This window comes from Apodemus sylvaticus, chromosome 7 (genome assembly GCF_947179515.1).
Source record: "Apodemus sylvaticus chromosome 7, mApoSyl1.1, whole genome shotgun sequence".
Taxonomy (NCBI): domain Eukaryota; kingdom Metazoa; phylum Chordata; class Mammalia; order Rodentia; family Muridae; genus Apodemus; species Apodemus sylvaticus.
This window is the reverse complement of record NC_067478.1, coordinates 41,161,836-41,233,924: the sequence shown is the minus strand read 5'-3', so window position 1 is coordinate 41,233,924 and position 72,089 is coordinate 41,161,836.

Here is a 72,089-nt window from a genome sequence, read left to right as displayed (position 1 = left end):
TATAGCAGAGGTTCAGGGATATGACAAAGTAAGGATATTGAATCAAGAAGCTGGGAGGGTCAATATGCTAGACTGGCTTCCTATCGGATTCCAATGGGATAGCTGCTATAGTTCCCCCGCTGCCCCTGTTTTATCAATTTTGCCATTGCTTGAGGTTCATTTGTCATTCTTGGTTTATTCAGTCTCTAGTACCTGAGAACCTGAGAGTAAACTAGTTTCAAGCAGGCCTCTCTCCTCACTTATTTGGGCATCGTGTCCTAAATTTAAGGTTCTCAGCAGGCCTTTCTCCTCACTTTTGGATGGGGACATCCACTTACCTTGGAGCGAGTGTACTTTGTCCAAACTGAGCTTACCGCTTCCCATATGAAAGTGTGATAGAAACCCACTAAACAGTGCACTTCCTGCATTCATGCCTCATTGCCCACAAGGGAGTCACACAGAGGCTGGTCCAGGGGCTTACCAGTGCTAACGGGTAGATGAATTACCAGTCCTCAGTCTGCACAGCCTTATTGTGTTTTATTAGAAGAAATAATTATATAGAGGATCTGGGAGGGGTCTCCCTACTTCCACTCCTGTACGTTTTTAAGTTCCTTCTTCGCTTCTCTTGCTCTTATCCCTGTTCCCTGTAGTCTGCCCCTTATTTTCAGAATGTGGCGTAATGCCTGGCATAGGCAGATTTTCAACCAATGTTTAAATGACCACTTAATGATTATATGCAAATGACCTCAGCAGGAGACATACCCTTGGTTGCTCCTCAGAGCAGCACTGAGGGCTGAGCTACTGACTGGAGTCTAGGACACTCCATTGGCATGGGGGAAAAGCCACTGGACTAGCTTTGCTTGTTTGTGTCCCCAAAGCTACTCTTGCACCCAAGCTGAAGCTTGGGGACAGCAACATCCAGTGCAGCCCTGCCTGGGAGAAACTTCCCAGAAGTGTGTGGGCAGCCAGATCTGATGGCCTAGTCACTTCCCGTAGGAGATGAGGTCCCAGAAACCCTCCTTTCCTATGACTTTAGAGGTTCCACAGACACCACACTGCTTCCTAAGGGAATCACTTACCCAGAGGTAGAATCACCAAAGAAACTAGCATGCTGGCCTTTGTTTGAAATGACTTCTTCCTACGGCTCTCGGGGAATCTCATGGTAGATTGTTTCTCAGTCCCAGCCTTGATATTTGAAAGGTTTCTGCCTAGGAATGAGCATCTAAAGAATGTAAAATGTAAATGTAAATATGTGGTGTCAATGTAGCTCTGGGGTTCACCCAAAATGCCCACTAAGAAACAAAGCCAGGTCTGCACAGCAGAGATTCTAGATCCAGGAAAGACAGAGTGGTGGTCAGTGCTGCTGAAGACTGTGCTGTAGGCTCTGCAGGTGATCAGAAGTCAGCCAGGGAGGAGAATCTGAAGGGAAAATTGAGGTCAGCAGCAGCACAGGGAAGGTAAAGATAAGTTGGTTTTCAAAATTAAGGCTGTTCTGTAAGTCTGATGCAGGGTGAAATGTATAAAATCACAAGAGTGGTAGAAAATGCAGGTTACATGACAAGGACTCCCATGGCCTATCTTGTAACATGGTACTGAGTAGGAAGTAGAAGATGCTATGTGTTAGGGTTGGGGATGCGGTTGGCATGTCATCAGTAGGGTGACCGTAGTACAGCAATCGGCAGAGGTAGCAAGCCCTTAAGTTGGGTTTGACAATAAATAGGCAGTCCACTTCCTCACTGGCTTCACCAGTCCTCATGTCTCCACCTCCAGCGAGCTCCTGAAACAGCCTGTCAGCCTGGCATCTTCCTGAATGAGCTGAGAAGGGAATGCAGGGAGCCTGTTCTGTGATCTGTCAGCCCAGCCGCCTTAACAAGCACATCTTCCTTAGCAAAATAGGTGTGAAATCTTCCATTTGGACGCCATCAGTGACAAAACAGAGTGGATGTAGTACAATCCTCAAACAAGAGGTCAGAGTTTAAGTGAAATATTACCAATGATTTTATATGCATTTAAATCTGTTTTAGAGGTAAGTAGTCCACACACACTATGGACCTGGAAGGCTTGATATAATACTTGGCTAGAAAGCAGTGACTATGTGGGATGACCTTGCCCCCATGTATACATATAGATCCTTCCTCCTTATGTAATGTTTAAGGGCTGAAGAACCTCTGTGTCTAGGTCTTCTCCTCCCCTTTGCACAATTGTGATTCCTTAAAAATCAGATATGGCAAAGATATGGCTCAGTCAGTAAAGTGCTTTCAATAGGAGTATGCGAAATTATATTCAAGTCCCAAGACCCATGGGGAAATTAGGGCACAGCAGAGCAGGCCCATAACCTGGTGCTGGTGGAAGGGAAGCAGAGCCAAGGGGACCCTCAAAGCTCCTTGGCTGGATCAGTTCAGTGCCAGTTCCTGTCTCTAAATGGATGGAGTGTGATCAAGAAAAACCACCTGATCTTGTACATTCGCACACCAAGAAGTATCCGTAGCAGCCCTCCCCCCACATACCTGCACCCACACATACCTCTCCAAGGAGAAAAAGAGTTAATCTGAGTCTTTTTGGCTATATAAACGAGGCACTCAATTTGTTTTCAAGTATGCTGCTTACACTACTTCAGTCTGTTTGAGGGGAGATAAAATGGGGACTGGTAGAGACCACTTAAGACTCTCTGGCATAGGGTGATAGTGAAGACATCTTGTCTTGAGTCTATCTTCCTCTCAAGAAGAACCAACAACCCTCATTTCCCCCAGCATACCCCCATACCCCTCAGCATACCCCTATATCCCCAACACATTCCCATATTACCTAGCATACCCATATAGCCACCCAGCATACCTTCATTTCCCCTCAGCACACAACCATATCTCCCAACATACCCTGTATCCTTCAGCATCCCCTATTTCTTCTAGCATATTCTCATTTCCCCCAGCACAAACTCTATCCTCCAGTACATCCCCATATCCCCAATACACCTTCATTTCCCTTAGCACCCACCCATATTTCCCAACACACCTCCATATCCCTCAATATACCCCCATTTCCCTCAGCACAACCGCTTTCCCCCAGAACAGCCCCCATATCCTAAAACATATCCAATATCCACAACATACCCCCATTTTCTCCAGCACACAATCATATCCCCAGCATACCCCCATATTACCTAGCATACTCCCATATCCCCCAGCATACCCCCATTTCCCCAAGCACACTCCTGTTTTTCCCCATCATACCCCCACTTCCACTTCCCCCAGCACATCCCCATATCCCCCAACATGCCTGAAGAAACCACTAGTAAGCAATGGTTTCTGGATTCTTGAACAAACATGTAGTTGAGAGCCTCTGAAGTGTTAAGTGTCCAGATTGGAGTATGTCAGCTGGGACGCCAAGACCCCTATGTCTTAGTAGCACAACTCTTTGCAAATAAACAAAGCTTTGGGTTCATGGGGGAAATGCAGCTTATGCAGCTCTTAGGGCTGCTCAAAGGGCCTCTGTTCCCTCTCAAAACTAATGTGTTTCATGAGAAGACCAAGGTTATTTTACTGCCCCAGGGTGCCTGGACACTTTCCTTTGGTCCCCTCAGATCTGTGGGATGAAAGTGGGATGGAGAGGAGAAGAATTCCCTTTGCTGTCTTAGGTTTCTGTTCTCTAGGAAAACATGTTACGTTTCCTAAGATCAGATACTCAACCGTTTATTTTTAGCTTTGGTGGCTGTATTATTTTTTCATCCCCCAGTACTTCTTTTTTTTATTTCCAGAGGAATCTTTTACCTCTGCTGCTTCCTGCTTTAGATCTTTACATGAGATCAACACTAGTCTAAAATTCAGGTAGTGTCTCAGGCTGATGGCACATTCCTCCTGTGTGAAGAAATAATGGGCCCAAGTATTCCCTACTTAGAAACTGTAATCACAGCCAAAAGGCAAAGAAGCGGGTACTTCTAGAATAGACCTTGCTTGGGTGTGGTCTGGAGGGACAAGTCCCACCTCACTCATCTCAAGTATACAGACCAGGAATGGAGCATCACTAACCCCTCTAGTCATTGTTCACTGCCCCTTCGTTGCCTGGGTCACCTTTGTTTGGTTTAATTATTCTTCACAATGCTCCTAGCATAGCCCTTACCTCTCTTTTGTAATTGCCCACAGTTACATCGGATGGGTCACCTGGAAGGGAAGCTGGGGATGAATGGGAAGTCAGCAAAAAGAGATGGAGACCAAGATAACACCTGCTATTTAAGGTCTCAAAGTTTAATGAAGAACTCCAAATATATAGGCAAACCTGGGAAAAACCCTTTCCCCAAAGGCTGGAAGCTTCTCAGCAGAACTGGTTCAGTTCCTCAGCAGGTGGTGTTTCTCAGGAAACTGCAGGTCCTTGAAGAACAATGGGCTTCACCTTGGTCTGAGCACTCTACCCTAGGTGGAGAGGGTTTTGACTAACACAGGAGTTCCCACTCAAAGGCTGGGAGAGGAAATTCACTTTGGTCAATGTCAAGTTCCTGCCAGGTGGCATGGCACCTCAATAAGGCTCTCTACGTGCTTTCTGACTTACCCACTTCAGAACTGTCTTAAAATCACCTGTTAGATTTTAACCTGGGGTGCAGGGTGAGGATGGATAGTTTGTATTTGTGGAATGATGATTTTAAACCTTAAATGAGCTCTAAAAACTATTATGCCATTTTGGAAGCTCTCATTTTCTATTAATGTGGTTCACGGTTCTATGAAATGTTTTGACGCTTCTGTAAGCAAAGAGAAGGAAGAAGGAAACTGGCTCACTTAATTTCCTAATGAAATGGAGACAAAGAAGTCTTTCCCCTTCCTCCTTATCTTCTTCCCATTCTTCTCTTCTTCCTTCCACGGGGAATTCTAACATTGGATCAGCGCAGGGACTTCCTTCTCGGCACTTTTAATATCACTTTCCGTTTTCTCTTGTAATTCTGCAAGAGCATCCAGTTGAGTTTGGGAACAGGGTTTCCTAAGTTTATCAGCATCACAGTGCAAAATTCAAAATACTGCAAAATTTCCAAAATAGAAGAGAAAATCTCAATAATGGCATGGCTTTGAATCTGTTTGGAAAGAAGATAAAGGCACAAGTGAGAAATCAAAATGAAGCAACGAATGATGTGGCGGCGCCTGTTTGTTCGCATTCTGTGTGTGCTCTGTGAACTCACTTGTCCACTGACACACTCAGGAATCTTCCTCCCGTGCTTATCATGCTGCTCCCTCACTATTCTGTGAACACTCAATGAAAACCTTTCAGGCAGAATGAGTGTGCACCACATATAGGTGTGTTCACGAATCTTATTAGATCTCCTTCCAATGACACTCAAAGCTTTTGCTCATGTGCTTTCAACTCTTAAGTTTGACCCCGTTGCTTTCTTAAATTTGGAAATTTGCTCTCTGAAAATGGATTATATTGATATGTATTTGAAACCTATTGGTTCTCTATGGTTCATTAAGCAACCCCATGTGTTATCTGTTTAAATGTTCTTTCCTGGTTACCGTAACTACAGATACAGTCAAACAAAAGACTCCGAGATTCAGAGAGCTTAAAAATTATATACTTGAGGTCATCCAGAAAGCCAGACACAGACCTCAGATTCACAAGCAGACCATGACTTAAAGTTCTGCGTATCTGACTTCTTGGTAAAATTACTATGTGACTTCCAAACAAACAAACAAACAAACAAACCTATATAACTGTTTCTTAGCCACTAAGGGTATAGGAATCCTCAGTTTATTTCAAATTGCACACAGCTAGAGAAGGGAGAATTGTCTGGAGGACTTTATTTTCTAATGTGGAGAGTAGCCAAAGTAGCATAGCTTTAAGGTCTGTCTCAGCACCGCTCTTCTACAATAAAAGGCCTTTGTTATAATCAGTAAAAATATAATTTAGAAGCATAACTGGTCCAATACTAATTGCTATCTGTAATCCAAACATTTATCTGACTGAAAAATAATATGCAAAAGTAATGTGTTTCAAACATATTCATATTAATTCTGTGCCAAGTTTAAATTTTTTCAATGAATAAAGTCAGGACAATTACAACTGTGAATTCCATTTAAAAAATGCAGGCTGGGGAAATGACTCAACAGCTAAAGATCTTGTCATGAAAGTATAAAGACCCGAGTTCGAGTCCCTAGAACCCATGTAAAGCTGGGTGCACATCTGTGATCTCAGAATACCCACAGGGAGGCGAAAGGTGGAGGCAGGAGAGTCTGCGAACACTCAGGCTAACCTGGTACATGGAAGAGCCAATAAGAGACCTGTCTCAGATATGTGGAAGGCAAAGGCACCCGGAGTTTGTTTTCTGACCTTCACATGTGCACCATGACATGTACACAACATGGAACGTGTGTGCCTGAACTCACAAAACATGCCTATGTGTACATATGCACAAAGCATAGCTATACAAACAAGATAAAAAGAAATAACACATGTAGGTGGATGTTTGTTGCCAGCCTGGGCTGTCTGCTGACTTTTGGAAGACACAATCAGGAGGCCTGGCTGTAGAGACGGCTCTAGGCCTGGGAGTGTCTATGGAGAAGTGACAGGCTGGAGAAGTAGCCATGAGTAGCTGCAGGTGACAGGAGCTATCTGAGGCAGAGTATCGGGTGCCACCTCCCAGTATGTATTTTGTTTGACAGAAGGGGACATTTACAGCATTCTTTACTCATCAGGGAAATGAAATTCAAAACTACATCAGTATTCTACTTACCTCAGTCAGCATGCTGTCTTCATATAAATAAAGAGGCTGGAGAGATGATGGCTTAGCAGTTAAGAGTCCTGGCTTCTCGACCAGATTCCATCCCCAGACCCACATGGAAGCTCACAACTGCCTAACTCCAGCTCCGGGTAATGGTAATCTGACATCCTCACATAGACATGCGTGCAGGCAAAATATCAGAACACATGAAATAATAATTAATTCAATAAAAAAAGAATGTCAGTTTTGAAAAAAATAAAAAAGGAAACAAATTCTGTTAAGGATGTGAAGCAGAAAAAACTGCTTGTCATTGTTGCTGGCAGTATGAGGTAGTTCAGCCTCTGTGGAAATTAGTGTAGAAATCCCTCAAAATCTGAAAACAGGTCCACTATATGTTGCAGCTAACTGCCCTTGGTAATGCCAAAGCGATCTAAGCACAGCACAGAGGGAGACACGTGTGCACTGTAACTGCTCCAGCACGTTCATCAGCCAAGCTGACACATAGACACTGGCAGCGCAGCATATGTAAACAGTGGCGTGGTACTCACTCACAGAAAATAAAGTCATGCCGTTTATGTGGGGGGGGATGGGGGGTGGGAGGAATGGGACCAAAGATCACCACATCTTCTGAAAAACAATTTTTTTTCTCTCACATGCACATTTTCTCTCACATGCAAAGCCTAAATCCAGAGCTAAAAGGTAGACATGGAGGGAGGACTTTTTGAGAGGTGGGGAACCAAGGGGCATGCTGAAGGGGCAGTAGTCGGGGAGAGGGCTGTGTGTGCATGTGTGTGTGTGTGTGTGTGTGTGTCTGTGTTGTGTGCATGCGCATGCACGTGTGTGCACATGTGTGTGTATGTGTGCATGCATGTGTATGTATGCATACATGTGTGTGTATGTACGTGCACGCATATGTGTGTGTGTGCATAAATATTTCTGTGGAATGCTATTTATTTTTACAAAGCATATATCTTATAGAAAAAGTTCCCAAACCTTCCTGACACTCGGGTAAAATATAAACTTGCTAACATAACAGTCTCATTTTCCTAGGGAAGCTAATGTTCCCTGACCCAAGGTCCCCTTCACCCTTTGAATGCCCTTACTGAAGTCTGATGCCCGACGCATGCTCGATTTCAGCCATGTTCCACACTGTACTCTCTTCTCAGGAAGTGTGGAATATTCCTGAGTCTGTACTACAGCAAAGTCTTTATGATGGCTTACAGAGCTAGAAAGTCATTACAACCATTTGTTTTTTTAAAAAAGGGGGAAACAAAGTGTGTAGGTACGTGTGTGTGTTTGTGTGCGTGTGGGGGGTTGTTACTATTCTTTTCTAGTGGAAGTTTCATTTCTGAAGTTTATGGTTAAAAACAATACAAAATGACGACGACGATGACGACGACAACGACAACGATGATGACTGACAACACTAAAAAATACCTTTTAGCAGGTGCTCTACCTTAAACAGCGCCTTCAGGAGTCTAAGCAGTACAAAGAAAGAGAGGGAGGCCTGCTTTATTGGCAAGAATCATGAATGAGTTTCTGGATCTGCCGAGGTAGCACGGACATCATGAAAACCCACATTAGGAACTGAGAAGGGTTCGAACACTGCTTCACTACTGTTTAAAAACTATACCCTCTTTCAAAAAGCATCTACCCAAATATTACTTTTCCTTCAGAAATTCTGTTAAGTAAACTTTCTAGAGACTTTGAAATGAAAATTGCTTCCATAAACCATCTCTCTCTGTGTCTCTGTCTTCTGTTTCTGTCTCTTTGTGTGTGTGTGTGTGTGTGTGTGTGTGTGTGAGGTGGGTGGCTGTGAGGGGAAATCTCAGGGAGAAAAGTTCCTTAAAATCTCTCCAAAAGAGAGCAAGTCTTCGTGTTGAAGACCCCGAGGCATCGGTGTTAAGTCTCTTCTCATATCTTGTGTGAAGAATTGGCTCTAGAAAAAATATGAGAACTGACTACTCAGCAGTCTGCAGTCTGTATGCCTGAGAAGGTAACAAACAGTCTACTATCTGGACTTTCTAATAGAGTTACTAACTTAGATTCATCACAGTGGGCAAATCAAATATTTCAGTAGCAACTTCATTATTTAATTGGAATAAATGGAGTGCACTTATCCAAAGGTCCCATGTGTTCATACACATGCATACCATACCACACACATATACACACACAGATGTGCATATCCCCTCTCCCCCACCCTTGTCAGATTCACCTATGGTCTGGGAGGATAACCTTTTCATCAAGTTATGGAATGATGCTTAACATTAGCTTCTCATGTTAGGCATGTTCTTTGACATATGTTTCCCCCTGCCAACTTTCTTAGATTTTTTTTTAATTCTGTTTTTTACAGGACAGCTTTGACTCTGCACTAAACCATGCCACTAACACGTTACTTAATCTAACCGGCACATTGTAAAATTTTACACATGCGCTCATCCAGATAATTACACAATTAATTTTCACTTAGCTCAGCTGAAACGGGGATAATGAAATTTCCACTGGTGTACTGTTACGTCCAGGGGCCAAGGGTCAGTTTCCTGTTTGGATAAGGGTGAGTTTAAAGAGGGTTTCTGACGGTCTCCTGACTTCAACTGGTTCTCAAAACATCGCAATGGAATTTCAATTTACAGCTCAGTCCAATGAAAGGAACAGATGTCGGGAGTGTGCCACCAGCGTGCAGGGCTGCCTTCCATACAGGTGTGCAAAGAAAGCCATCAACTCTCACTTCAAATCTTACTTTTCTACCTTCCATCCAACAGTACAAACAAAACAAAATAAAACCAACCAAACAACCAAACAACCAAACAAAAGAACTGGCTGGCAGATGCTGTAATTCATCCCTGCCCCCAAGATTTAGACATCTGCTCACTCATGATATCAACCAAAAGTCAAAGGTCCCACAGCCTTTAATTCAGGAAGAAAAAAGTAGACTTCTCTTGTTGTCCTTGAATCTTGCAATTACTTCAACTTGTGGAGTTTCAGTTTCTTCATTCCAACATCTAGGTTTTCTGGATGTTAAAAGCAGAGATATTTTCTTTGAAATTAACCAGCTCTTAATATTTTATACTCTTAAGGATTAAATGTGCTTTGGGGATAGGTTGGGGACTCACTTTCAGCCAAGATGGGTGACTGGAGTTTGATCCTTGGGACTTACATGCTGGCAGAACAGACTGCTGAAGGTCATGTCCTGCTGTACGTGCATACACAAAATCTCCCCAAAACTACATAAGACGCTTGAAAATGTTTTAGCATACACACTGAACATTTATAATCTTGAGTCATTCTTTTTTGTTTTGTTTTTTTTTAATCCACCAGAGAATCCCACTCAAACTGTGTGGATCTGAGAGTGGAACTGTGTTCTAACTTGTGTTAAGGCACTGTGCATATCAAAGACTTAATATCTGGTAGGCCACAAAATGCCTGCCTAGATTCACTTGTGTTAATTTAACAAACTGGGGTTTTCTCTGTTTGGATATCAATTCCTGCCTAGGTTAACACAAGGGTTGAGAGTTGCTTTGAAAGCAAAATCCAATAGCCTTGAATGTGGGATATGAAGGAAGAACCCTGCTATTTATCCAGATGGCCAGTAAGTTACTGAAGGGAACCTCAGAATGTGTAGTGTTCCCCATTTCTAGTTATACTGGTTTTGTCTTCTATAAAATTTTAAACCCATGTACAAAAAGAGTCTAGGAAAAGGGTGGTAGATTTTAGTAGCATGGATTCAATAAGTTTCGTTGAAAATAAATGAATTCCAGGCAGATCTGAAATAATTGAAAAGAAGAATGTTCAATCCACAAGTGTCCTGTGATGGCTATTCTTGGTTGGCAACTTGACTCCATGTAGAATTAGCTGAAACCCAGGAGGCTGGATATACTTATGAGGAAGGTTTTGTTCTTTTTCTTATTCATTTGAAGTAGGAAGACCCACTTTAGTCTGGATCTTTTGGAGTGGGCAGATCCTCATTAAATGTGGGTCATGCCTTCTGCAGGCAGCAGATATAAAGGACATGGAAGAAGGAAGCTTGTTGTCTGCGTGCTCTTGTTTCACAGTCGATTCCTTTACCAGCATTAGAGCTGACTTCTTGGGAGTTCTGGCATATGATGAAGATCAGCTGAGATATCCAGCCTCATGGACTGAACAACTACTGGATTTTTGGATCTTCCATTGTTAGATAGCTATTGTTGGACTAGCTGGACCACAGCTTGTAAGCGATTCTAATATATCTCCCTTCTCTATAGATCTAGATTAATTCTGCCAGTTCAGTTCCTCTAGAGAACCCTGACGAATACATCTTTCTTTTTAAGGTGGGAATCTAGAGTCCACTTTTCCAGTGATACAACAGGCATGTTCTTCCTTCATGTCTTCTGTCTCAGTCATCTCTCTGCCTGGAATGGTCATTCTTCAGAAAGCTCCACCATAAACACCCTGCTTTTCCAAGTGTCTGCCTGAATCCTCCCTTTGCAGTGAAGTCTTCCTGAGTATCCTGCACTTAAATCACAAATCACAAATTCCAACGCCCTTACCTTGTCCTAACTCTTCCCTGTTCAATGTTTTCTTATTCTTAGCACCTCTTATATTCAGGCAGACTGTTCGATGTACATGTTGATTATATAGCCATCGTTTCCTTCAAACGGAAGTGGCTCTAGAATGGCAGAGATCTTTGCTTTGCTTGTTGTCTGACCTCAGCTATGGTGTTGTCTAGGAGAATTCATGCTCAAAGATTGGATGAATGAAGAGTCTAAGACTATGTGCCAGGCTTCAGTTTTTGCTTGCTGTACATGCATATATATATACATACATGCATACACACACACATACATACATACACATACATACACACACATGCATACATACATACACACATACATACATACACACACATACATACACACACATACATACACACATACATACATACACAAACACACATACATACATACATACATGCATGCATACATGCACACACACATACATACACAAACACACATACATACATACCTATACACACACACACACATACACATGTCTCAAAGGGTGAGAGAGGCTGTTTATAATGGAGTGATGAGTGAAAGAGTGAACACAAGTTTTTTACATGCTAAAGATGCAGAGCATTCTGGGAAGACAAGTTACTATTACTGTAACTGAGTAACAACATTAAGCAACACATTATAATAGGAAAATAGAAATAGAATAGAATTCTATTAGGAGGTAAATTAAGAAATAAATAGAAATAGACAACTGACATAAATCTATGTGGTTGATCTGTTCATTATATTTTGAAGCATCCACTAACTTTATTTGTAGTTCACAGATTTCTTTCTCTCTTAGTTTTGCAAACATTCAGGGAAATTAAATACATGTTCAACATGTGTCTCTGCTGTGACAAAGACCATGCATGCTGAGGCTGTTTATCTTGTGTCTGAGCCATACTTGAAAGGGGCACTTTAACATGGATTATTAAGCAGATACAACATATTTCCATATATTTACAAGAAGTATATTATATATCTTCATTGAGTTTAGTGTGCACAAAAAAAGAGAGAACACATTTCTGGAAAAGAGTCAGGTTTTGTGACTGTTTTCCTTTTGAGAGAAAAAGCTTTTTCCTTGACAGATCTTGAAGCATCCTTTGGATTTGAGTGATACTTTTGGGCTCTTGATAAACAAATTACAGGCAGGTTATGAGATCTGGTTGTCTGTAATTTGAAGATAAGGAGGATTTTTATACTTTCTTTTTGTATATGTAGAAGATACACATGTGCCATGGGTAGGGCACGTTTTAAAACGAAACAAACAATATGTTGTTGCTTGTGAGTCCTTGCCAATTTATAACATTGTTGTTTTTCTTCCCAGAAATTCAATTACGTAACAGCAACTTGAAATAAAATAAAATTCAAAAGGAAATAAATGATCACTTTGATGTCTGGGCCACATCCCACCACGACTCCATGCTTGACTGCTTAGCATTTTATTGCAATGCCACCTTTCCAGGGAAGTTCAGGTCAAGCTTGAGTTTAGCCAGCTCAGTAGTGAGGAAGTACAGAGACCAATAAAAGTCATCTCCCCCATTAGACCATGACTTCTTGCACTTCTGTATACCTGCTAGCTTTTTCTCCCTCCAACACCTACATCCTATGAGATATACACATCTGCTGAGTTCATTCCTCTTTTCATTGACAAGGTAAGCCCAGCCAGACTCAACCTTCTTGTGTTGCCTAGTCTCTCTCCCATAGCTCCTTACTTTATAGTCAGCCCCTGACAAGATCTGTTCAGAAACTTTTCAACTCTTCAGCAACCTTACTTTTCTCAATTAGAGTCCAGAGTGCCAATAACCTCCTTTCTCTAAGCTCATTGAATTTTCTGGGATCACACATTCTGTTTCCATTGATAACGTACAATTGACTCTTCAGGGGATTTAGACAAGGTTTGAAATATCACTAACAAACATGAGAGCAGAATTTGAGGATCTCTGCTCTTTATATGCCACTGAAAACTTGGTGATGGGTTTGCTATGCCCCTGGCCTTTATCTGTCACTTCTTAATGGAATCACTACATTACTTCCATATGCTTGTTTTATTACACTTCCCCCACTTCATTTAGATTCTTTTCCATGCACTGTGACTGAGTATACAATGGCTTTATGTTGAAATCAAGTTGGGCCCTGACCTAAATTACCCCACATCATTTAAAATGGTCACCCCCACCTCCACCCCAGAATACACTTTGCCTTGAAAGACTCCATTTTATTAGCAGCTTTGGGCTCCATTTTTAGTTTGGGGGATGGCTCCATACACTATTAGGCATATAAATGCCATCTACTTAACACTGCTGATGTGACATGGACTGATAAGTGACTTCCTCCTGGGAGTAGAAAGTGAGCCAGCCACCTTATAGATTAATCTCAATGAACTGGGACTCGAGAGGCACTTGGAAATAATAAAGTCATGTAAAATAAACCAAGCCCCAAAATCTTATCAGACATGATAGACCAAGGCAAGTGTGTAAATCCTTCCCTCACCTTCAGTGCTCAGTGTGTGTGTATGTGTAAAGGGACAGACAGACAGAAACCTCCCACTGATCTTGGGTATTCAGCACGGCTTGATCTCCATTGTTGGCATGACTTCCTTGACTGCTGTCTACTGATCTCTTTTATTTTCTCATCTTTACCCTCTATTCCTCCTTCTGCTTGCTTGTTCAAATAGGCCTTGGCTACCTCTTTACCTCTGCAGCTGGACTACATTGTGCAGTGCCAGTTCAGTTCGTGATGCAGCAACAGCAGCAGCAGCAGCAATGGCAGCTCCCCAGAGGCCTCCAGCCGGTCAGGTGGTTCTCCCCCCACCCCAGAGCCCATTTCATTTCTCTCAGTTTCCTAGGTCCCTTTGATACTCATCTTCTCCTTAAGCTTTTCAGTCATTCTGTGTGAGATAGGTGGACAGATGATAGTTGGTTATAGAGATAATAGATAGATATGTAATATAGATGATAGATAGGTAGATAGGTAGGTAGATAGATTTACTGTATGATGTGGACTGTTATGTGAGAATTAATAACAATGATTAAGATGACAATAAAAGGACCATCCTTTGCCTTGGCCAGAGTTATGAAAGATAAAGTGGTATCTAGAAAATTCCTCTCACTGAAGCCTTGTGAATTTACTGTTACTCAATACATTCCAAAACTGTGAAAAGACACAAATACGTTCACCTGTTTCTGACATAATGTGCTCGTAATACTTTATTTTTTTTTAGAAATCCGCCTGCCTCTGCCTCCCAAGTGCTGGGATTAAAGGGGTACACCACCACTGCAGGGGGTTCTCAACCTTCTTTTATTTTATTCGATATATTCTTTATTTACATTTCAAATGATTTCCCCTTTCCTGGCCCTTCACTCCCCGAAAGTCCCATAAGCCCCTGTAATACTTTAAATGGAATCCTGGGACCTCACGGGAAGCTTCCAGACTAGTTACCCAGCCCCTCTGTGTTTAATATTGAACCATTGCTACTCATAAAAAGAAATTTATTGAATCCTGTCGTGGTATCTCTGGCTTTTCAACTTTTAATTTTTTTCTCTTTAGGATAAGAAAAAAATTAAATTCACTTTTCTCATTTAATCAAAGATGATAATAAATTACAAAAAAATACCTGAAAAATCTCCATATGTATTAAAACATTAATAGTGGACTCAAAAATGTATGTGTAATTAGAACATCCTCTATTTCTTTAGTGGTTTTACATACATATTTTCTTAAATATATTAATAGAACCCTAGTCCATAGAATGTTATTTACATTCTATGTAATGTATGATTTCAGGAGTGATCATTTGGTATTGGATGACAACTTGAGACTTCCTCCCTGGAGAAGACTATTTCTGTTTTCAACACTACTTAGTTATCTGTGGTGCTTTGTCGAGGACTGGGTTCCTATGAAATGGTTCCCTCCCATGTTATCATGTCTATTAGTGCTATCTTTGTTTCTGTCGCATTTGATTGATGTGTTGATGAGACTTCATGGGTTAAGTTTCTCTAACATTTCTGAGAGCGTCAATCTCATAGAAAACGTGTTCCTCTGGCTTTTATACTCTTCCACCTGATCATCTTCCTCTATGATCTATGAGCTTTTGGTAAAAGAATTTTGTTGTGAATTTATTAGCCTAGGGTTGGGTCATGGTCACTTGTTCTCTAACATTTGTTTTCCTGTAATGTCCCCATCTGTTCCAAGGGGATGCTTCCTTGATGAGGAACAAGACCTACACTCATCTGAGGGCCTAAGGATAAATATTTAGAATGTGATTCAAGATGATCTTAAATCATGACTTCACTAGCCATGGGTAGCTGGCTAGCTTTCCAGTAACAAGAATATGTATACAGAGACTTATATGTATTATTTTAAACATTAGACCATATGAAGGTTTTATGATTTTTTTCAAACATCTTTGGCATTATTTTGCCATCCTTCCTACTTCTTCTGTGTTCATATTTCCTTGTCTATCCCAAGTTAAAGCCTTTGCCACATTTCCCACCCCCCAGATCACATGCACTCTTCTTTCTCTGTCTGTATCTGTCTCTCTGTCTATGTCTCTGTCTTTCTCTGTCTCTGCCTGTCTGTTTCTGTCTGTCTGTCTGTCTGTTTGTCTCTCTAGCTGAACAGTGTCTGATTTGTATTAGTCGTACATCCTCATTATGTACATGTGTTTGTGGAAGGTCATTTAGATCACTCTCAGTTCCTTGCTGTTGTGAATAGAGCAGCAATGCATATGGTTGGAGTTGAAATTCAAGTCCTTTTGGATATTACAAGGAGTGGTAGAGCTAAGTTGCATGGTAGATTTATTTTCAGGTTTTTGAGACTTCTTTGCACTAATTTCCAAAATGGCTGTTCCACTTTGCAATTCCACCAACAATAGAAGAGGGCTCCCTTTTCTCCACATCCTCTGTAGGATGTTGTCTGTTGTTTTACTGATCTTTGTCATTCTGACAGGTATAAGATTAAATCTCAACGTTGTTCAGATTTAGAGTCCCTAATTGCTAGGGAATACTGATCATTTCTTGATATAATTCTTACCCGATCCCATCTCCATTTTTAATGGGTTGTTTGTTTTTATGACTGGTTTGAATTTTTTCATATTCTGGATATTAATTCTTTGACAGACATGTAGATGGAAAAGATTCTCTCCCATTTTGTGGCCTTTCTCCTCACTCGGCTGGTTGTTTCATTAGCTGTACAGAAGCTTTTGAGTTTTATGAGGCTTGTATGTTTTTGCAAAAGTGTTGTGGTTTAAAAGTAGAAATCACAGCCATATATTATAATTTGGCTAGTATGTGCTGAAATAATTTTTAAACAGTGAAGTAATGCAGATGTATTGATCCTGGATACTGTATTAGGACCTACATAGTTAGGCCTTTCTGGTGAGAGAATGCAGGACATTCCAAGAGCCATTGAAGGATCAGTGTACTAATTGTTCTCATTGTATCAATGATTAATGACTTAGTGGCGTGGTATCTGCCCAGAGCCACTTCTTTTAATGGTCCCTCATTTGACTTTTCTGCACACTTGATCCTGTGCCCAGCACTACCTTTCTCACTAGGTGAAGATAGGTAAACTAGAACTATTTTTTGTTCTTTTATGGATTTTGGCTAATTCAACATTATTTATTTCTCTCATACTTGCTTTATGCTGCTCAATATGTTGTATGGGTTTGAAAAGTTATTAGTTTAGATATTCAGGTGTAATGTCTTTGTGTCTTTATGTTTACAGATAGTCTTTGTTCTGGCTTTTAATAAATGAACACTTGAAATGTAAGATATTCTATGCTTTGTTCCACAACAAATTAGTGAATTTATCAGGATTTATGACTGATACTGAAACAAAAATCACTATAATTCTATACAAATTCATTCTTTATAATAAGTTATAAAATTAAAGGAAAGAAATCAGTTTTACATTTCTGTTTACATCTATTCCTTTTCAAACTTGGGGCTGTCTAAATGCTCAAAATTCTTTTTATTCTTGATACTCAAATAAGTCTATCAATTAAACTTTTTGAATAGAAATTCCCAACAAGAGACTCCATAAGACATAGTAATAATTAACCTCACAGGGACCAGTACTCTTGATTTTTTAGAAATAAAACCTTCACAAACCCTTTCCTACCTCTCTTCTACAAAAAGGAGGTCTTTCACATTTCAAATATTGTTTTTGTGCTGCTTCTACACATGGCAAATTAATTTGGCTTTTATAATGAGGTGGAATGTTTCAAACCTAAATTAACACCTTTGGCTTTACTCTGTGAGAAGACCTCCTCATTACTCTCTGCTAAGTTAATGGCCCTGCTATTCTATGAACCAAAATAGTTAATGTAATCTGACATTTATGACTTCCACATAATATCAACTGCTAAAGTTTGAAAAAAGGTTTCTGTTCAGGAAAAAAAAAAACTCCAACTAATAAGCATGCACTCAATATTAAAATCGGGTCAGAGATCCTTTCCACTTTCATTATATATAATTTATGTCACTTGAATGTAGTTTAATAAGGCCATAAAAATGCCAGTTGTGGTATCTCATAATACTTTTTATAAACTGGTTTTACAGTCTACCCTTTGTTCCAAAGTTCAAAGTGACAATTGAAAGGCACAGGTTGCTTTGGGGTTCTTGAAGTTTCTCCTCCAAAAGGAGTGGATACTCAATCTATAAATTATGTGCATATATATAAAATATAGCTTCTTAAAAATTATGTAATATCTGCTTAGAGATAGGAAGAAAATTATGCTCTTTACTTAAGATATATTTTTCAATGTAATACCACTTCCCCAAATACCTGAAAGACATTTCTTTCTTTCAAGTATACTTACATTTATGTTGATGTTTTTCAATTAAGAGGGAAAAAACAACATTCAAGAGAAGCGAGTTTTATATTATTCTTCTGGCCCTATATGTTTGTTCAGATGAAATGAAAGGTTCCCAACACTTCCTCCCCAGTTGGTCACCTTAAGACAATACTCCAAGTTATTCTCACAATGATGGCATTGTCAAGTCTCCGTGACTTCATTCACTAGCTGACCACTGCTTGACTTCCTGACTGAGGTAAATAGGGCTTTGCAAGCACTTCCCTGAAATCATTTCAGAGGAGATAAATTAAATAATGATTGCAATGTAATATTGTGATCGTGCTAAAATATTTCCTTCAGGTCTCAACTTTGAGCACAAGTTTCCAATAATATATAATTTTTCATTTGCTAGCTCAAACTTTTGGTTTTATTAAATTCTACAGCTGTGCTCAGTATTTATGTATTTGGTGACCAACCTTGATATATTATAATAATACAGAGCCAAGGCATTTATATAAGAGTTCAGAAAGTTTTAAAAATCATGGATAGTTGACAGGATTTGCTTAAAACACCAACTAAACCATAGCATGAGTGAGTGTCTCAGTTTATGAGCCAATATGGAAATTGGTATCTATGCTGCTTATTCACAGATTTATTTCTATTGTCAGTTAAAATAATTAGGAAGACCATTACAGGAAATTCCTAGTCAGTGCTGAACCACTGCACACAGATGTTAGTGAATTGGTCCTTGTCGAGAATTTCGTAATTGTTATCTCATTCTACTCATAATAACAGCAACAGTGAAAGAACCCAGTATTGTATTGCTTTTGTCTGGGTGCTGGGGGGAAGCATGAGTTACTGTCAAATACCTGGGTTCTGACACTTAACAGGTTGTATGATCTCGGGCATGCTCCTTACACTGAGTTTTTATCTTCCCATCTGGGCAAGAAGAATGTGGCATCTAGAAAAATTAGAACAAAAAAATTAGAATGAAAACTTGAATCTGTAGCATAAAAATAAACAACACCATTATTGGAGAGACACGCTTGTGCCATGTGAAGCCATGGAGGAAGTTAATTTCTGTTTTCTCGAGTATTCAAAAAAGATCCTGGCTTCTCAAGTCAGGTACTACTGTCTATTGGTTATACTGATGCTAGGAAACACCTGGACCATTAGGGATAAGGTGACTGGAGGTATTTATCAGGAAATTAACAAAATATGGAAACAATGGGGAAGAAATGTTGTCTGGGCAGTGTGATAATCATAGGAAAAGTAGCTCCCTGCTTGCTCCCTTGTAAGATTAAGCTATAAACCGCACAAATGTCTGGATAGATTTCAGATAAGAATGTATCATTCTCTGTCTCTCTCTCTCATGGGTGTATGCTCATGTGCGTGCGTGCGCGCGCATGCGCGCCCACACACGCACACGCACACGCACACACACACACACACACACACACACACACACACACACACATCTTTGATTTGTAGCCATTGCCCTTCAGTTGGAATTGAAGACACAATCCTAATGTGTTGCATCTGAAAGACAAAAACATACTGTTCCTAATTTCCTGTAACTGTTTGGTTGGGAAGATCCTTTTTGACTTACAGTAGTCAGCTGATTTCCTGGTGGAAAGTGAAAAAGAAACATAGTACATATCCATGAGAATTGAATTATGAAACAAAGCCAATCCTAAGTCACACAGAATGCAAGTAAGATTGAAATAAAAACCACTTGTGATTGCAAATGGCATGATTGGAAAGGGACCTTCACTTCATTATGCAATTGTTTTGTATCATTTCAAACATGGCTTTCTTCTTTTTGTAACAATCTCTGTACTTGAAGGGATCACAATACTCAGTATTTTATTTTTCATTTTCATTCTTCCCCACATCTCTCACCGTAACTCTTCTGATATGGGAATGGGAAATGACATGCAGAGGATATTATGATTCTGTGAGCAAAACTCGTACTTCCCTGTATCTCCAACATTTCCCACCTCATGTTGCTTAATGCCATCTCCTTTCACACAGCAGTTTATCCAAGAAATCTGTGGTTAAGTTTTATCCTTACCCCTTCTATCAGATGGGAACACTCAGCTGGTGTCTCAATCTTAGCCTCAGGAAGTCCTCTGCATGTGAGTCTAGCCTTACACAAACATGCTGATTTGGTAGGCACCATTCTCAGAATGGTTTTCAGACATTATGCTTAGAGGTAGAAGATCATTTACTAAGGCTCAAAAATTGGGTAATATTAGAGACTTTTGCCATTTTACTTTGTGACTTTCTGAACAATTGAAATATACAACTGTTAGAAACTCATTTGGTGCATAGGGTGCAAGGAAAATTGAGAAATTATTGAGAACACTGGGTAGGCCAGATCATAGTAAAGCCAAATCTGTAGTCCATTTGTATTGTGTTGCTACAAGAAGGTAAGCATCTGGAGGTCTAGAATGTGCTATCAGTCTCTGTGAGTTCAAATGTATATTAGTTCTCTTGTGCTGTTTCAATTGGAGTCTTCTACTACCTCTGGCTCTTACAATCTTTCCTCTTCTTCTTCCACATAGATTTCTGAGCCTTGAGGGGAAGTGTTTGATAAAGACATCTCATCTAGGGAAAAATGCTCCAAAGTCTCTCAGTTTCAGCACATTGTCTAGTTATGGGTCTCCATGGTAATAGCATCTCCTACAAGAAGAACTGTCTGATGTGGGTTAAGTGATGGACTGATCTATGGATATAGCAATATGTCATTAGAATCATTTTATTGTTGCATTTTTAGCAGAATAATAGTAATAGTTTTTTCCTAGGACTAATCCCTTATCTAGTCTCATTCTTGGCTACTTTATCACTGTCAGATATGGGTTCCATCTCATGAAGTAGATCTTAAATATAATTTTAAATGGCAATTGGTGACTCCCATAATGTTAGTACCACTATTACCCCAGTATATCTTTCAAAATCTTAGCACTGGGAAGGGGGGAAAGAAAGAAGGGGAAGAGAAGTGGATTCAAAACTCTATTCCTAATCAAGAAGCTATTAGCAACTGACACCTGTTGAGAATGGAAACTGACATCTGTTGAGAAAGGGAAACCAGTTTTCTCTAATAGAATATCGTGGATGTATCAACTACACTTCAGAAAAGGCCCCATGCTCAGGAAATTACTCAACACAACACAGACTTCATACAATATATTTGGTTATGTGTGCTTCTTGTTTTACTTTGGCATTTTTTAGTCTTATTGGTGCTTTATTTTGAATTTTGGTTTTGTTATTTTGGTTTTAAGAGAGAGAAGGGGAGAGAGGAGAGAGGAGAGAAAGAGAGAGGAAGGGAGAGGAGCATGAAGGAAGAAACATGATGGATAAGAAAGAAGGTATAAAAAGTATTATGGAGGAATTGAAGGAGAGGAAGGACATGATCAAATATATTTATAATGAAATACCTTCAGGCTGCTTCCTATGAAGATTTTATTCTCAGTAAGACATCTTCAGGGAGTAGAAGCCTCTTGACCCAGTGATCTGTTGTTTAACCTTCTATATGAAAATCTCCAACAAGAATTTCTCAATCCCTCGTTCAAGATTCAAGCGTCAACCTTCTGAGGTTGTATGCTTAGGTCTTTGCTTCAGTCATTTGGAGTTCTTAATGAATTAAGACTGTGGGTAGCACAACAGATACTAAAATCATGAGCTCCCTCACAATTCAGATGTTGCCATAGTAAAGGCAAAAGTTTTGAGAAGGCAAGAGATACATCCTAGAATGTGAAAACTTGACAAAACTAGACTTATTTCTCTGTGCTTCTTGGGGTTCTCTCCATTTGCTCTGCGAGCATCTCTCTCCCCAGAGAGATATAAACTGAGTGTAGGGAGACAGAATGAAAAAATGTAGATTTGAGTAAGAATTTGAACAGAGACGATCGAAAAAAACTAAGAAACAAGGAAGGGAATCAGAGATACTTAGGGGAAACTGTTACATATAATTCAATTAAGATTTGGAGAGCAGTACCCCCAAATTTAAATACCATTAAACAAACCTAAGATTTGACTACTTCCAAGTGGTTTTTTGAGCAGAACAATTAAAGTGTCAGAGTATTAATTTATTCTGTAACATGAAGGAATATTCCATTGATTAAATGTTAAATAGTGTAATTAAATAGCACATTTTAGTAGGATAAGTGGTTGGGAATAGAGTCTTAATACTTTGTACACACTGTTACTTCCAAGCAGATTACGTGCTTCTTCTATGGTAAATGACGGCTATCCTTCCCCAGCAGCTACACTAGCTTCTCCTTCCCACAGCAACCTCTTTCTTCCAGTCACATTGTTCCCTTTAATCATCAAAACATTTATTGTTTGAACCTTTCAAAACCCAGTCCAAGAACTTTGAGATAGTTTTGGAATCCCACAAAAAAAATCAGAGGCTCTTAAGCCAAATATTTTTATGCAGCCAGTAAAGACTTAGCTAAGTCTTACAATAACCATTTAAAATTACAAAAGAAACGAAAATTAGAAAAAAAAGACAAAGGAAAAGGAAAGGGAAAATGGGAAGGTTATTGTTCCAATCATAAGAAAATGACAGATAAAGTTATCTAATCTATTTTTTACCCTTATGAAAAATGTTGATATAAAGTCCATCTTGGTGAGATAACTCTAATTCTTATCTTTAAGAGATTTTCAATTATTTGAAGTAAAACTCAAAGTAGACAGACAAAAATGTTACCTAAAACATCTGAGCTTGAATTTGAAAAGCAATCCTGAGCACAAATCTGTGCATGATGTTTTTGAGTAATAGATTCATAAACATTTCCACTTGACGGCTCCTAAAGATAAAAGAACATTTATTTATATCTGTTATGACTAACTGTAAAAAAAACACTTATTTAAGAATGTTTATAGGACAATTGTTTGTTTATGGTCCATCGTGGTAAAAGGGAGCCTCATGTCTTCATTTATGATTAAGTATTGAAAGTACTACAGTGGAAAATTTGAAATGAATGTCTCTTGTCAAGTCAAAAAAACACCAAGTTCTCATCCCTGGGTGACAATGGACAATCCATTTTCAACTTAAATTTCATCTTATACTCTGTGTGCTTTATACAACTAAAATAGTCATGTCTACTATAATAGAAATTAACTAGGGCTTCATAGGCTTAAGAACTAGTACTAGATGTATTGGACTCCCTATGAAGGTGGCCAAGTTTCCTCTACCTCTGCCTATATGTGCCACCCCACTCACTGAGAGGTGAGGATACTTCCTTTGCATTTGCATTGGCCTCCGTTAACATCATGCAACAAAAGTGACTCTATCCTATTACCTGACCTAATAATCCTCTATGTGGATTGGTACGTTGACATTTTTTCTTCTTGGAAGCTTGCCTCCTTCTAGGCAATTTGGGTGCCTCATGAATAAAGGAAATCAAGAGATGCCCAGAAGAAAAGAAAGAAAGAAAGAAACGTGACTGATAACCAGTTTTAAAATCCCAGAGGGGATATTTTAAAGAGTTACTGCTAAGGATCAAAAGGTACAGATGAAGGTAAGCTTAGCTGTATTCTTGCTCTCTGCCAAGCTGTGGTGTGTGTGTGTGTGTGTGTGTGTGTTGAGGGAAGCATTTTGCCTTGTAGCTCATATGAGTTTCAAATGCATAGCTCACCTTAGTCAGTTGCATAGGCTATGCTAGCTCTATCCCGTCACCCACACAAGGGAAGACTGTTCTGTTTTAAGCATGAATTCTCCTGTGATTTGTTGTATACTAAATAAGCAATGAATATACCTCTAACTGTCAGGTCCCAAGCAGGATAATCTCAGGAATCTGAGTTTTGTAAGTTGCATTATTTAGTTTGATGGTTCCAGTAATAGCGACTATCAACAATCCATGCTTATTTTCCATAGGAAGAATTATTTTTTTATTGAATTGTAATAGCTTTCTTATCAACAAGACTTTAAGTTCTGGTCACATCACTATTTTTTTCTATAACAATTTCTTGTGGCTAAAAATTCCAGTTGAGAGTACTGACTGGGCATAGATAGCCAACCCAAATCAAGTTCTAATACAGAACACTTAGGTCTGTAAGTTATTAGCTCCCTCAACGAGACTGAGACTTCAAGTTCTTTCCTTATTTTTCTGGACACAGTAAGCAATCTGGATGAGAAAAGAAACAGTTCGTTATTGTAAATTACTCCTGTGAAATACAACACACACACACACACACACACACACATCAAAGCTTGGCAGAGATCAAGAATAGAGCTTAGCTTACCTTATCTGCACTTTTTGATCCTTAGCAGTAGGTTTTTAAAAATTTTTCAGCTACAACTAAAATGTTTTCTTTGAACATTTTCAGATTCCATTCAAGTAAAATGCTGAAAAATATCTTTATATATATATATATATATATATATATATATATATATATATATATATATATTCTCTCATTTTGTGTGTATGTGTGGGTCCCTGAGTGTATGCATGCACATTATGTGCATGCTTATTAGCACATGGACATCAGAAGAAGGTATCCGATCTTTTGTAACTATAGTTACAGATGGTTGTGAACCATTATGTGGGGCTAAAACCAAGCACTGAAGTCCTCTAAAGAGAGTAGTAAGCACTCTTTCCCATTGAACTGTATCTCCAGACCCTCTTTCTCTCTTTTTTCTTTCTAAATATTATTTTTACTTATGTCTATGTGTTTTTTCTCCTTGTGAGTATGTGCAGGTGAGTGCAGATACATGAAGGGGCCAGAAGAGGGCATTGGACCCTTTGGAGCTGGTATCAGGGGTGACTATGGGCCACTCTACTGGGTGCTGGGGACCAAACTTAGGGTCCTCAGTAAAATCAGTAAGCACTATTAACTCCAGATTCACTGCTCTGGCTTCTAAGATTTTTTTTCTCATTCTTGTGCTTTGTCTATGGTAAGATATTCTGTTTGGCTCCGAGAACATAAACACCTTTGCAGATTTTATGCATTTTCATATGGTAAATCCATTACTTCCTATCTCCTACTTAACACTGGATCACTTGAATGTTTTATAACATATTTTGAAAATGAAATGGAGTGAAGGTAGGGAAAGCTGTTATTGGGATGTATTGTATGAGAGAATAATAAGTAAGAATAAAAAGTGAAATGAAAATTCTTTACTAGACTCAAAGCTATTCCAGGTACCCTTCTTTCTCTGCCAAACTTCTGACACATTTTTTTTTCCTAACATGATCCCTATTAGGACTCTGCCTACAACATCCTCGATCTTTTGTTAAAGAATATTTTCCTTTGACTAATATTATAGACCATAGTACCCTCCCCTTCTGAGATTCTATGTTAATCCCTAGCCTCTAATGTGATAAGGAAGTTTGGGTACTTGCGAGATAAGAAGGGTTAGAGGGGGTCATGAGACTGTGGAGTCTCAGGTGGGATCAATGTCTTCGAAGACAAGATACCACAGTTTACTCTTCATCTTTTACAACCAAAGCAGAGCTCACTGTAAAGTAAATCAATACGTGTCTGCTTTCATCCCAAGAGAAGAAGTCTCACAATGAAACCTCTCTTACTAGGACATTAGTTTTAGATGTCTCAGTCTTCATCATTATGAGGAAAATACATTTCTATCATTTAAGCCACATAGTCTGTTACTGTATGCACCCTGAACTTGATCCAGCTTGCTTTCCTGCCCTAGTATGATCTGCTCTGGCTAGTTTTGAGCATCTTGATCTACACTCAAATTGAAAAATGTTGAAGAGCTTTCAAGTCTATTCTAGAACTTTTTTTCCTACGATGTGTTTTGTTTTTATCAGCTCTATTCCTCTATCCTGGTTTTTATGTGTCATTCACATGAGTCATGACTGTGCTCCAGGGAGCACTATCCAGGTAGAGCACCATGCCATAGAAGGTAGTGCTTCCTAAAGGTTCATATGCAGAAGGTCTGGTCACTAGGTTGATGCTGCTGGGAATTGGGGGAATCTTTAGGAGGTTGGGCCTTCTGTAAGGTCTTTAGTTCACTAGGGTGTGGTCCTCAGGAGTAGTTTGTATGTGACCTTTTGGTATTTCTTGTATGATACCTTGAGTTCTTACAGAAAGACTGTAGTTAGAAGGAACAAGCCCAGCCTTGCCTGCTCTTTCTCTTCACGTTGGTTCAGATTGACTGTGTGTTGGCCTACACAATCGCCACCATGGTATGCTACCATCCTCTAGCCTTCTCTGAGGTCAGTCCATCTGCTCCACTAGATTTGGGGCTCTTAAGTTTCCAGAGCTGTGAAGTACACAATCCTTTCCCTACTATAAATCAACTTCCCAACAGAAGTGTGCTGTTATTGCACATACTGCTCATATGTGTGTGGGAGCAGGTGTATGTGTGGTTGGATATGCATATGGTTTGTTGACTAGCTAGACAAGGGATCCATGTAATTACAGGTAGGCCACCATGCCCACCTGTTTTTTATGTGAATCCTGGGGATAATCCCTGCACATGTGTGCCAAGTATTTTAACCATAGGATACCTTCTAAGTCTAAATACATGAAATTTCTAGATTAATCTGAAAGTGTTATGATAGTATGCAAACATAATTTCCAGAATTCAGTCATATGGCCCCACCTAACTTCAAAATTCAAATAATGCTAGAAAAAGAAGTTGATTTGTGTATACAAGAAAGGCAGACACATGGATGTTTCTAGTGACAAGCTTACTTTCATAGCATGTCTTGGCACTGTATTCAAAATAGGGTTTCATTCAGGCATTTCTCTTCTTCCATCACCAGCAACTTAATCAAACGACTACCTTGTCACACCAAACACATAGCAATCATTTTCCTGAAAAGGCACTTTGTTTATTTGGCCTCTGACATCCAGTTTACTTTCTCAGAAGACCAAGTCATCATACATCATACGTGAACATGGGCATCATTTGCTTCCATTTCAACCTCAACTCTGGCTCCTTCTCTTTGGAGTATCCAAGGAATCATATCTATTCTGTCCCTGCCCCAACCCAGCTCCTCGCACTACCTGTTGCTGTTGTTTATCAAAGCTGCTTCTACACAGGGTCATAAAGTCACCCTTTCTCTCTTCTAAAATGTTTTCTTTCTTTTTCATCTTTCTTAGTATGGCCTGAGTATTTTATTTTGAACCTTAGTTCAAATGTCACTTCCCTGGGGATGCTGTCTTCCTTTGCCTCACCTTCACACCTTCCAGGAAGATTCTGGTAGTGTGTGTGTGTGTGTGTGTGTGTTATCCATCGCTATCATGCATTAAAGGATATTTGTCCTTTGTCCTCCTCACTGTACTGCCCTCTCTATAATGATGGGAGATGTTTGTCACACCAACATGTCCAGTGTCTTGCAGCTAACAGTTGTGTTATACTGGAACCTGACACTTTTGCTCGGGACATATCCCTATTAAATTCTCAAGATTCTCATGGACTTGGTGATCAAACAATTAGTGTATAAAAGTAAATTAGAGGCTGGGAGGGTGGCCTAGGCAGGAAAGTATCTGGCACACATAGCATAATGACCTGAGTTTGAATCTTCAGAAACCATGTAAAAGAACCCCAGTGCTGGCTAGAACAGAGGCAGGGAGAATTCTGGAGTTTATTAGCCAGCTAACCTGTCCAAATCAATGAGTTTCAAGTCTTGTTAGAGACTTTGTCTCAAAGAATAAGGCAAAGAATCAAGGAAGACATTTTGATGTCTACATTTAGCATCTACTCCCACAAGCACTCAGATCGATGCATACCAGAGTGCACATGTACATACGCCATGACACACAAATTATGTAAATGTACAGTTAAATAAGATATATTTTAAAACAAAAGCAATAAATACAGAAAGGTCATCTTTCCTTATTGTTTCACCATATTTTGTTATGCATGGCCCTGAATTCCTGTTTATTGTCCCTACAGGTAGAAACAGCATGTAATGCTATAACTCATGTACTTCATCCTAATGTTCAACAACTTTATGTTTCTATCTTGAACATGTGGGAACAACTTAGATTACCAAAATGAGTACATGCCACCCACTAAAGCTCTCTTCTGATTTATCTCGCGACAGGACTTTACAGCTGTATGTGGTATTGGGGGCCGGGGGAGGATAAAAAATATAATACTATTGCAATCTTCTCCATTGACTTTACAAAAGTGTGCAGGTTTCTGCAACCTCACTCTTCAGCTCAGTGCTTCCTTTGGACACCTTTAATTTCCTTCTGGATTACAGGCACAGTTTCCACCTTTGCCTGGTTCACACAAGTCATTCTCCATTCGTTCTGTGCATCTCCCACCCCTGCTTTAGTATTGGAAGGTAGGGATGAGAATGTATCCCAAGCACCCTGTTCTGTAGAGACTTCCCCACTCACTTTCATCGTCTATTGTAAGTAACAAAACTGATAAGGAAACAAAATCCCAAGTGATTTTAAATATTTTGGTTATACCTGTTTTCTTTTTAATTTTAGAGCAAATAAATACATTCTTCAAAACCTCCATGCTCGTTCCAGATCATTTCTAACGTTGTGGGAAGTTCATGGCAGTGAGGTTAGAATTGTTTGATCTTTCAAGTCAGCCACATTTCCTACCCACAGTAGCATGGGTTCTTTCCTATCTGGGATTTAAATTAGACTCATTTATTTGGCTTGTTTTGACCACCAGCTGGGGAACCAACCACTTCATGCCTCCACTTCTCAGGAAGCTCGAGGGATCTTTACACATACCAAGTGCCCAGCTGATGTTTGCTGATACAGGGCCACCCTTTCTTCCATAGCTAGCTCTGAAAGTATTTTCCTAGCATCTGGAAAATGGTAAGCGTTTATATTTTTCTTGGCTATTAAGTTATGTATGGGAAATTTGAGTAAGCATTAAGCAACTGACCAAATGAGATCTTAGATAAAAATAACTAAAATTCATAGAACTTAAATTTGTTTACACATTTTTACACTGGAATTAATTTTGTGGTAGGACCTATTTGTAGGATCACCTTTTTTTGATATTAAAATTTAAATAATGTTCATGTCATACTTTGGTTTCTGTAGCTGTATTTTGTTTTGTTTTGTCTTATTCTGTTTTTAATTCTCCCCCCCCCCCCACACACAAAAGCTTAGAGGAAACGGGTTTATTTTATCTGAATATTCCAGGATACAGTTGATCATTTAAGGAAGTCAAGACAGCCCCTAATGACTTGAAGGTAAGACCTAGTTCCATCATATCCACAGTCAGGAGCATAAGGAGAATGAATACATTGTTAGTGTTCAGCTGGCTTTCTTTTTTACACAGCTTAGGGCCACAAGCCAGGGAGCTATGCTGCCAACATTCAGTCTAGGTCTTCCCACATTCTTTGAGGCAATCATGACAAACCCCTACAGAAATACTACTGGACCAATCTGGTCTAGACCATGCCTCTTTGAGACTCTCTTCCTAGGTAATTTGAGGTTGTGTCAAGTTGACAATTAAAACTATCACAGTTCAGTGAACGTCATCAGTTTTTTATGGTGTTTTGGTCCATTGGATTGGTTCATCTCTGAAATGTAGAAGATGAAAAGAATCACTCACATTGGAAGGATCCAGAAAACCCTTTAACACCATTAAATTCAATGTGTTAAAGGGCGAGCTGTGTGACCTATGAAGTACATCTCAGTAAAACTGTTAATAAAAGCACATAAAACAACAAAAAATTATGATGCCTCTTTTACAAGATTAACAGCAATAACAAAAGGCTGGTATCTCCTGTTAAGGTCAAAGAGCTTTGAAAAGATGCTGCGCCATGATCATGTCCCCATAAAACTATCTAAAACAAGGCCTCTGTGATTCAGAGTGTGGACCCCGCCCTGTCTGGCTCATTTTCTGACAGAAGCAAAGAATGATTTGGCATAGAGGGACATTAATGCCTATGATGCTGGCTATGGTCTTTATCCTGGTCACTGTCTGCATGGGTGTGGCTGTCTAGTTCCATCCAGTCCTCCTGGATTTAGTCATCAGTTGTGATCCTTCATCCAGCTCAATTGCCAACAGGGATTGCAGGGTGCCATTTCCCAACATGACTGTGACCACATGCCAAGGTCAGGCTGGGCCAGGCTAATCCTGCTCTCAACACATACCACAGTGTCCTGGGAGCTCTGGGGATCTGCCTCCCTAGTCCTAGGCCTGCTGACCTGGCAGCTCCTGGTCAGAATGAGGCCACAGTGTGCTAAGTATAATTACCAGTCTTAGCAACTAATGGCCAACTAGACACTGTAGTGAGATTGAAAGTGACAACAGATTCTGACCTGAAAGACTTAGAGGCCTAAAGTAAAAACATCTCAGAATGGGAGAATTGTCTCCTTGAAGAAAGGTTATTTGAGATGAGAATTGCTAAGAATCAGATTTATAGGTTAATGGATTACTGGATTAAGATGAGTCCATGGCTAGGTGGCAAGCAGAGAAGGAAAACTCAAAAATGATTTTAAGATGGAATAATTCTTTCCTTTTTTTCTATTCTATGAAATTAAATGTAAAGACAAATATTTACAGAAAATCTCAACACCTTACCAGTTTCACAATAAAATGTTTTGGGATGGAGACATGGCTCAGTGGTTAAGAGTACTGACTGTTCTTCCAGAGATCCTGAGTTGAATTTCCAGCAACCACATGGTGCCTCACAACCATCTGTAATGGGGTTCGATGCCCTCTTCTGATGTTTCTTAAGACAGCTATAGTGTACTCATACATAAAATAAGTAAACAAATCTTTAAAAAATAAGTAAAATGTTTTAATATTTTCAAGAATTCAAATAAGGGATGTTGATTCTTTAGGAATTTCTTTACTCTTCTGTAACTTTGGGCTATGCTGAGGAATATTTACCTATATCATGATGCCTGACATTTTTGTTACAAATGCAGTCAATGAGGCATTTTAGTTTACTGATGTTTAAGGCTACTACTTACATTGCTACTGTGTACAGTTTCCTATGATGGAAATCTAGAGTACATTTTTCCTCAATCTTCATATATATATATATTTTTTACATCTACTGGGATACAGGAGTCCCAAGATTTTTGATCTATACTCAGGATGCCCCAAAGGGAAGGGAATGGCAGTGTCTCTGATTATAGGAGAGAACTTGTGCTAGAGGCAGTAGGCCTACATCATCTTGCTCTTCCATCCCTCCTCATACTCATCCATGGACAGGCCATAGTTGGGCCTAATGGTTGGAAATGGTGGGATGAAGTCATATAGAGGGAATGAGCTGGTGCACATACTGTGCATTCTGGTCCAAGCCTGGAGCATGGCTTTAGTTCTGGCTATATGCAAAGAATGGATATGTGGAGGGGAAGGGCTTGTGTGTGGGTAGTCAGGGTAGGTTCTGTTGGAAGTCTGGAGGCTGGCTACAAGTGTAGGCAGGGTGGCCATACTAAGACAGGTATGACTTATGGATATGGTACTGTGACTGGATCTGGTGTGTTCTGAGAGTATATGTGGAGGGAAGAGAAAGGAAGACTTCCTGGGGTTAGATCCTGAAGAAGGCCATGGATAGAAGACATACTTTACTATAATTTGGGCATGTAAATAAAATGCATGTTGAAATGCCTATGCTTGCTCAAAGGGAGACATCCTTAGGGTATATTGTGATGTGACCTGTAGGTGAAAAGTCTTTCCCCATGCTTGCCTCTCAGCCCAGAAGATCCTTGAGGTTTACAGTGAGTTAACACCACATGAGAGAGGTAAGCTGTAAATGACTTACTCGGCCAAAATCAACTGCAGGTCAGTTATTTCAAGACTTGTTCAAATTTAGTGTTTGAAAACCATCAACACCTCTATCATGCTGTTAGTATTGACAGGGGGAAAGTACAGTGGACCCTCTTCTAGAGGGGCTGGCCTTGGAAGGTAGGAAAGTGCCCAGTGAGCTGCTATACAGAGGTTGCCTTAAGAAAGGATGTGGAGCAAGGTCTTTGAAAGAGAAGTGTTGACTGCAAAGCATGTGTAGAGGAATTTACAAAAGAAAACAGGCTCTCTGTGGCTAAATGGTGAGTGATGTTATTTAAGAACTAGAAAGTTAAAAACTGGCATGAGAAACTTTATTCATGTTAATCTATTCATCGGTTAGCTGCTGCATTTAGAAGTCGGCACAAATACATTTTGGATGGACTGGGAGAAATTTACACAGAAAAGGTGCTATTGTGACTTTGCCAATAAATTGTGTATTTCACCATGTGCTAATGATTTTTTTCCAAAAAAGAATACACTGCGGCCTCAATAAATTTTTATATGTCAAAATAATGAAACTGAACTCTGTTTTCTGGTGCCAACTTTCTATAAAATCACTCTTTTAAAAAATATTAATCTCACTGCAGCACGTAGAATTTTACACACAGCTTCAGAATAGGTCTGGCATTATACATCTTTATAAAGTGAAAAGTGTTGGGATCGATACAGGACCCAAGTGCCAAGGTTTTTATCTACACATTTGAATTCTTACTGTTTTTCTTCTAATGTATGCAACATATAGTGATCGATGTGTCCTATATATAATGACATACTCATTAGTATTCCTTCTTCATGACATTTTGAATTGTGGACATTTTATAAGTTCATGTTGAGGAAGGTGGCAAGTAGGTGTATTCTTTATTTTTATTTATGAAAAGTTGTAGTATCCCTGACAATTTGCAAAGCTAATAGCAAGCTATTAAACAGGATTCAGCCACAGCCCCTAGGCTGTATTTTGTTCTGGGCATAATGTTCTGCTGAAGAGGTGAGGTGGCCTGGGTTCAAGCCCTGGCTCTTTCCATTACTAGCAGTGTCATGTGACCTTGGGCATTTTAGATAGCCTTCTCATGTCCAGATTTTTTCATGTTTGCAACATTAGTGATAAAAATACTTTTACCTCAGGTTCTTATGAGTCAGGATTTGTGAAGTGTTTTAGGTAGGACACAAAGAAATGCATAAGTTCTTGTGACTTTTCTTGTCTCTGGGTGTGATGGAGGTCTATATTGGAGAAAAGAAAAACCTGCATCCCGGAGTAGGAGGATGAGAATGAAGTTACATATATTGAAAGGATATGCAAATCTAGTTGTTGACAAATAATTCAAAAGCTTCATAGTCAGGACTCTTCTGAACAATGATACTAGGCCATGGATTTTCCATTTCAAGATAATAAGGAAGAGAAAAATGTCTTGTAAGAATTTAAAAGGAGTTTATAACAAATAGCTTTGCATATAGCCACTTTGCTGAAGATGCTTATCAGATGTAGGGGTTCTCTGGTAGAAATTTTGGGGTCACTTATATATACTATCATATCATTTACAAATAGTGATACCTTGGTTTCTTCCTTTCCAATTTCTATCCCTTGATTTTCTTTAGTTGTCTTACTGCTCTAGGTAGAACCTCAAGGACTATATTGGAGAGAGAGAGAGAGAGAGAGAGAGAGAGAGAGAGAGAGAGAGAGAGAGAGAGAGAGAGAGAGAGAGAGAGAGAGATCTTGTTTTGTTCCTGATTTTAGAGGAATTGCCTTTACGTTTCTATCTGTTTAATTTGGCATTTTCTATTGGCTTGCTGTATATTGCTCTTATTATGTTTAGGCATGTGCCTTGTATCTCTGATTTTTCTAAGACTTCTAACAAGAAGGGGTATTAGATTTTGACATAGAACTCATTGGTATAGGAGACAACTTCCTGAACAGAACACCAATGGCTCAGCCTCTAAGATCAATTGATAGATGGGACCTCATGAAATGAAAAAGCTTCTGTAAGGCAAAGGACACTATTAATCAGACAAAACATCAGCCCATAGATTGGGAAAGGATCTTCACAAACCCTACATCTGATGGAGGGCTAATATCCAAACTTTATAAAGAACTCAAAAAATTAGACACTAACAATCCAAACAACACAATTAATATGGGGTACAGAGCTAAACAGTATTATCAACAGATGTATCTCGAATGGCCAAGAAGCACTTAAAGAAATGTTCAAATTCATTAGTCATCAAAGAAATGCATATCAAATGATCAAATGATCTGTCTTGCAAAGGTCAAAATGGCTAAGATCAAAAACTCAAGTGATAGCACAGGCTGGCATGCATGTGCAGCAAGGGGAACACTCCTTCTTTACTGGAGGAAGTGCAAACTTTTATAACCATTCAGAAATCAATTTGGTGGTGTTTCAGAAAACTGGGAATAGTTCTAACTCAAGATCCAGCTATACCACTCCTGAGGATATACCCAAAAGGATGCCCCACTACACCACAGGGACACTTGCCCAACTATGTTCATAGCATCTTTTTTCATAATACCCAGAAACTGGAAATACCCTAGATGTCACTCAACTAAAGAATCGATAAAAATGTGGTCTATCTATACAGTGGAATACAATTCAGCTATTAAAAACAAAGGCATCATGAATTTTGCAGGCAAATGAACAGCCTTGAGACTATCATCCAGAGCTGGGCAGTGGTGGCGCACACCTGTAATCTCAGCACTCTGGGAGGTAGAGGCAGGCAGATTTCTGAGTTTGACGCCAGCTTGGTCTACAGAGTGAGTTCCAGGACAGCCAGGACTATACAGAGAAACCCTGTCTCAAAAAAAAAAAATCCAACAAAACAAAACAAAAAAGAGAATATCACCCCGAATGGGGTAACCCAGACCCAAAATGACATGCATGGTATGTACTCACTTTTAAGTGGATATAGCCATGCTATAGTCCAAATATCCAAAGAAGCTAAACAAGAAGGAAGGGTGAAATGAGGATGCTTGAATCTCACTTAGGAGGGGGAATAAAATAGTCATAGAAGGCAGATGGAGGGAGGGAACTTAGTGAGAGAGGGGAATGGGGAGAGAAGATAGAGGAGAGAGACCAGAGGGCCAGGAAAAAGATGAGCAGAAATCTGTGGCTGGTGGGGTTGTGGCTTTGGGGTTGTGGTGCATCTTGAGGATATGCCAGATCCCTGGGTTGGGGGAGCCTCCCAGGAGTCAATGGAGGGTGACCTTAGCTGATACTCACAGTAGTGGGGATATGGAACCTTAAGAGACCACCTCCTATAGACAGGCAGGAGCCCCAGTGTAGGAATAAAGAACCCCCTAACACAGAAATCTTTCAACCCAAAATTTATCTTGTCTTAAAGAAATGAACCTAGCCCTTCATACTATGTAGCAGATGTACAGCTTGGTCTTCATACTGGTCTCCCAATGACTGGAGTAGGGGCTGTTCTTGACACTGTTACCTGCCTGTGGATCCTGTTCTCCTAACTTGGGCTGCCAGTCTGGCTTCAGGGGGAGAGGATGTGTCTAGACCTGCAGAGACTTGATGTGCTAGGGTTGAGGGTATACCCAGATGGGCCCCCAATCTCTCAGAGAAAAAGAGGATGGTGGTTTGAGGGAAGGAATACTTGAGGGGGTAACTGGGAGGTGGTTGCAGCTATCAGGATGTAAAGTGAATAAAAATAAAATAGCAAGACACAATGCAGCCTTGTTTAAAAAAAAAAAAAACACCAGAGTTTGTGATACCTGAAGTTGCTTCATTCCTACTCTCTGTCTCTGTCATGCACTTGACAACCAGCAGGCTCACTACATCTACTCTGGGAAACAGCACCTGACTAACTGGGAGACAGAAAGGAAGAGGGAACAGGAGGGAGAGGGAGAAAGAAGAGGAGGAGGGAGGACAGAGAAAAGAGAAGGAGGAGAAGGAGCAGGAGGATTCAAGTAGAGAACACATAAAATATCTCTCAAAGAGTTATCACTGCTGGCTGCCACTCTCTGACCTGTTGTTGGCCATCCCTGTGACTTCTGACCCCAGGGATTTGTCTTAATAAGGACGCATTAATAAAAATAAATTAGCGATTCGGCGGCAGCAGCGGCGGCGGCGGCAGTGGCAGCGGCGGCGGCGGCGGCGGCGGCAGCGGCAGCAGTGGCTGCTTCAGCTGAAGGGCCATCAGCAGTGGAACCAAGGCGTCACAGGGACCAGTTAGGCCCTGCGCCCACGACCACTGACCTTCGCTGACCAGCCGGGCAGCAAGCAGCTGCAGTTGTGCGGTGCCTTTCCTGCACGGAGGCCACTTCAGAACTCGGCCTCCCACCAGCCAGGAGAGGTGCATCCATCTTGGTTCCGTACTCCAGGGATCGGACAGACTGAGGTACACAAACATAATCCGAGGCCAACACCGCGGTGGTCTGAGCCCGACGGGCGTTGGCCTGCACCCAGGCCCTGGGCGGGTCAGGGGGCCATCCGGGTGCCAAGCCAGCCAGGAGGTTTTTTGCCCAGGCCTGCGCGCGCACCGCCATTTTGCCTGCAGGACGACAGAGAGCTCAGGCGGGCAGACCTGTAACAGGCATAGCCTAAGGCTAACAAAGCAGGGGTCCAGGCCCCAAAAGGCACAGGACTGACCCCAAGAACTGGGCGGCTTGGTGGGCCATCTGTGAGTCAACCCGCCCAGGTGATTGTTAGCAAAGCAGACTCTCCCTGCGCTTTCAGGGAGCACGGGCGCGCACGCCCGCCATCCTAGTCACCTGGCAAACCCAATTAACAGTCATAGCCCTAGGGGAACTTTGCTCGGACCTTGGCCTCCCAGGCTTTTGCCTGGACTCAGGGACTGGGCGGCCAGGCTAACCTTGTGTGCGACAGCCCGGTTGGCGGATCGGCTGCCCAGCGGAGTGAGCGGAACACAGGGGAGGTCACAGTAGCATACACCGTCGGCACTCCCTGGGGGTGCACACAGGCTCCATCTGGTCCACAGACACAATCTGGGGCAAGGCCTCAGGCAGAAGCCCTTAGCTCTACTCTCTCCGCTTCCGGATCCAGATCAGTCTGGGCGGCAGCATTACATCTCCAAGTCCTGCAAGTGTCTAGCTGGGCTTCCGGGCGGCCAGCTGGGAGAAGTCAGTGTGCTCCAGTGAATCCAGCAGGCCCCAGCGGGAGCCTTCGGGTGCCTGCTTTGGGATCGGAACAGCCTGGGCAGCACCACACTGTCTACAAGCAGTGCAGGAGGTAAGCTGTGCACCAGAGGCCAACTGGGAAGGGGCAGCTTGCACTGGTGAGTCCAGCACTGACAAGATAAACTAACACCAGTGAGAACTAGATGGCAAAAGGCAAACGCAGGAACGTCACTAACAGAAATCAAGGCAATATGGCAACATCTGAACCCAATTCTCCTCTACCAACATGTCCTGGATACCCCATCACACCAGTAAAACAAGATTTGGATTTAAAATCACTGGTCATGATGCTGGTACAGGAACACATGAAGGACATACATAAAGAAATTCAGGAGAAAATGGATCAAAAGTTAGAAGCCCTTGCAAGGGAAACACAAAAATCATTGAAAGAAATCCAGGAGAATACAAAAGCCAACAAGGAGGAAATGCAAAAAACACTTAAAGAAATACAGGAGAACTTTGGTCAACAGGCTGAGGTCATGAAAGACGAAACACAAAAATCTCTTAAAGAAATACAGGAGAACTTTGGTCAACAGGCTGAGGTCATGAAAGACGAAACACAAAAATCTCTTAAAGAATTACAGGAAAACACAAACATGCAAGTGAAGGAGCTAAGCAAAACCATCCAGGATCTAAAATCAGAAGTAGAAACAACTAAGAAAACTCAAAGGGAGACAACTTTGGAGATAGAAAGCCTTGGGAAGAAATCAGGGGTCAGAGATGCAAATATCAACAACAGAATACAAGAGATAGAAGAAAGAATCTCAGATGCTGAAGACTCCATAGAAACCATGGACTCAACAGTTAAAGAAAATGCAAAATGCAAAAAGCTTGTAACCCAAAATATCCAGGAAATCCAGGACACAATGAGAAGACCAAACCTAAGGATTATAGGCATAGATGAGAGTGAAGATTTACAACTTAAAGGGCCAGCAAACATCTTCAATAAAATTATGGAAGAAAACTTCCCTAACCTAAAGAGAGAGATGCCCATGAATATACAAGAAGCCTACAGAACTCCAAACAGACTGGACCAGAACAGAAATACTTCCCGTCACATAATAATCAAAACACCAAATGTTCTAAACAAAGAAAGAATTCTAAAGGCAGTAAGAGAAAAAGGCCAAGTAACATATAAAGGAAGACCTATCAGAATCACAGCAGACTTTTCACCTGAGACTATGAAGGCTAGAAGGTCCTGGGCAGATCTCATGCAGACTCTAAGAGAACACAAATGCCAACCAAAACTACTATATCCAGCAAAACTCTCAATCACCATAGATGGAGAAACTAAGATATTTCATGACAAAACCAAGTTTACCCAATATCTATCCACAAACCCGGCCCTAAAAAGGATAATAGGAGGACAACACCAATACAAGGAGGGAAACTTCACCCTGGAAAAAGCAAGATAGTAACCTTTCATCAAACCCAAAAGAAGTTAAGCATTCAAATTTAAAAAATAACGTCAAAAATGATAGGAAGTAACAATCACTATTCCTTAATATCTCTTAACATCAATGGACTTAATGCCCCAATAAAAAGACACAGACTAACTGAATGGATACGTAAACAGGACCCTACATTTTGCTGCTTACAGGAAACACACCTCAGGGTCAAAGACAAACACTATCTTAGAGTAAAAGGCTGGAAGACAATTTTACAAGCAAATGGTCTCAGGAAACAAGCTGGAGTAGCCATTTTAATATCAGATAAAATTGACTTTCAACCCAAAGTCATCAAAAGAGACCCTGAGGGACACTTCTTGCTGGTCAAAGGAAAAATACAAAAAGAAGAACTGTCAATCCTGAACATCTATGCCCCAAATGCAAGGGCACCCTCTTTCGTAAAAGAAACTTTATTAAAACTAAAAGCACACATTGCACCTAACACAATAATTGTGGGTGACTTCAACACTGCACTTTCCTCAATGGACCGATCAGGAAAACAGAAACTAAACAGGGACACAATGAAACTAATTGAAGCTTTGGACCAATTAGATTTAACAGATATATATAGAACATTCTATCCTAAAACAAAAGAATATACCTTTTTCTCAGCACCTCATGGTACCTTCTCCAAAATCGACCATATAATTGGTCACAAGACAGACCTCAACAAATATAAGAAGATCGAACTAATCCCATGCCTCCTATCTGATCACTATGGAGTAAAAGTGGTCTTCAATAGCAACAGAAACAACAGAAAGCCCACATACACGTGGAAACTGAACAATACTCTACTCAATGATACCTTGGTCAAGGAAGAAATAAAGAAAGAAATTAAAGACTTTTTAGAACACAATTGAAAATGAAAACACAACATACCCAAATCTATGGGACACAATGAAAGCAGTGCTAAGAGGAAAACTCATAGCCCTGAGTGCCTCCAAAAAGAAAATGGAGAGAGCATACATTACCAGCTTAATGACACACCTGAAAGCCCTAGAACAAAAAGAAGCTATTTCGCCCAGGAGGAGTAGAAGGCAGGAAATCATCAAACTCAGGGCCGAAATCAATCAAGTAGAAGCAAAGAGAACCATACAAAAAATCAACAATACCAGGAGTTGGTTCTTTGAGAAAATCAACAAGATAGATAAACCCTTAGCCAGAATGACCAAAGGGCACAGAGAAAGTATCCAGATTAACAAACTTAGAAATGAAAAGGGAGATATAACAACGGAAACTGAGGAAATCCAAAAAATCATCAGATCCTACTACAAGAGCCTATACTCAACACAACTGGAGAATCTGGAGGAAATGGACAATTTCCTTGACAGATACCAAATACCAAAATTAAATCAGGACCAACTAGACCATCTAAACAGTCCCATAATGCCTAAAGAAATAGAAGGAGTCATAGAAAGTCTTCCAACCAAAAAAAGCACAGGACCAGATGGCTTCAGTGCAGAATTCTACCAGACCTTCAAAGAAGAGTTAACACCAATACTCTTCAAACTATTCCACAAAATAGAAACAGAAGGAACACTACCCAATTCCTTCTACGAAGCCACAATTACGCTGATACCAAAGCCACACAAAGATCCAACAAAGAAAGAGAACTTCAGACCAATTTCCCTTATGAACATCGATGCAAAAATACTCAATAAAATTCTTGCCAACCGAATCCAAGAACACATCAAAACGATCATCCACCATGATCAAGTAGGCTTTATCCCGGGAATGCAGGGTTGGTTCAATATACGGAAATCCATCAATACAATCCACTACATAAACAAACTCAAAGAACAAAACCACATGGTCATTTCATTGGATGCTGAAAAAGCATTTGACAAAATTCAGCATCCCTTCATGCTTAAAGTCTTGGAGAGAACAGGAATTCAAGGCCCATACCTAAACATAGTAAAAGCAATATACAGCAAACCGGTAGCCAGCATCAAACTAAATGGAGAGAAACTTGAAGCAATCCCACTGAAATCAGGGACCAGACAAGGCTGCCCCCTTTCTCCTTATCTTTTCAATATTGTACTTGAGGTACTAGCTCGGGCAATTCGACAACATAAGGAGGTCAAAGGGATACACATTGGAAAGGAAGAAGTCAAACTATCATTATTTGCAGACGACATGATCGTTTACCTAAGTGACCCAAAGAACTCCACTAGAGAGCTCCTACAGCTGATAAACAACTTCAGCAAAGTGGCAGGTTATAAAATCAACTCAAGCAAATCAGTGGCCTTCCTATACTCAAAGGATAAGCAGGCTGAGAAAGAAATTAGGGAAATGACCCCCTTCACAATAGCCACAAACAGTATAAAGTATCTTGGGGTGACTCTTACCAAACATGTGAAAGATCTGTATGACAAGAACTTCAAGACTCTGAAGAAGGAAATGGAAGAAGACCTCAAAAAATGGGAAAACCTCCCATGCTCATGGATCGGTAGAATCAATATAGTTAAAATGGCCATTTTGCCTAAAGCACTATACAGATTCAATGCAATACCCATCAAAATCCCAACTCAATTCTTCACAGAGTTAGAAAGAGCAATTATCAAATTCATCTGGAACAACAAAAAACCCAGGATAGCTAAAACTATTCTCAGCAACAAAAGGAAATCTGGGGGAATCAGTATCCCTGACCTCAAGCAATACTACAGAGCAATAGTGTTAAATACTGCATGGTATTGGTACAGTGACAGGCAGGAGGATCAATGGAACAGGATTGAAGATCCAGAAATGAACCCACACACCTATGGCCACTTGATCCTCGACAAAGAGGCTGAAAACATCCAATGGAAAAAAGATAGCCTTTTCAACAAATGGTGCTGGTTCAACTGGAGGGCAGCATGCAGAAGAATGCGAATTGATCCATCCTTGTCTCCTTGTACTAAGCTCAAATCCAAATGGATCAAGGACCTCCACATAAAGCCAGACACTCTGAAGCTTATAGAAAAGAAACTGGGGAAGACCCTTGAGGACATCGGTACAGGGAGAAAGTTTCTGAACAGAACACCAATAGCGTATGCTCTAAGAGCAAGAATTGACAAATGGGACCTCATAAAATTACAAAGTTTCTGTAAGGCAAAGGACACCATCAAGAGGACAAATCGGCAACCAACAAATTGGGAAAAGATCTTCACCAAACCTATATCAGATAGAGGGCTAATATCCAATATATATAAAGAACTCAAGAAGTTAGACTCCAGAAAACCAAACAACCCTATTAAAAAATGGAGTACAGAGTTAAACAAAGAATTCTCACCTGAAGAACTTCGGATGGCGGAGAAGCATCTTAAAAAATGCTCAACTTCATTAGTCATTAGGGAAATGCAAATCAAAACAACCCTAAGATTTCATCTTACACCAGTCAGAATGGCTAAGATTAAAAATTCAGGAGACAGCAGGTGTTGGAGAGGGTGTGGAGAAAGAGGAACACTCCTCCACTGCTGGTGGGGTTGCAAATTGGTACAACCACTCTGGAAATCAGTCTGGCGGTTCCTCCGAAAACTGGGCACCTTACTTCCAGAAGATCCTGCTATACCACTCCTGGGCATATACCCAGAAGACTCCCCACCATGTAATAAGGATACATGTTCTACTATGTTCATTGCAGCCCTATTTGTAATTGCCAGATGCTGGAAAGAACCCAGGTATCCCTCAACAGAAGAGTGGATGCAAAAAATGTGGTATATCTACACAATGGAGTACTATTCAGCCACTAGAAACAGTGAATTCATGAAATTCTTAGGCAAATGGATGGAGCTAGAGAATATCATACTAAGTGGGGTAACCCAGACTCAAAAGGTGAATCATGGTATGCACTCACTAATAAGTGGATATTAACCTAGAAAACTGGAATACCCAAAACATAATCCACACATCAAATGAGGTACAGGAAGAAAGGAGGAGTGGCCCCTGGTTCTGGAAAGACTCAGTGAAACAGTATTCAGCAAAACCAGAACGGGGAAGTGGGAAGGGGTGGGTGGGAGGACAGGGCAAGAGAAGGGGGCTTGCGGGACTTTCGGGGAGTGGGGGGGCTAGAAAAGGGGAAATCATTTGAAATGTAAATAAATTATATCGAATAATAATAAAAAAAATAAATTAGCAACAGGTACTTAATGATGTATAGGGGTAAATAGGAAACTAACCAAAAATTGGCAAGAAAACCCAGAGAAATAAGGTGTCTACAAATAGATGCAAAGAATTCCACACTCAAGTATATATTGGTGCAGATAAAAATCAAATATAGATCTTGTCCAGGAAATATCCAAAAAAAAAATCATTTTTTTTTCTATCTGACTTGATGTCCTACAAAGACAGAAAATGAAAGCTAAGATGGAATGCCAATCCTTTATTGAATGTGTCCCTAAATGTAGAGTTGTGACTCCAGGTCCTTAATGACCTAATCACTTGCTGGCCACTATTCTTCTGATTATCACAAACAAAGGAAGAATGTGTGTGCAATGGATACATGGAAGAATTAAGAAGAGGAAGTGAGCCTTGGATAATCCGTGTGAACACCACCTAGGAGATTCTCAGGAACAGCAAGTGCATATGGGGAATCCCAGAGAAGAGAAAGAGAGAACATTTGCAAAAATAATGGTTGAAGAAAGTCCTAACATTAATACATATTAATCCAAGGAGTTTATAGAATTCAAAATCAAATAAATGAAGGACACCAATTCCTGAACACATCCAATCCTTGAATTTGTGAAAGTACAAAATGAAGGGGCATTACCACAAATATCAAGAGAGGAAAAAGTAAGACCTTATACTCTAGAGTCCTCAATAGGTGGTTTCTTCTCAGAAACAAGAAAACCAAAATATGGTAGGAGGGTAGTCTCCAACTGCTAAAAGAAAAAAGACTATTAACCAAGGATTTTATGTCCATAAAGCCCATTTATTTATTCAGCAATGTGAAAAGAAATTAAGACAAAAATCATTGCTAGCAGATCTGCCTGCCAAACAAGATTAAAAGCAATCCTTTGGGTGTGGTGCAAAGGATGATGGGGAGTAACTTGAATCCACTTGAAGAAATAAACAGTATTAAAATAGTTGACTATAAATAGTTAGCTATAAATAATTGCACAGATGTATTTTGTTGTAATTTTTCTATCTTTCTTAGAGGAGGAAGTTATAATGATCATAAGTCTACATTCATGGGTTTATTTCAAGTCAAAATATAATTTGAATGAATAGTGTTGAATGTCATTGAATATATGCATTTTAGGATGCTCTTCATATGAAGCAGACTGTTATATAATATCAATCACAAGAGCAACTATGAGGATACTCATTTTAAAATACAGCCAAAAAGTGGGAAGGAAATAAAGTAGTAAGTTAATAAACACTGTTTTAGAGATAGAACAATAGAGAAGAGAAGTAGAACACACATTACTAAAGCAAAGGTAAGTCTTTCAGTTGCCATTTGTACCAGGGAGCCAGGCCACTCTACAGCCTTCTGTGCACAGCCCACCAGGAGAGAGTGATCCCTCAGCAGCACGTTCACTTCTGAGCATGGAGGTGAGATCTTCACTTTCTCTTCAATATCTCTCTGGAGAGGAACATCTAGGAGCACACAGGGCATACAATCAGTGGAGCAGCACCAGGGAGCGAGGCAGTTCCATAGCCTTTGTGCACAGATCCTGCCAGAAGAGAGTTGGTCTCCCAGAAGTACAAATACAGACTTACAGGCCCACAGGAGGGACAAGTTCCAACTAAAGACAGCAAGACCAACTAACACCAGAGATAACCAGATGACAAAAGGCAAGTGCAAAGACCCAACTAACAGAAACCAAGGCTACTTGGCAACATCAAAAACCAGTTCTCCCACCACATCAAGTCCTGGAAACCCCAACACACAAGAAAAGCAGTAGTTAGATTTCAAATAGCATCTCATGATGCTGATAGAGGACTTCAAGAAGGACATAAATAACTCCCTTAAAGAAATACAGGAGAACACAGATCAAAAAGCAGATGCTCTTAAAGAGGAAACACAAAATCCCTTAAAGAGTTACAGGAAAACACAAACAAACAAGTGAAGGAACTTAACAAAACCATCCAGGATCTAAAAATGGAAGTAGAAACAGTAAAGAAATCACAAAGAGATACAACTTTGGAGATAGAAAACCTTGGAAAGAAATCAGAAGTATAGATATAAGCATCAACAACACAATACAAACGATAGAAGAAACTCAGGTACTGAAGATATCATAGAAAACATTGACTCTATAGTCAAATAAAATGCAAAATGGAAAAAGCTTGTAACCCCAAACATCCAGGAAATCCAGAACACAATGAGAAGACCAAACCTAAGAATTATAAGTATAGAAGAAAGTGAAGATTTATGACTTAAAGGAAACTGAACAATGCTCTATTCAGTGATACCTTGGCCAGGAAAGAAATAAGAAATCAAAGACTTTTTAGAATTTAGTGAAAATGAAGGCACAACATACCCAAACTTATGGGACACAATGAAAGCAGTGCTAAGAGGAAAACTCATAGCTTTGAGTGCCTCCAAAAAGAAACTGGACAGAGTATACACTAGCAGCTTAACTGCACACCTGAAAGCCCTGGAACAGAAAGAAGCAAATACACCGAAGAGGAATAGACAGCAGGAAATAATCAAACTCAGGGCTGAAATCAATCAAGTAGAAACAAAAAGAACTACACAAAGAATCAACAAAACCAGGAGCAGGATATTTGAGAAAATCAACAAGATAGATGAACCCTTAACCAGACTAACCAGAGGGAACAGAGACAAATTAACAAAATCAGGAATGAAAAGGGATATATAACAACAGAAACTGAGGAAATTAAAAAAAATCATCAGATCCTTCTACAAAAGCCTATACTCAACACAACTGGAAAATCTGAAGGAAACTGACAATTTTCTAGACAGTTATCAAATACCAAAGTTAAATCAGGATGGGGTAGACCATCTAAACAGTCCCATAAACCCTAAAGAAATAGAAGTAGTCATTGAAAGTCTCCTCACCAAAAAAAAAAAAAAGCAGCAGCACAGGACCAGTTGGTTTTACTGCAGAATTCAATCAGCTCTTCAAAGAAGACCTAACACCAATTCTCTTCAAACTATTCCGTAAAATAGAAATAGAAGGAACACTACCTAACTCTTTCCGTGAAGCCACAATTAAGCTGATACCAAAACCACACAAATATCCAACAAAGAAAGAGTACTTTGGACCAATTTCCCTTATGAATATCAATGCAAAAATACTCAATAAAATCCTTGCCAACTGAATCTAAGAACACATCAAAAAGATCATTCACCATGACCAAGTAGGTTTCATTCCAGGGATGCAGGGATGGTTCAATATATGGAAATCCATTAATGTAATCCACTACATAAACAAACTCAAAGAAATTCATTAGATGCTGAAAAGGTGTATGACAAAATTCAGCATCCTTTCATGTTAAAAGTCTTGGAAAGAATAGGAATTCAAGGCCCTAAAAATAGAAAACTCAATATACAACAAACCAGTATCCAACATCAAACTAAAAGGAGAGAAACTTGAAGCAATCTCATTAACATCAGGGTCCAGACAAGGCTGCCTTATCTCTCCATATCTATTCAATATAGAACTTGAAATTCTACCTAGAACAATTAGACAACAAAAGGAGGTCAAAGGGATACAAATTGGAAAGGAAGAAGTCAAACTATCACTATTTGCAGATGATATGATCATATACTTAAGCGACCCCAAAAACTAAAGTAAAATTAACTCAAATAAATCAGTAGCCTTCCTCTACTCAAGGGATAAACAGGCTGAGAAAGAAATTAGGGAAACAATACCCATTACAATTGTCACAAACAATATAAAGTATCTTGGTGTGACTATAACCAAACAAGTGAAAGATCTCTATGACAAGAACTTCAAGTCTCCGAAGAAAAATTGAAGAAGGCCTCAGAAGATGGAAAGATCTCCCTTGCTCATGGATTGGTAGGATTAATATAGTAAAAATGGCCATCTTTCCAGAAGCAATCTAGAGATTCAATGTAATCCCCATCAAAATTCCAACTCAATTTTTATAGTGTTAGAAAGAGCAATTCTCAAATTTACCTGGAATAACAAAAAACCCAGGATAGCTAAAACCATTATCAACAATAAAAGAACTTCTGGGGGAATCAATATCCCAGACCTCAAACAGTACTATAGAGCAATAGTGATACGAATTTCATGATATTGGTACAGTGACAGGCAGGTAGATCAATGGACTAGAATTGAAGACCTAAAAATGAACCCATACACCTATGATCACTTGATCTTTGACAAAGGAGCTAAAACCATCCAGTGGGAAAAAGCCTTTTCAACAAATGGTGCTGGTTCAACTGATGGTTAGCATGAAGAAGAATGCAAATTGATCCATTCCTATCTCCTTGTACAAAGCTCAAGTCCAAGTGGATCAAGGACCTACACATAAAACCAGATACACTGAAACTAATAGAAAGAAAGTGGGAAAGAGCCTTGAGCACATGGACACCAGGGACAATTTCCTGAACAGTGGTGTTCTAAGATCAAGAATTGACAAATGGGACCTCATAAATTACAAAGTTTCTGTAAGACAAGGACACTGTCAATAGGACAAAACAGCAACCAATAAATTGGGAAAAGATCTTTACAACCCAACAACATCTGACAGAGGGCTAATATCCAATATATACAAAGAACTCAAGAAATTAGACTCCAGAGAACCAAATAACCCTATTGAAAATGGGGTACAGAGCTAAGCAAAGAATTTTCACCTGAGGAATGTGGAATGGCTGAAAAGCACCTAAAGAAATGTTCAACGTCCTTAGTCATCAGGGAAATGCAAATCAAAACAACCTTGAGATTCCACCTCAAACCTGTCAGAATGGCTAAGATCAAAAACTCAGGAGACAGAAGATGCTGTTGAGGATGTGGAGAAAGAGGAACACTCCTCCACTGCTGGTGGGATTGCAAGCTGGTACAACCATTCTGGAAATCAGTTTGGCCGTTACTCAGAAAACTGGACACGATACTACCAGAGGACCCTGCTATACCACTCCTGAACATATACCCAGAGGATTCTCCAGCATGTAATATGGACACATACTCCACTATGTCCATATCAGCATTATTTATAATATCTAGAAGCTGGACAAAACCCAGATGTCTCGCAACAGAGGAATGGATACAAAAAATGTAGTACATTTACACAATGGAGTACTACTCAGCTATTAAAAATAATGAATGCATGAAATTCTTAAGCAAATGGATGGAACTAGAAAATATCATATGAGTGAGGCAACACAATCACAAAAGAACACACATGGTATGCACTCACTGATAAGTGGATATTAACCCAGAAGCTTGGAATACCCAAGGCACAATTCACAGACCAAATGAAGCTCAAGAAGGAAGAACAAAGTATGAATACTCTAGTCCTACTTAGAAGGGGGAGCAAAATACCCACAGTAGGAGATATAGAGACAAAGTGTGGAGCAGAGACTGAGGGAAAGACCATCCAGAGACTGCCCCTCCTAGGGATCCATCCCATATACAGTTACACAACCCAGACCATATTGTGGATACCAACAAGTGCTTGCTAACAGGAGCCTGATATAGCTGTCACCTGGGAGTCTCTGCCAGTGCATGACAAATGCAGAGGGTGACACTCTCAGCTGACCATTTAACTGAGCACAGGGTCCCCAATGGAGGAGCTAGAGAAAGGACCCAAGGAGCTGAAGGGGTTTGCAATGCCATAGGAGGAGCAACAATTTGAATCATCCAGTACCCCCAGAGATCCCAGGGACTAAACCACCAACCAAAGAGTACACATGGAGGGAGCCATGTCTCCAGATGCATATGCAGTAGAGGATGGCCTTGTTGGACATCAAAGGCCCTTGGTTCTGGGAAGGTTAGATGCCCCAGTATAGGGGAATGCCAGAACAGGGAAGCAGGAGTGGGTGGATTGGTAAGCAGGGGGAGGAGGGAGTGCTTAGGGGATTTTCAGGGGAGTGGGGCTACCAGGAAAGGGGATAACATTTGAAATGTAAATAAAGAATATATCTAATTTAAAAAAGTAGAAAACAAAATGCAGACTGTGGTTGTGAAGCCTATTATATTGCTAATTATATTAAATGAAAATTAATGCCTAAAGAAAGGGTGACTACAGTCAATATTGCCAGAACAGTAAAATACAAAATGAAACTCTATGCTGCTGCAAGAGATGTACTTCTGGTTATAAGACAAAAAAAAGTTGGAAACAGAAGCATAGGAAAGACATAGAGCATGACAGTAATGAATAAGAATGCAGTTACAATGGCTAGAATCATTGAGACAAAATACACTGAGACAAAATAGAAGTATTTTGTCCATAGAAGTAGAAAGGCCACTTTATAATTATAAAAGGAACAATTCTAAAATATATGGCAATTAAATATGAATTAAATATGAACCTACCAGAAGAGTCCCCCAAAATTTTAAAGCAAAATTTGCAAAACTTTAATGGAGAGTTAGGAAATATATAGTAACAGTTGGAGGTTTAGTGGCTCACTTTGAATAAATAAAGAAATTTGGCAAAAATTTAGCAAAACTCCCTACTGGAAGTCCTAGCCAGATCAATTAGACAACAAAAGGATACCAAAGGGATACAAATTGGAAAGAAAGAAGTCACAATATCACTATTTGCAGATGATATGACAGTATACTTAAGTGACCCCAAAAATTCTATCAGAGAACTCCTACAGATGATAAACAACTTCAGCAAAGTGTCTGGATATAAAATTAACTCAAATCAGTAGCCTTCCTCTACTCAAGGGATAAAATGGCTGAGAAAGAAATTATGGAAACAACACCCTTTACAATAGTCACAAATAATATAAAATACCTTGGTGTGACTCTAACCAAACAAGTGAAACATCTGTATGACAAGAACTTCAAGTCTCTGAAGAAAGAAGTTGAAGAAGATCTCAGAAAATGGAAAGATCTCCTATGCTGGTGGATTGTCAGGATTAATAAAGTAAAAATGGCCATCTTGGCTAAAGCAATCTACAGACTCAATGCAATCCCCATCAAAATTCCAACTCAATTCTTCACAGAATTAGAAAGAGCAATTTGAAAATTCATTTGGAATAAAAAAAAAAACCCAGGATATCAAAAACTATTCTCAACAATAAAAGAACTTCTGGGGGAAATCACCATTCCTAACCTCAAGCTATATTACAAAGCAATAGTGATCTGTGGTATTGGTACAGAGAAGGGTAGGAAGATCGATGGAATAGAATGGAAGACCCAGAAATGAACCCACACACTTATGGTCACTTAATCTTTGACAAAGGAACTAAAACCATCCAGTGGATAAAAGATAGCCTTTTCAACAAATGGTGCTGGTTCAACTGGAGGTCAGCATGTACCAAAATGCAAATCAACCCATTCTTATCTCCTTGTACAAAGCTCAAGTCCAAATGGATCAAGGACCTCCACATAAAACCAGACTGAAAGTAACAGAAGAGAAAGTGGGGAAGAGCCTTGAACATATGGGCACAGGGGAAATTTTCCTGATCAGAACACCAGTGGCTTATACTCTAAGATCAAGAATTGACAAATGGGACCTCATAAAATTACAAAGCTTCTGTAAGGTAAAGGACACTGTCAAGAGGACAAAATGACAATCAACAAATCGGGACAAGATCTTTACCAATCCTACATCTGATAAAGAGCTAATATTCAATGTATACAAAGAACTCAAGAAGTTAGACTACAGAGAATCAAATAAACCTATTAAAAATGGGATACAGAGCTAAAAAGAGAATTATCAAGTCAGAATATAGAATGGCTGAGAAGCGCCTAAAGAAATGTTAAGCATCCTTATTCATCAGGGAAATGCAAATCAAAACAACCCTGAGATTACACCTCACATCAGTCAGAATGGCTAAGATCAAAAACTCAGGTGAGAGCAGATTGTGGAGAGGATATGGACAAAGAGGAACACGCCTCCATTGCTGGTGGGATTGTAAGCTGGTACAACCATTCTGGAGATCAGTTTGGTGGTTCCTCAGAAAACTGGACATAGTACTACCTGAGGACCCAGCTCCTGTGCATTTACCCAAAAGATGCTCCAACATATAACATGGACATGTGTTCCACTATGTTCATAGCAGCCTTATTTATAATAGCCAGAAGCTGGAAAGAACCCAGATGTCCCTCAACAGGGGAATGGATACAAAACTTTACACAATTTACTCAGCTATTAAAAACAATGACTTCATGAAATTCTTAGGCAAATGGATAGAACTAGAAAATACCATCCTGAGTGAGGTAACCCAATCACAAAAGAACACACACAGTATGCACTCACTGATAAGTGGATATTAGCCCAAAATCTCAGAATACCCAGTTACAATTCACAGACCACATGAAGCTCAAGAAGAAGGAAGACCAAAATGTGGGAGCTTTGGTCCTTCTTAGAAGGGGGAACAAAATACTCATGGGAGCAAATACGGAGATAAACTGTGGAGCAGAGACTGAAGGAAAGTCCATCCAGAGACTGCCCCACCTGGGCATCTATCCCGTATGCAGTCACCAAATGCAGACACTATTGTGGATGCCAAGAAATGCAAGGAGCCTGATATAGCTGTCGCCTGAGAGGTTCTTCCAGAGCCTGACAAATACAGAGGCCAATGCTCACAGTCAACTATTGGACTAAGGAAGGGTTCCCCAGTGGAGGAGTTAGAGAAAGGATTGAAGTAGCTGAAGGAGTTTGCAACCCGATAGCAAGAACAGCAATATCAACCAACCAGACCCCCAGAGCTCCCAGGGACCACCAATCAAAGAGTACACATTAAGGGACCCATGGCTCCAGCTGCATTTGTAGCTGAGAGTGGCATTGTCAGGCATCAATGGAAGAAGAGGCCCTTGGTCCTGTGAAGACTAGATGTGTGGGTTGGTGGTTGGGTGGTGGAAACCCTCATAGAAGAAGGGGGAGGGGCATGGAATAGGGGGTTTGAGGAGGGGGGAGTCCAGGAAAGGGAATAACATTTGAAATGTAAATTAAGAAACTATCCAATAAAAAATTTTAGCAAAAATATCTGAGAGACTTAAACAATAGTAAACATAAATTAGACATACCAGACATCTGAAAATACGTTTTCCAACAGAAACAGATTACATTTTTCCCTGTGTGCATGGAGCATACTTAAGGATGTACTGACCACACTGTGAATGTTTTATTTAGTCTAAAGGATTGAAATTATAGCATGATGTTCTCATACTCCATGGGACGAACTTAAAAGTCAATAACTTAAATTTGAAAATATAGGAATCAATAATCTCAAATAACCAACAAGTCAAAGAAGAAATGATGTGGGAATTCAGAAACTGCCTGGCATTAAGTATAATGAAAACATAACCTATCAAAAGCTGCGGGACCAATTTAAAACTAATGAAACCTCAAGGTACCTCTTGGAAAAAACTCAAGAAGTTGACTGTGTTTTAGTTAAACTGAACAAGAGAAAAGGGGAATTCCAGTTTCTGAAATAATGAATAATGCAACCAAAATTTAAAGAAGTATGCGGGAGTGCTTTGAGCAATCAGATGTCTGGAGAAAAAGCATCAGAGCAAATTGATATGTTTCTTATATGTGTCATCAAAGCTAATTCAAGAAGAAATATCAACTGCCTTAGCAGATAAAAGTGCTTGCCAAGCAAACAGGAAGACACACCTGAGTTGGAATCCTCAAGGTCTATATAAACCCCAGATGCTTGGGGTAAGCATTTACAATACCAGTGCTCCTGCAATGAGGTGGGAGGCAGAGACAGGAGAAACGCCAGAAGCTACCCTGGTATAGGAAGAAATTAATCTCTCCAAGCAAGGTGGAAGGCCAATTAATACCCAACATTGCCTTCTGACCTCCATATGTGCACTCACATATGAACACACACACACACACACACACACACACACACACACATACAGGAAGGCTTTTTCTTAAGGAAGAAACACAAATTTGGGGAACATTACAATTTAAGATACAGAATTACTAGGCTTTAAATTTCATTAGTAGCTTCTACCAAACATTTAAGAAGCAACTAATAGGAACTACTTCTCAGTATGTTGAGGCCAATGTTATCTTTAAACATAAACAAGAGAAAGATAAAAATAAAATAAAGGAACAACTAATGATAAATATCCCGTATGCATAAAAGACATAAACTTTTCGATATAAGGGACTTTCTAGATGTTCAGTTCCCACTACCCTCATGGCAGCCCACAGCTCTCTGTTACTACAATTCCAAGTGATCTAACACCCTCTTTTGGCCTCTATGGGTACTGTGTACACATGGTACATATACCTAAAAAACAGAAAAAAGTACTCATAAATATAAAATAAAAATAAATTAATATTTTAATAATCTACCAATATTACTAACTCCATCCAGCAATATGTAAGCAGGATTATAGAATCACTGGCTAGGTGGGATTGGGATTTAAAAACATAAGCTTTAATTCATTTTAGAAATCCAACACCCCACACTATGCCAATGAAACAAAACACCATCTCAATAGTTGCAGAAAATGAATTTATAAATTCTACCTCCATTTGAAGATAAAACCTATAAACAAAATATTTTCATGCTAATAGTCACACGAGGGCTTGCTTTGAAAAAAATCGTGTTACCATACTTAACGAAATGTACCCCACCACACAAGCCTTTTCTCGAAGATAAAACTAGGATCTTAGCTTTTGCTTTCTCGATTCAATGCTTACTAAAAATTTGATCCAAAACAATTATGTAGAAAGAGTAGATTAAAAGCACCAAGTTTGGGAATGAGCAAACAAAACGATCTTATATTTAGAGATGGTATACTTTTTTGTAGCAAATCATAAGGGATTCACAAGCATAATTAATAAATGGGGCACTAAATTTGTATGAGACAAGTTCCAAATACATTTCCACCTCCATGAATTACCAGTCAGCAATGTGAAATGAAACTAAGAAAATAATAATCTTTAACCTCACCTAGAATAAAATATTTGGGAATAAATTTAACAAAGTGAGTACAAGTTTTCACACTACAAATTATAGACCACGATTCAAATAAATTAAAAGTGGCCTAAATAAATGGAAAACATACATGTTCATGAATCAAAGGCTTGATAGTGTTAAAATGCTAAGACTGACTAGGTTGAGCTATGGACATTGTAGATCCTAACACAATAATCCTAAGTTTTATATGAAAACAAAAGGAATCCAGAGTTGTCTTGGAAACAGTTGCAAAGCTGTAAGAAATAGATTTAAAAAATAAGGAAAACACTTCATAGTATTGGACAGAGAATGAACATAAATACTGGAAACAGAATTTAGAGTTCATAAATAAGTACATTGTCAGTTAAATAACACTAAATAAGAGCAATGAGATGCTGGGTGGTGGTGGCGCACACCTGTAATCCCAGCACTTGGGAGGCAGAGGCAGGTGGATTTCTGAGTTCAAGGCTGGCCTGGTCTACAGAGTGAGTTCCAGGACAGCCAGGGCTACACAGAGAAACCCTGTCTCGAAAAGAACCAAGAAAAAAAAAAAGCACAAGAGCGATGAGACAGTTCACCCAGATTCTTCTATTCAAGGAATGGTATTTCAACAAATCTTACAGAAACAACTGGGTAAACATAAGCAAAAGAAAATTTTCAAGGAGTCAGTGTGCTCTGGTGAATACACCTGAAGAAATTCGGATGGCCGAGAGGCACCTTAAGAAGTGCTCAACATCATTAGTCATTAGGGAAATGCAAATAAAAACAACCCTGAGATTTCACCTTACACCAGTCAGAATGGCTAAGGTCAAAAACTCAGGAGACAGCAGGTGTTGGCGAGGATGTGGACAAAGAGGAACACTCCTCCACTGCTGGTGGGGCTGTAAGATGGTACAACCACTTTGGAAATCAGTCTGGCGGTTCCTCAGAAAACTGGACATGACACTTCCGGAGGACCTGCTATACCTCTCCTGGGCATATATCCCATGGATTCCCCAGCATGCAATAAAGACACATGCTCCATTATGTTCATAGCAGCCTTATTTATAATAGCCAGAAGCTGGAAAGAACCCAGATGTCCCTCAAAGGAGGAATGGATACAGAAAATGTTGTATATTTACACAATGGAGTACTATTTAGCAATTAGAAACAATGAATTCACAAAATTTTTAGGCAAATGGTTTGATCTGGAAAATATCATCCTAAGTGAGGTAACCCAGTCACAAAAGAATACACATGGAATGCAATCTCTGATAAGTGGATATTAATTAGCCCAGAAGCCCTGAATACCCAAGGCACAAATCGCATAACAAATGACTCCCATGAAGAAGTATGGAGAGGGTCCTGATCCTGGAAAGGATTGATCTAGCATTGGAAGGGAATATAAGGACAGAGAAAAAGGAGGGAGGTGATTGGAGAAGGGATGGAGAGAAGAAGGTTTATGGGACATATGGGGAGGGGGGGTCCGGGAAAGGGGAAATCATTTGGAATGTAAACAAAGAATATAGAAAATAAAAATATTAAAAAAAGAAAAATTTCCAGCTGCCTTTTCATATTATACTTAATCTAAAATTCCCTGTTTTAATTTATAATAGGTGAGCAATAAGTTCTACCCAATTATAACAATAAATTCTACACTATAAAACTCTCCAAAGGCAAGATGTGAATAATATTATCCGATATTAAACATGATACCAAAAGCACATAAGGAAAACAAATTATAATTCATTAGAACAAAAAGTTTTTATGTCGTACATTATGACACCAGAACAATAAAAATAGAATTATCCATTGTCTCAAAGAATATTTCAAGTTGTATTTCTGAGAAAGAATCTGATATGATAAATAAAGGAACAATTCCAAAAAAACTCAAAAGTAAGCACATTACTCAGTGAAAATATGGTAAAAGTCTCGAATAGGCGCTTTCCCAGAAATAGACATGTGGATAGCTGACTCATGGAACGATGTGCCATATTCGAGCTGGAGAGATGTCACAGTGGGTAAAGTGCACGCCGTGCAAGCAGGCATGAGAACCTGACTTCAGATCCCTGGCACCCATGTAAAAGGCAAGTACACTGCAGTGTTATCTGTGATCTCAGTGCTGGGGAACGATCAGAGAGATGTGTCACCCTGGTGCTTGCTGGTCACCCACTCGGTCTAGCTGAAGCTGGGAGTGTGAGCTCCAGGATTAGCGAGATCCACCTTCTTTCAAAAACTAAGGTGGAGAGCACCAGAGGAAGACGCCCAAGGATGATCCCTGTCCTCCACATAAAAGCTATGTATGGAAAGCACAACATGATGTTGTTTTCATCGCATGATAAATAAACAGTACATTCTAAAAGGCATGGAGACATTAGAACCTTCACATGTTCCTGATGGATTCCAACATGCCACACTGTCTTTGGAAAAAGAGGTCTACAGTCCCTTAAAATGGTAAATGGCATCCTGGAGATAGCCCTAGATAAATATAGGTACCAGACCAGCAACTATGTTCCATTCCTAGATACATGACCAAGATAAAAGGACCTATTTGCCCACACACAAATTTGTAGACAAATGTTTATAGAAACAGAGAGAATTGATCACTACATGGGTCTCTGGAAGGGTGACCCATGGGGAATGGGAAGGATGTGACCTCAGGGTTCTTTGTTGGTTCATTAATCTAGGTATAATAAAGCTATGCTAAATGAAGAGATCCCTATGTCCCCCTCTTGGTCCTGTCACATAGAGGTGCCTGTGAACCACAGCTCAGTCACAAAGTATTGCCCTCCTCCCTGCAAGTCTGCTATTGTGACTTTCAGTCAGAGACCTGTGGTGAAGACCACTGATTTATTCATTTGAGGACATCCACCGCAGCCTGGCCCTTCAGTGAACTCTGCTCAGTCTGCTGTCCTGGTGGGTGACAGCATGTCTCCCTGAGGTATAGTCCAGGGCAATTCCTCAGGGGGGTGCACATTCTATGTCTTAAATCACACAGCTCAAACAGACCCTCTTAAAAAATGGAGTGCACATTTCTCTAATTATTTTCAGGAGACATAGAGGTTTACTCTTATTTACATTATTAAAGACATCCCTTTTTGTTTATTCAGTGTGATAGTTAGCAGGGAAGACTGCAAGGGGAGTAAATCTCACTGCATGCCTGTGGCTCTGACTCTGGGTGGGTACCGGGGGTCTGCCTTTCTCAGCGGAGCCTGAACAACATAGCAGAAAACAGCTAGGGATGCAAAGGAAGGCGGCAAAGAAAAGCAGTGGCGGAATAGAAGCAAGGCCAGAGAGAAGGCTGGGAGCAGAGACTCTAGGTGGGCAGAAGAATTGGGTTCTTGGCAGCTATATCCGAAGACTTCTTTCTTCACGGTCAAGGAATCATTGCTCTCCACTTGGGGGCCAGTCACAGCCATGCAGAAGTCAACTTAGATGGTTAGGGACGTTATGGGAGAAACGTGCTTTTCTCCTGCGTCAGTGCCTCTAGAAGGATGTGCCAAAGCCTTTGCCGTGACCAAGAAAGTAACATTTCATAGCTTAGCCTTTCTGTGAGGGCTTCTTTACCCAGTGAGCATCCATCCGTATGCCGGCCTCCTCTGAGGCTTAAAATTAGAACAGCAGGCCCAAGTTTGTTTACAGTTCGACATGTGTAGGGTCTGCACCACCCAGCACGCCCAACAGGAAGTGTGTGTAGGTCATCCCCTCCCTTCTTCCCCTGGTGGAGCATCACCCTGGTGTGTTTAGACAGGACAGCCCAGAAAAATGAGCGCACCATCAACTCTGCCAGCAATTCAGAAACCGAGATATCTGGAAGTGATAAAAAACAAAACAAAACAAAACAAAACTAGCAATTGATAAAAGCTTCCCTTGTTAAGTTTGGGCCACACATAGTCTAAATAAAATATACCACTTAGGAAATGATTTGTGTTGATAAAACTTGATGGAGTTGTTTTTCCAAATGTCTTCTCCCTGCTGGGAATTTCACACTTTGGCAGCCTGCGCCTGGCCTCCCCAGTTGTCAGTCTCCTTCCATGACCTGACCTGCTGTTGTTTATACGGCTGTTTACACATGTCTTAACAACCTTTGCAAAGGGTCTTTAATGACTTTCACTCCTGGCAATGTGCAGCTTGAGGCACAGCTCTCGAGGCTGACCACGTTGTTGTGTTTATTTGTGCAGTGCCCTCCCGGCTTCCCCTGAAGCTCTCAGAGACGGGCCTGGAAAACATGCTGCAGGTTCGATCGCTGTAAGATAAGTTTTAAGACCTGGGCTCTAGTTGGTTGCTAGTGAGGACGCAGAGTGGAGCACTTTAAACAGAAACCGTTTCATTGGGAGCTCATGGTAGAGTTAGAGCAAAGATGCTTTGCATTTGCTTGAAAAGTAGCCTACCAACATCAAAGCACTGGACGGTAAGCAACTGAACATTGGAGCATAAGTCCACTACTTTTCTTGAGCTGTGATTCCCTCATCAGCTAAACGAAGGTAGCGGATCAAACTTCTTAGGCTCAAAACACGCCAGCAGGCTGAGCACAGTACTTCCTATGTAACCTTACACAAAAAGCCTCTCCTGACAATAGATTGGGAAGGATGGGTGGAAAGCTGTCTCCTTCTGATTTCTGAAAGAGCAGCTGATCTGATGGAAATGTGTACACTAGCTAGCAGGAGGTTTCAATCCGTACCATCACGCCATCCTTTCTGCCTCAGAGAAGCTTTTAAGAGAAGTAACTCATCATGAAATAAATGTGGCACAGTCAACTCAGAAGAGAAGCATCTGAGAGGGCAGAACCAGAAAAGAGAGAGCTGAAGCCCTGGGTATGAATGACGGCTCCATTTCTAATATACACATAATAGGGTGTGTCTGTCTTCTGTAGCATTCATGTTGGATGAACAGAGAACTGATGAAGTCAGATTACTCATATTATGAAAATTCTGGTTCCACACAGTATGTACTTAAGAAAAATTGAAACGTAGACATCAAAACCCGGTCCACTTAGCATCAAAGCATCAAACATTTCTTCTTTTGAAGCAAGAATGTGGCCTGTTGAAATCACATGGTATTTTAACATATGGTCACTGGCTTCCTTGACAACCTGGTTCATACCATTAAAAGGCTCCGATGTGGTCTAAATACAAAGAGAGTCTGTTCAGAGTAGACAGATGCAAATGAGCAGCGTTCTTCATCCCACAGTTTACTGAGTGCCAGCGGAATAAACCATCATTCTTTCTTTCAAGATTTCATGCTTGCTCACCTTGGCCTTTTGAAGGCTGGTGACAACATCTCTTCACATGGTTTTCCTTGTCAATTCCCAATGTGCACATTGCATCAGGCCATTAGGCCTGGGAATACAAAGATGCAGGGGATTAGACATTTTCTTTTTATATAATAGAAGCAAAGATAGAATGTATCCTGTCATCAAGGAAGAACATTTTTTTTATCAGTTTGGGGCATATCCCCTCTAAATGCTAATGAGGTAATGAAAAGGATCCCTTTTGAATTTCTGTCTGGTGTTGGTTATAGCATCACAATGGTGGTTGAGCCCTCTAGCAGTCGATACTCAGTCTCTTGAGCTACTCTTGCACAGATGTTTCTGTGCTGATTTATTTTCTGGGTCATTACTGATTTCATCAAGCAAGCCCTCCATCAGCTCTTCCCAGAGAGTTTATCATAGCTGTGTTCTAGTGGATCGTACATACAAATATTGCGCATCCCCTTCTTGGCAATCCGGAGGTTTTACTGCAATTTACTGTCTTTGACTTATGCTAAACTATTATTAGAAGGGCAGGGGTGAGAGATACCATGCTTGTGGTTCACAATAGGTCAAATCAGAATATAATAGAGAGGACTTGATGGTATACTCTGGGGAAGAATAAGATGGATGTGTAATATGAACCTCATGGAAAGAGACATGCAAACATATGACTTTATGTATATTTCAGGTATATACATAGCTAGATATATTTACTGATAAGGCCTGTTAGAAACAGGTAAATAGGTTGGGAAGGTGGATTCCTTCTGAGACTGTAGAATTGTTGGATAGTCTGAGAAGACCTCACTTCAATCAAGTGAAAAGTGAGAGAAAACACAGATGTAGAAGAATGAATTAGGAGGCCCAGAATTCAAATGGGATTTTCAGTACAGAGATAACTCAGTGGAGGGATGATAATGTCTGACACTATTTTCTTTATCTCTTTTTCAAGAACTTCACTCTTTCAAGGAATAAGAAAAGTCTAATTTTTCTCCTCACCTGTCTACAAATACCTACCTGGTCAGGAAAGTGGCCCAGAGCAGGTTTCTAAGTGCTGCCTCTATACCCGCCTGGCTTGTAGCTGTTTTACAAATCTGTTTCTATTGTGCTAAGTCCACATATAATTAGGATATTGCGCTGGACTCCCAGACAGTCTCATCTAGCTATAAATTCTCCATTCTGCTACATGGCTCCCAACTAACCTGACTCTTGCATTAAACTTAAAACTCTCGCTTTTACATAGCACCCATCTTTTTTAGGTTTTCCTTCAATTTATTTTCATTCACACCTGAATGATTTTTATACTATTATTGTATTTTAGCATCTCTGGAAAACTGGGCAAACTGCCTATTAGCCAGAAAGGTGACAATAAGATTTAGAAACCATTGCACAGACCTCAGGAGAAAGATCCAGTGAAGCTGTTGTCTTTAAATTGAAGTTACTTGTTTCTGTGACAGTCATTTCTGGCTAGCCATTTGCCATCCTTAGAAGAGGGCAGAGACCTTAAAAGGTACCATATTAAGAACAAATGTCTTCTTTTTTCACTTAAAGAGGTCATGTCAAGTGGCAAAATCAAAATTGTTCCATTAATTATTGATCTTAGAGCCTGGGCCGTGACTCACAGGATATGGAACCCAAAGAGGCCACCTCCTGTAGGTAGGCATGATCCCCAGTGGACTGATAGAGACACCAACCCACTCACTAAACTTTCAACCCAAAATGTATCCTGTTTACAAGAAATACTGGCATGGGGGATGGAACAGAGACTGAGAGAATGGCCAACCAATAACTTGCGACTCATTCCATGAGCAAGAACCAATCCCTGTTACTTTTAATGATACTCTGTTATGCTTGCAGACAGGAGCCTAGCATGGTTGTCCTCTGAGAGGTTCTAGCCAGCAACTGTCTCACAGATATAGACACCCACAACCAAACAGTGGGTGGAGCTTGAGGACTTATAAAAGAATAGGAGGAAGGATTGTGAGCCCTGAAGGGGATAGGAATTCCACAGGAAGACCAACAGAGTCCAGACTAACTGGACTCCTGGGTCTTTCAGAGACTTTCAGAATCACCAACCAAAGAACATATACAGACTTGACCTAAGCCCCCCGTATATATGTAGCAGGTGTACATATTGGTCTTCATGTGGGTCCCAAACATATGGAGTGGGGCCTACCCCAAAAGTTGTTGCCTATATGTGGACTACGTTCTTCTAGCTAGGCTGCCTTGTCTAGCCTCAGAGGGAATGGAAGTGCCTAGTCTCAAAGAGACTTTAAGTGCCAGGGTCAGGGATATACACAGGGAGACCCCCATCCACTCAGAGGAGAAGGGAAGAGGGGGATGGGGGAAGGATTGTAGGAGAGGATAACCCGGAGGGGAGGAGTGAGTGGGATGTAAACTGAATAAGTTAAAGAAAATTGAATAAGAAAGAAATTGTCTAATTAATTCTTCAGTTCTGAGTATATGAGCCCATTTGGCAAGACAATATTTGATGCTCCATGGTCAGAGAGAAAGGAATTTAAGCTATACAATTAAAAGGGCTCTCATTCCTGAACATTTTTCATGGATTGATCGCTTTGAGAATACCATCATACTGGGTTAAGATAAAGAGACCCACGCCTGGATTAATTCTACTTTCTGGATGGATAGTGGAAACTCCATCTCCATTTTTCCATCGTTGTAATAACAGTAGCCTGTTTTAAATCAAATAAGGCTGTAACCAGGAAAATGCTTTGAACAGAACCCTGCACCACTTTCAATTTGACTCTTCATTAACTCTAATTGTTAGTGCAGAGTTGGTTGCATGTCCTACTTGAAACCACACCATTCTCCTTCTATTATGTTAGAAATTCTACACACACTCTGCTTATTGTCCATTTAATGGATGTGGTAACTGAGGGATGCCAAGTGCAGGAACTTGCCCAAAGTCTCCAGTGGTTTAGGTGGTCAATACTGTGATATCCGATTTCTAAATTCTGGCCTTTCTCCCCATGCTTTCAGGGTTTATAGGGGAGCCAAGGTGTCCCTCTTTCATCTCATCACTCTTTAATTTATTTTTCTTCAGTGTTTACTGTGCTCAGCAGCCACGATGCAAAGCTGCTATCCTGGTTCTCATTGGCATTGGATTATGTGGTAGAAGTGAGTATAGCACAGTAAACGCTTGATCCAGCAACCCACACACCCAGGCCCTTGGAAAAACCCCATGCTTGGCTTAGTATTTTGTTATTGATGCTTTGAAATCTTTATTTCACTTTTTCCCAAATGATGTAGCGGTCCATAGCTCTGGCACAACTCTAAGTCATGTACTATAGAGGTGGATGAGGCTAGAAGAAGGATATTAGAAGACTTTCTGTATGATCTTGACTTTGAAACAGAAAAATAATCTACTGAGGATAGAAAGCAAGGAGAGCAGGAGAAAGAGCCCAGCCCGGAGAAGGTGAGAAGGTGGGTGAGAGCCCTGTCTGGACTCCACCCTCTGCTTGTCTGGAGAAAAGACTTTGGAAGCTGTGGTGGGCTAGGTAGGATAAAACTTGTTTGCATAGTTTACTGGTAATACTGAATGTCAAACAGGGTCAGCTAAACATGTCACCTTCCACAGGAGCTGCATGGGTGCCAAAGCAGAGGTTGTTATGGCAACACAAAGCAACTGGTCTGGTCTTTGGGTATCAGCATTTAAAAGTGAGAGGCAAAAACAAAGGGCCCAGGTGCCTGGGGCTCCAGAATGGAGGGTGCAGTAGAGTAATGCACTTGACAAAGAGACTGGCTCCTAACAATCAATGGATAATATCCACTGTACATTGTGTACAAAGGGTTGGATGCTTTTCTGAGTCCTTGGAGTAACTTGTTTGGTCTATATCACAAGCGAGGCTCTAGGCAAGACTGCCTTGCTGAGCCTACTCGGGCCCTAGGACTGTGGAAAAAACAAGCCAAAAATGCCCCCTGGTTATTTTAAACCATTAAACCTTATCTTAAAAGTCTCCTTACATTTATCCTTTGTTACAGAGTACCTAAATATCTGGGACAAAAGCCAGTTTATTCTGTTCTCCATTAGATGGCAGACAGGTGTGAAGAGGAGTATGGACCTGAGAGAGCAGAACAATGTTTCCTTTGAATAATAAGGGGAGAAAAGTGGTAAAGAGGTGAAATAAGACAACTTTGTGCACAGGAAATGAACGGGACCCTTGCCTAACAATAGGCACCCAGAAAACACCTTGTCTCTGGGTTTTTCTGTGCACATTGCTCTTGTCTTTTGTTGTTCAAGGCAGGTTTTCCACAATGCTTTTCTGGAAGGCCCGCATAACTCCATCCCTGTCCAGTCAGATGAGACCACACTGCTTTGTATGAGTCCTGTGAAGTCATGTTCTTTCATTTTAGTGCAGAAGCTAGGTTTTTCCTTATTTTGTTACTAATAATCCACTTTTCATGATATGATATGTCTTATGAAAACATTTACTTTTTTCCCTATACATTATTGTGTTGGGGAACAGAAAGGCTACTTAAATTTTGTGTGTTATTGTGTTCTGGGCTATCAGCTTGTCTAGTAAATTTTGGAATACTTTTCTGAGTTTGTAGGTACACTTGGTTTCTCAACACCATGCCAGAGAGAAATGAATATACAATATTGTAGGGAGCAGAGTCAGTCTTCTGAATGGGTGAATGCTTGCTGTTGACAATCGCCACGCCACAGACTCCAAATCCTAAGACTTAGGCAGGAAAGAAAAAACTTTCACCCCAGGGTAAGGCTCACAGAAATAGTGACCTTTCTCTGGTACACCTGTAGATGTTAATAGCATGCTCAAAAAAATGTCCACCATAACTTTCTCTCCCCTACCCCATATTTAAGGCCTGACAAGCTCTCCCTTATAGAGATTAGCTCTATCTGTTTCCTTGTCCTGATGTATGCAATATTCCTGTCTCTCTGTTCAACTCTATGTAATGGACACACTGAGCTTCCAGAGTGCTGAGTGTATACATCTATCTTTATACAAGTCAGGTCCATTCCTGAAGGCTGTGCATGGGCACAGAACATCTGAGAGTGACTCTAAGTTGCAGTCTTGAAGTTGTAAATGGATGCCTCGAGCGCCAGTGGCAAAGACAAACTGTGTGCAGAACAAATGCACCTTGTTTATAAATAGAGTTTGCAAAAGATAAACCTGCTCACTGCCCATATGTGTTTTCCAGCTGTAGCTTATAAGGCATCCCTCCAGGGTTTAGCATTCAGAATGTTGGGGAGTCCCCCTGCAGAGGAAGCCTTGCTGTCTTAATGCTTGCTGCACCTCTAGATCAGGTTACAGAAAGGATCCAGGATCCTTGCGTGCCTCATTTCATAGCTGGCTTCTTAGTAAGGATCACTTCATGAACTCCAGAGCAGCACTCTAAACATGCTCTGTAGAGTCTTTCACTGCCTTAGCCCTGGGCGAGCAGGGACAGCTCTCCCCAGGTGCCAGGTTCCGCAGCCTGTACATCCATATTGCCCATTCTCAAAGCAAGAAGAGCTGACCAGGTTACAGCTCAAGGCGGGAACTGAAGACTGACTGAAGGCTTACTAACATCTGCTGGATACTAAACTTTAGCAGCTGGTCTTGGGGATTTAACCAGGCAAGGGGTGGAAAAGCTGCTCATCTGGAAAGGAACTTTCTCTATAATTGTCTTTGATATTTTTATTTGCTTGAATGTAAAGGGACCAGCTACCTTGGTTTTCCTGGGGCTGAAGTTTTCCAGGAGGCAGACTAGTCAGTGCTTGTAGGCTAGTCTACACCAGGAGGAGTTAGTCACTCTAATGGCAGCTGGAAACTTGACACTGAAGCTTATGTTCAGGCATCAAAATGATGCCATAGGGCTTGGTGGAATTCTGTGCCAACTCCACATGGATCCTCTTAGGTATTTTTATGCCTATGTAACATTTTCATATATGTTTTAATCTTCATCAACACACTGCTATTAAACCCAAAGACACTGCCAGTCTCTAACTGTTTTGACAATAAAAGAAAAACAAAACAAAGCAAAACACCAAAAAGCAAAACAAAGAACAATTGTTGGAGGTCAGATGCTGCTACCCTCTGGTAAGGGTGAAGAGGCTAAGAGGTTAATTTAACTATGACTTATGGCAAGTAACAGTAAATTAGATGCTATATTTTCCTAACCCAGTAAAGACCAAGTGTCTCCAATCCTTATCACAAACTTTCAAGATAAGGATTAATTGTACTCGTCTCGGAGAGCAGCAAGATGAGGTGGAGTGAGCTTATGCAATGCCCTCTCCTTGGGCGCTTCTCCTTCTTGTACATTTCTCTTCACCAAGCTCCTTTTCTAAGTGTGTCTTGGCTTTGAGAGTGAGCTTGAACTTCGTCCATTTAAGTACAGAAAACTCTACCCAAACGAATTTGCAACATTTTATTAGGAAACATTTCAAGGGCAATATAAATTTGAAAGAATTTTTGAAAGAAGCACCCCAAGCTCATGACCTAGCCTTTACAGTGGGTGTTTTTGCTTTACTGTGTAACTAACCATCGAGCCATTATACATACATTAGGATGCATGTAAAGTGAGCTGCAGCTGGAAGCTAACACTGTAGCTGTCCCTGGATGTAATTTTAAAAGAAATTAAAGTTCAGAGGCTCTTTTTCTATGATAAACCTTGTATACAAATAAACACCTATGTATGTCATTTGATGACTTCTGGTCCATGCTCAACATCTATGTACTAGGTGGAGGTACAGGCTGTCTGTCACCTTGGAAGATTTACTCTGCCTCCTCCCTGACACCTGTCCTCTGACCTCCTCCAAAGATAACCATTGTTCCAAGTTTCTTCAACCTCAGTCATTTTTATCTGTTTTTAAATTTCATAGAAACTGAAACATACAACGAAAAGTTTTGTCAACTGTTTTAATCAAGCAAAACTTGGTGTGAATTTAACCACACTTGTAAAAAGATCCCACTGTCCACTACTTTCATTGTTTTTAGTGTTGAACTGTAGGACCTTGAATGCAGTCTGTGTTCTGGTTGAGCGAGGGTTAACCTCTGGAGACCCCGCAGACATTCTGCAAGGGATGGACCCGTTTGCCATGCTCCCAGACTCTAGGCTTCTGACACAAGGCCCTCAACTCCATAATTCTGTGGCCATCAGTCACTTAGGGCAACACCCCAAACCCCTGGTATTCTGTCTGGACTCCACCCCGACAGTTACCTGGCACCAGCCAGGGATGCTCCTCCTTATTGTTAGCTGAGAACTGGCAGGTAGGCCCAACCCACTATAAAAGCAGCTGCTTGCCCCCTCCTCTCTCTCTTGTTCTCTGTTTCCCCTCTCTCTTTCTCTGCATTCCCTTCCCTCCTCTTTCCACGTGGCCATGGCCAACCTCTACTTCTCTACACCAAACTCAGTAAAACCATGGACTGCCTGTTCTCATCTGGACCCTCCATCCCTGCTGGAACAATGGAATAGGTCTTCCCCTAAAAAGCCATGTGTCTGATTTCCCACTTAGGCCTCCCAGCGTTCCCAGCCATGCCAGAGAATAGGCTGCCCGAGCTAGCCAAGGACACTCGTTCCCACAGGAGCCATCCAGGGCTCTCCTTTTCCTGTCTCCCTTTGGCCCTCTCAGTTCTTCTGTGGCATTCAGTAGTGTCTGTGGTGTCCAAGAGTGAGAACCTGTCGTCCTCAACCTCCTTGAGGCTTGGAGACCCACAAGCTCTGCCCTGCCAGCTCCCCGGGGACGCCACAGACTCTCCTGCCTTTCCCCACCTCCCTGAGCAGGGTCCAGTGGCTTCTCACAGCCAGATGCCAACCCGGCAGTTCCATGGGGTTGAGTGTAGTTCAACTACCCTGTCAACCTCAACTTGCAGCTCTAGCTCTGGCTGGGCATGGGACCCCACTTTTAACCCACACTAAATGAATATGAACTAGTTTGTTCACATACTTTCTTGTGGACAGGCAGTGGAATTGGCTGTGGGTTGTTGATATCTAGTGAATACTCTGGTTCCTCTCAACACTGACAATATATACGCGTTTCACTCACTTCTATGGGTTCCGTTCCTGCCCCACTCATGTGTACTTGGGCTAGTCAGCTTTCTTTTACTGTAACACTCGTGATAAATTATTTATAATAAAGTTTTGATCTGGTTCGTGGTTTTAGTTTTAGGAAATCCTCAGCTGACACTGATCTTTTGGGTCTTTGGTGAGTTGTGGCAGAATCATGTAGCAGATAATATAACTGCTTACATCACAAGCCGGGAAGCCAAGAAGAAAGGGAAAGGGTATGGTCCCATAGTTCCATTTAAGGATACACTTACAACAACCCAGGAGTTCGTTATAAGTCCCCACCTGCTAAATGCTTACAGAATTTCCTGGTAATGACACTGTAGGGACACTATCTTTCACACATGCACATTTGGGGCAAAATCAGCTCCCAATGTTTTTTATTTTTTTAATCTTTAATCTTGTTTTGTCTTGTTTTCGGTTTTTTGTTTGTTTGTTTGTTTGTTTGTTTTGTTTTGTTTTGATTTACAGTCTAGTCGTTATCCCCCTCCCATTCCTTCCGACAGTTCCTTATCCCATTCCTACTCTCCTTTCTCCAAGGGTATGTCCTCATAGCCCCACATCTACCTACACCCCACCAGACCTCCCCATTTCCTGGGACCTCAAGTCTCTCAAGGGTTAGGTACTATCTTCTCTCACTGAGGCCAGACCAGTCAGTCCTCTGCTGTGTATGTACCGGGGACTTAGATCAGCTGGTGTACGCTGCCTGCTTGGTAGCTCAGTAGCTCAGTGTCTAAGAGATCTCAGCGTCCTGGTTAGCTGAAACTGCTGGTCTTCTTCCAGCCTTCCCTAATTCAACCACAGGGGTCCCTGACTTGAGATCATTGGTTGGGTGTAAGTATCTGCTTCTGTCTTAGTCAGCTGCTTGTTGGGCCTCTTGGAGGGCAGCCATGCTAGGCTCCTGTCTGTAAGTACATCAGTAATAGTGTCAGGCCTTGGAAATTGTTTTTGCAAGATTTATTTTTAATTATGTGTATGAATATGTGTCTATTTGCATGTGAGTGCGGATACCATGAGGGCACAGAATCTCCTGGCATAGCATTGCAAAAGCAGTAAAGGCTTTAACAAAAAACTCATTAAATTTATTCATTTGTTCCTTTTATAAGCCAGTATTTGCCCTTCCTCTCCTCCCAGTACCCCCTCATGCAAGTCCTCCCATTTTCTCTTTACCTTTTCTTTTGAGAGGGAGAGCCTCCCTCTGGGTGTCAGCACCTGCTGCCCTTCGACATCAAGTCCCTGTGGGACTAGGCACATCCCTTCCCACTCACAACACAACTTAAAAAGACAGAAGGCTTTATTTTGACTTAAGGTTTGAGAAGATATAGCCCACCATGGCAGGGAAGGAGCATGTTGTGGCATGTGGTGGTGTGTAGTGACGTGTGGTGGCACGTGGTGACAGGAACACACATTGGGTGCTAAGTCACATTGTGCCCATGGTCAGGAAGCAGAGGGAGGAGTCTAGCTCTCATCCCACTTTCTCTGTTTGTCATCTGGGATTCCTGCCTCTGGCATAATGATGTCCTCAATCAAGGTAACACTTTCCTGCTCAGTTCAACTTCTCTGAAGACACATGCCCTCAATGACAAACCCAGAGGTATGCTTCCATGGTGATTCTAAATCCAGGCAAGTTGCTTGTGAAGATCCACACTTGTGAGGTACTTGGAATGTCCAACACTTTAGACATTGGTCATGTCTTTGTGCTGGAAACATTTAAAATCCTCTTTAGTAATTAGCTTGAAACATTAAATTAATCACCATCAGTGACAATTATCTTGTGCTATGAGGCACCTGAAGTAATTCCTTCTCATGGCACCTCTGACTACTGAGGGTCATTTCTTGTTGAATTGTTCTATGAGCTCCTGCCTTACACTTCTGTACATGTATTAATCAGCTTTCTGTCATTATAATAAAACACTAATAATGATGTGTCTATGTTGGGTTTCTTTGAGATTAGTCTATCTGCAACTGGCTGGGCTTCTAGAGAATGCAAAATCATCATATTCAGGACTGGTGTGGACACTTTTTTTCTAAGTATTCCTTATACTTTCCGATTTCTCCTTCATTGATTCCATCATGTTTCTACTGATGTTTGACATGCCTCTGAGGCACCACGTTTTTGTTCATTCATTTTTTTTTATTCTATTCCTCAGACTTTGCAAGTCAAGTCGAGCAATGATATAGTCACCCTTACACATGCCAAGACCACAGTAGATCCCCAAACTATAAATGTCACCAAACCCTATGTATATACCAATGTTTTTCCTTTATTTACAGGTCTATGTTGGGGTTTAGTTTATAAACCTCATGCAAAAAAACTAATACCATAGGCTAATAGTAAAAACAAACAATTATAGAACCATACTGTAGAAAAATTCCAAATCTCACTACTCCTCTACATTAGCGCCATTATTATGCCAAAAAGGGCTACTTGGATTAAAATTCTGTTACTGATATAATTGATCCAATAACTGAATGCACTATTCAATGACTGATAGGAGGTGATTGATTTCATAGATGATAGAAAGTGAAACTTCACATAGCGTACTATTCTCTGATTTTCTATTCAAATGCAACTTGAGTTCTTTTGCCAAATTCTTTTATATGGATTATTGTACTTGTCAGATCTATAATTTCTGTATGAGTGTATTTCATAGCTTGTATCTATTTATATTATCCATATGCTGTTATATTGCTTTCAATGGTATTGTGTTTTATACTTTGGAAATGGTTCCTTATAATGTATTTAAACTAGCTGAAAAAATCTTTGTCTAGTAAATCCACCATCTCCAAATTCATAGTGCCTATTGACAGGTCCCCTCCCTCAGATCTCTATGAGTTCGCTGAGACAGCAGATAATATGTATCTTATTTGACATGTGTTAAATGTCATTTCCTTGTGTCAGTTTATAACTAGGTTATGAAAATAGATAAGACCCTCTCTCCACTCTTACTTGTTTTCCAATTTCTCCTTAATCTCCAGGACAACAAAATCAATCAGACCCCTAGCTCTTATCAAACTCTTGAATGTTAAACTGTAAATGATCATATTAATATTATTGGCCACTTCTTGCTGGCCTTGTTTCCCAATCCCAATGTCCTGTACAACCACACTGACCATCCTAGCCCATGTTTAATATTTCCAACACTGTCTCCCTTTATTTATTCATTTCTGGCTTTAAGGTTGCCTTATATTCCCTCTATATTCTGGGATAATTTGTTGTTATTATTGTCAATATTTTTTAATCAGAAATCAGTAATGTACATTTTCTTTTTTATTGTGAATTATTTTTTATTCGATATATTTTTATTTACATTTCAAATGATTTCCCTTTTCTGGCCCCCCCACTCCCCAAAAGTCCCATATGCCCATTCCCTCCCCCTGTTCTCCCACCCACCCCACTTCCCACTTCCCTGTTCTGGTTTTGCCCTATACTGCTACACTGAGTCTTTCCAGAACAAGGGGCCACTCCTCTGTTCTCTTGTACCTCATTTGATGTGTGGATTATGTTTTGGGTATTCCAGTTTTCTAGGTTAATATCCACTTATTAGTGAGTGCATACCATGATTGATCTTTTGAGACTGGGTTACCTCATTTAGTGTGATGTTCTCCAGCTCCATCCATTTGCCTAAGAATTTCATGAATTCATTGTTTCTAATAGCTAAATAATATTCCATTGTGCATATATACCACATTTTTTGCATTCATTCTTCTGTTGAGGGATACTTGGGTTCTTTCCAGCTTCTAGCTATTATAAATAGGGCTGCTATGAACATAGTGGAGCATGTTTCCTTATTACATGCTGGAGAATCATCTGGGTATATGCCCAGGAGTGGTATAGCAGGATCTTCCGGAAGTGAGGTGCCCAGTTTTCTGAGGAACCGCCAGACTGATTTCCAGAGTGGTTGTACCAATTTGCAACCCCACCAGCAGTGGAGGAGTGTTCCTCTTTCTCCACCTCCTCGCCAGCACCTGCTGTCTCCTGAATTTTTAATCTTAGCTATTCTGACTGGTGTAAGGTGAAATCTCAGGGTTGTTTTGATTTGCATTTCCCTGATGACTAATGAAGTTGAGCATTTTTTAAGATGCTTCTCCACCATCCGAAGTTCTTCAGGTGAAAATTCTTTGTTTAACTCTGTACCCCATTTTTAATAGGGATATTTGGTTTTCTGGGGTCTAACTTCTTGAGTTCTTTGTATATATTAGACATTAGCCCTCTATCTGATGTAGGGTTGGTGAAGATCTTTTTCCAATTTTTTGGTTGCCGATTTGTCCTTTTGATGGTGTCCTTTGCCTTACAGAAACTTTGTAATTTTATGAGGTCCCATTTGTCAATTCTTGATCTTAGAGCATACGCTATTGGTGATCTGTTCAGAAACTTTCCCCCTGTACCGATGTCCTCAAGGGTCTTCCCCAATTTCTTTTTTATTAGCTTCAGAGTGTCTGGCTTTATGTGTAGGTCCTTGATCCATTTGGAGTTCAGCTTAGTACAAGGAGACAAGGATGGATCAATTCGCATTCTTCTGCATGCTGACCTCCAGTTGAACCAGCACCATTTGTTGAAAAGGCTATCTTTTTTCCATTGGATGTTTTCAGAGCCTTTGTCGAGGATCAAGTGGCCATAGGTGTGTGGGTTCATGTCTGGATCTTCAATCCTGTTCCATTGATCTGCCTGCCTGTCACTGTACCAATACCATGCAGTTTTTAACACTATTGCTCTGTAGTATTGCTTGAGGATATTGATTGGGGGATAGTGATTCCCCCAGAATTTCTTTTGTTGTGGAGAATAGTTTTAGCTATCCTGGGTTTTTTGTTATTCCAGATGAATTTGATAATTGCTCTTTCTAACTCTATGAAGAATTGAGTTAGGATTTTGATGGGTATTGCGTTGAATCTGGATATGGCTTTTGGCAAAATGGCCATTTTAACTATATTAATCCTGCCGATCCATGAGTATGGGAGGTTTTTTCTTTTTCTTTTTTCTTTTTTTTTTTTTTTTTGAGGTCTTCTTCCATTTCCTTCTTCAGAGTCTTGAAGTTCTTGTCATACAGATCTTTCACATGTTTGGTAAGAGTCACCCCAAGGTACTTTATACTGTTTGTGGCTATTGTGAAGGGGGTCATTTCCCTAATTTCTTTCTCAGCCTGCTTAGTATAGGAAGGCTACTGATTTGCTTGAGTTGATTTTATAACCTGCCACTTTGCTGAAGTTGTTTATCAGCTGTAGGAGTTCTGTAGTGGAGTTTTTTTTGGGTCACTTAGGTAGACTATCATATCATCTGCAAATAATGATAGTTTGACTTCTTCCTTTCCAATTTGTATCCCTTTGACCTCCTTATGTTGTCTAATTGCCTGAGCTAGTACCTCAAGTACAATATTGAAAAGATAAGGAGAAAGGGGACAGCCCTGTCTAGTCCCTGATTTTAGTGGGATTGCTTCAAGTTTCTCTCCATTTAGTTTGATGCTGGCTACCGGTTTGCTGTATATTGCTTTTACTA